The sequence below is a fragment of the Homalodisca vitripennis genome, chromosome 5 (assembly GCF_021130785.1).
Source record: "Homalodisca vitripennis isolate AUS2020 chromosome 5, UT_GWSS_2.1, whole genome shotgun sequence".
Classification (NCBI taxonomy): Eukaryota; Metazoa; Arthropoda; class Insecta; order Hemiptera; family Cicadellidae; genus Homalodisca; species Homalodisca vitripennis.
Window position 1 is genome coordinate 70,846,883 of NC_060211.1, and position 72,089 is coordinate 70,918,971.

Consider the following 72,089-nt stretch of genomic DNA (forward strand, 5'->3'; position numbering starts at 1 on the left):
ATTAATTCACTAAAATACCACACTTTTAACAAATTATTTTTCTTTACATCTAAGAGGATTTATAGTAGGTCTTAGTAAGGATTTGATAACCAGAACATGTAAAACGTTTGAGTTTGACTTCATCTGTTTAAGTCACGATAGATATTTAGCTTAACTTATAGCCGTTTCTTCTGTACTATAACCAGCTCAGAACTTACTCTTTAAGTATATTATTATTAGTTTAAGGCTATGCTATGAAGTATTGTGCTTACATTTTCTAATATCGGTAAAATTGGAAACTTCTGTGATTACTGGTGATGATGACCTATGGACATCCAAAAGTTTTTAGAGGTTTTTAAAACAGCCATGTCTTCTAAATTTGTCTAGTATTGAATTATAGTTAATATATAGCAATATTATAAACAGGTTTAAGAAACAATTGCATTCTAATTTAAATTAAAATCAAACTAATAGAATTAATCTACTATATTTAATGAAATGCTAATTTTATACAGTAATGGTTATGTATGACTAACAAACATGCAGATGCTTTATAGCTAAGGAGTTATGGATATGATAACGCAGCCTCCTTCTTTCTCTTGATAGCTACCCAAGAAGATAGATATCTCATTTTATCGAGGTATAAATTTAGTTAATATTGTTTTAAAACATTATAATAATAAAAATTTGTATCTACTAGAGAAGACGTGAATTTTGTTTAGTACGTAAGATTTAAAGTACTTTACCTCGTAGCTAAAAAGTTTTGAGAGTTTGTGTCCAGGGAAACGACTAAGACCACAACTAGTGATGATCTTGCCATGATGTCCAAGGAGTCGGGAAAGAAATTCGGCGTAGGTGTGAAACCCTATTAGGAGGGAAATTTTTTTAAAAAAGGTATTTTAAATGTGGTAAAATTTAGGATAGCATCTCTTTCTCAAAAAAAATTTTTTTTAAGTTAATACATGCTGGGCAAGTTACATTTCGGTGTCATTTAACTACCCGGGGTATTCTATGAAATTGAGGCATGAGAATTTAATTGGCCATGTTTATAAATATTAACTTACATAACAATTCTTTAAAATGTATTTCAGGTGGTTTTGATACACTGGGTGTAGATTACTTATAATTTGACTATTTACTCTTATAACATAAGGTCTTTAAATCTAAAAAATTGTTTTTCTCTTTTAAAAAGTCTAAATAACAACATTGTTGCTATGATGAAATTTACCATATCTTTACAGCTTTCCTTTTCATGTACATTTATATGTATAAACGAATAGTAATTAATATTTTTCTTTTGATGATTGGTGATATAAAATTAAGCGATTTCACTAAATAGAAATTTCGTGAAACCACATTTTCAAGACTTAAATCTAGAATACACAAATTTTCTATACATTTTCAGTAACTGATAATTATGAGTTACTTGAATTTACGTAAATATGTACATGACAGTGTGATAACCCCTTCTTGTATTGAACATGGTGTATTTTTCTACTCTTGAATAGTAGTTTCTATATTTGGAACACTGTTCTAAAATAACCATTTTTAAATTTATATTTTATGTTAAAAAGTAGAAATACTTTAAGAAATCAATTTTTTTAATTTGGAAGAAAATATATATAATTTATATATATTTTTTTTTGTCAACAAAATAAAATCAGGCATGTTTATTTTCAAAAGCTAGCTAGGAATATCAAGAAAGCTTTGAAGTATTGTGATATCTTGATTCGGCAGAACTGCTTGTCTGTTTGTACAGACGAAATCAAATATGGGGAGACTCTTGGGGCGGAATTGTGTTCTAATTTCTATACAAACAAAACAAAATTGATAGATTTATGTTCATTATGGTTTTCGTTAATAATCCTTTATATATAAGGAAAACTTCATGTTTAATCTTTAATGCTCAAAAATGTATTAGTTCATCCTGAAACCATATGTTTAATTCTCTTTTCTACATCAATCTCCAATTCTCAATGTAGAAAAATGTCTTGAGAATCTAAGAAATACTGGTTTCTTCTGGGAAATACTGGGTTCTGGACTTTCTTCTCAGGAACAACTGATATAAAACTCAAACTCAGTGATAGTGTATAATAGCTTTCTTTCTGAAATTCATGATGATTATTTTTATATTTTACATTCAAATTCTAAAAAACATTCACGGTACATGAAAATAAACAGCATGTTTTTACACTAAACTGTCCTGTAATAAAAACTTGTTGAAATGTTTGTTGGACAGTAAAATTGCAGAACAATGAAATGTAATATACACTTATTTTATTGCACAATTATATCAGTTAAACAATTCTGTACCTCACTCAAAAACTATTAGGGTTTTTAATTTTTAACCGTCTATTTTTTAAATATTTTTAAAATGAAGTATCGTGGTATATTGCAAAAAAATATTTTTTAGTTATGGCCATTTTGACTTTAAACGGACATTTTATTAATATTCTAGACATTACAAACCACTTTGAAGAATATTTACTGAATATATTTTGCTTCATTGTCAAATAAAAAACAAATGTTAGATGTTTCTAGTTCTTTTAAGATTCCTAATGCTTCAGTCTACCTTTTGAGGAATTAAATCTTCTTAGAGAAAATATTTACCAAAAATATTTCTTGTAAGAAGAGCTTTTCGATTTATTTTCTGACACATGTTTACTTTTGAAAAGTTATAAGGTTGAAATATGAGAACTGCATTTGATACAGACTCTGTACACAAACTTTCAATAACTATTTTACTTTAAATGGATTTCCTGAACATGATTTATGGAGGGTTGCAATGTGTTCTTTATGATGGTTCTAATTATTCTCTCATCATGTGTTTATGACACCAGATTCACTCTGTATAAGGTAGAAAAATATCGGTACATTTATAACATTCTATACTACAATCAAGTAATCTCGTATAACTCTCTCGAATCCTGACGACGATTTTAGTGTACATTCTATATTTTAGCTAATCATATATCGCCATAACTATAACATTAGACATTTTAGCTATGCAGATATTTTATATCAAAATCGCATATCACAACTTTATCAAATCCTTAGCTTTACTCCAGCTTTATCAGCTCCAGAGAAAGAACTTAAATTAATTGTAATGTATGTCATGACAAGTCAATAAACATTTATTAGAAACGGTTGCTGTACACTATATTCCTGATAGCTGCTCATTTTCTACAGTAAATCAAGTTCAACATACATAAATTTGATAAATGGAACAAATATTTTTAAGAATTCGTTAATTTCAGCCACGTTGGCACTTCTTAATTACGTCACAAATGTTTGTTACGTCTAGTGTTAAATGGACAATCAACAAAATTACATGGGCGTTAGCAAAATAGGTTCTCTGCTGTGAATATGATTCATAATCTTTAACAACTTAACACCTTTGCACATTATACTGATGTTTAAAATCAAAACACTCTGCATAGAACGTAGTTTGTATGCTGTAACTACGATACTATTCATTACTGCGATAACATTGCTCAATGTAACAGGAAGACCTCACTTCCGTGTTATTGTGGAAGACAAGTGTCCGAGTTGACACCGAAACCGTGATCTGTTATCAGTCGGCTGTGCAGATAACAAGCTGTTGTCGCAGCTACAGCCGCCTTCAGCGCTACCTGTCAATTACTGCACCATGTTTAACTTGGCTCTCCTTTACTCTTCAACCGGGCTTTGCAATATCATTGCTCAATATAACCATCGGGGATGGGTAGACCTTACTTCCGTGTTATTGTGGGAGACAAGTGTCCGAGTTGACACCGAAACCGTGATCTGTTATCAGTCGGCTGTGCAGATAACAAGCTGTTGTCGTAGCTACAGCCGCCTTCAGCGCTACCTTTCAATTACTGCACCATGTTTAACTTAGCTCTCATTTACTTACTCTTCAACAAGCCTTTCTATAAAACATTACAGTTTTTCACACTTCCACTGTAATATTTGGAATTCTGATTGGCATGGATTAGTTACATTAAAAGTGTAATTTTCAACTAGTTTTGTGGAAATTTGGATATTTAAGATGTAAAACTCGAGAGCTTTAAAAATTCCGAGACTTCTTTAAACTGTAGGTAAGTACTTTAATACTCAACCATTCAACACCTGAAGAATCTAAAAGCTGGTAAAAGATTTTCAGGATACTTGTCTTGTAGAATTGCTTTTCTATTTTTACCACATTGTTTCTTCTTTCATTAACCGTTTTTTTTATTTAAGTTAATTATTTTTACGTTTAAGGTTTAGATATACAAGTTTTTACTTATATGCTGATGCTCATCACTATGTGTTTCAACATGTTTTCGTTCTTAAGCTAATGTTTAATCAGAAATCTACATCTGTAAAAGAGCTAAAATAGGCTATCAGTACACGTTCTCGAAACATCGTTTTTGTTGTTCTGGCACATGACGTTGACTTATGTAATCAATCCTGATTTCCTTTCATCGTTGTGACCTCGAGGATCATCGAGAGAGATGTTTTCAGAGAAAACCCATACGCAGAAGCCTCTCTGGAACACAACTCCTAGCGCGATCCTATGGCCAGACCTAGAACTACTATTTACCGTATTGCTCTACACTAGCAATTCTGTTTACTAGCCATAGTACTAACCTGAGTGAGACCTCTAGCCTGGATTTTCTTATGTTGCACAATCTGCATATACATTTTTTTACCGCAAAGTTTGATTCTATAGACAAAAACGATGAGGAAAGTACAATACTCGCCAATGCACGTTGCTATTACACTTGCGTAAAACCTAACACACTAATCATTTCTGTACAGATATACGTAGATAATGTTAAGACGCCGCAGAGTTACACATGCTGTATTAAAAATTCGGAAAACCTTACCCAAAATTCAAAGCAATAAAAATACACTCAACCAATCGATTAGTGCTCAAACAAACGCACTCTATATAAGCTTTTTTCTAAAAGCGAACACGTAAATGATAGTTCAACATGTGTTAAATCCCCATTAATACTTCCTTTCCGCCGTAAAGTCAACATGATGTAGTCGTTCCACTAAGAAAACATCGCCTAATGTAACTGTTTATGTACTCTTGAGAAGTAATAATTACCGGTAGTAGGGCGGGGGTGAAGGTAGGGGCGGAGGCGCGACGTCGGTCTTCAAGTCAAACACTGTCTTCAGGATTAGAGGAAATACTCGAGAGTTGCCTTTGACAGTTCAGCCTTTCATCACATCTATAAGTACCTTCGTCACAACTTATCAATCACATTTGTGCTCTCGTAATCGGAACTCTTCAAATCGTGATTTGCGTATTACGTTCTGAGCTGAGATCTTTTGGTTAAAACGGAACGTGTAAATGTATTAATAGCTTTAGATTTTGTCCTGCCAGGAATGTCAAACCTTTAAAATAGAGTTACTTAATATTCAGTTTTTATATCCTATCCCAATATAATATCATAATACTATGCTAAATACAGTTCGTTCAAGATATGCATTTTCACTACGAACATTTTACCAACGACTAATGATACACACACACACACACACACACACACACACACACACACACACACACACACACATATATATATATATATATATATATATATATATTTTGAATTAGACATTTGTAAACCTACCAGTCTAGAACTTATTTATTTGTGTGTTCAATGTCAGGTACCATATAACATTTTAAGTAAAATTTTTCATAGAAACGCACCTTTTGAGAAATTAAAGCTTAAATAAATAGTAAGCAACCATTCTCTCTCTCTCACACACGCACAACGCACACACACACACACACACACACACACACACACACACACACACATTTCCTTACCGCATTCTTAGTGGTATAATTACTACACGTTATAAATGTAAACTGAAATGATGTAGAAGTTACGTTGAAACTTTATTCATATTAGGGTTATATAATGTAGCTGAATAGTATTTTGTAAACTTTTTTATAAACCTGTAAATTAAGTATTCTCATCCAATACATTTTAAATCTTACATGTTAGGATTACCATTCCATTATTCTAGGAACAAGTTATTTTTATTTTAAACTGCTCAATATATTTATTCAACAGTGTATATCCAGTCACCGGTGTATGAAAGGTAAGCTATGGCTAACAACAAGTTAAACTTCAAAAAATGTTCCTATTAAATATATTTAATAACTTCAACTATCAAACTCAGTAAATCTTTCGTTGCGACTCCAAAATAGTGGTTGTAATTAATTACCGATAGACTCACGTCGTTTAGCACATCTCCCACAAAGCAGCTCACAGCCAGTTATTCCGGTACCCGACACTAATCGGCTTATCACACCTCCTCCACAATGGGAAACTAGTTTCGGGAACGGTTTATTTTTGTTACTCCTAATAACTCACATTGAAAAAACTTGTGACTATTAAATAATCATTTACTGACAACTAAAAAATCATTTACTTTGTAATTTTTTATGAGGGTGGAGGTCTCTCATTTTTGTGTGTTTTATTTGGCGAAGCGTTAGCGAGACTATCACTTGAGGGGCTGGGAAATTTAATGTACGGCTATCTGTTTATTTGTCTGTCTTTACGATATCCCGAAAAAACTTTCTGTATAGGGAACGCTGAAATATTGATTGTGCATGTCACTCAATGAGATTTGGCTAAGCGTTAAGGAACATATTTACATTGATCTTATGGTTTACTATGACGGCAACGAGAAAATAACGGGATAGGTAAATATATTTGTAAATAAACTGCAATCATATGAAATTTTAACATGTGACATTTCAGCTTATAAAATAAAGAGAAAACAAATAATACAGTGGAAATTCAATATTAAAATTCGACAAGATTGGTTTCAGCGCACTCTTGCGTTGTAGTACGCTCCCTAGCTCGCTGGAAATTTTATTTGTACACTGCTATAAAACATGATAAAAAAGCAAGGATATATCTTGTGGCAAGATGTATCTCTAGACAAAGATTTCATTTGTGGACTATAAGTTGTGCATGAGACATCATTTCTACTTACTGTACGCGAGTCAAGAGACAGCCCCTGGCCTCATTGCATAACTTCAAATTGAAGGCGCTGACCACCTCTACAGACTTGATCTATAATCGTGCGCACTTATGTTGCAAACGTTATTTGATAATCCAGACTTCGTTATAACGATTAAAGTGTTGATTGAAATTATGTGATTTTTCAAACATTACATAGTTAAAAGTTGTGTAGTATTTTAAAAAGGCTTCAATTAAAATAACATTTATTTAGCAATCGCATACAAAATGAAATGTCAATACTGAACCAAACATTACGACCAATTAGTATTTTGGTTAATGTTAATAATAACACTATTATACATTGCTAATACATAAATAGTTTACATAGCTAAAATGTAAATTTAGTACGACATGGGATAGCTACCTAAACACTGTGGTGACTCAAGAAGCGACTGTTGAAGATAAGGAATTTTAAAGTATTTATATGAACTTAAAAAATATAAATGGTTTATATATATATATATATAAATATCTTATTCACTTTTTAAACACGTATTTCAACAAATGTATACCCTTAAATTTAGTCATTTCCGTGGGTATGATTTTAAAATTACTGAAATGACTACTTTGAATGCGTGAGAAATAACAAAAAAATTCTGTCGTAATTTTTTTATGTAAACATTTTTACCAAGCAAAAACCAATTTCACTACCTTAAGTTAAAATGTAATGAACTTTATAGTAACTATTTTTTTACGAAGCTTACTTTTTTCCAATTATATTATTGAATTTATTATGCTTAAAAACGTTCAAATATAATAGTTTCACATAAAACAGGGGTATTCATCACCCACGATGTCAAGTGCATTATCTTGCACTATATCTCTTACATCATAACACATTCCTGATAAATTGGCAGTAAAGATCGTCAGAGGTATGAATACTCGAATGTGTGTTCTGGGTTGTATGAGACCGTTATTTCATACCGTTGTTCCTAAGGTTACCTTTAACGCCTCTGAGTAAATAATTAAATTATTTTTTCCGCCAATAATAGCTAATGCTGCAACTTAATACAGCAGCTATTTTTTGATGATTTCTGTCGATAGTACACCTTGGTCTTACATCTTCATATCTAAAGTGTAGGTATGCGTTCATATGGAGGATACTAAAAATGCGTTTCAGTAGGAAGAAAGTGCATAGAATTTACTATAAAAATTGTTATAATGTTATCGTGACTTTTTTTAATATTGCAGCTTCTGATGCATCCTACTTTTTATTATTAAATTTATTATAATTTTATCGTCAAAGAAACTATTGATGAAAGTATAATTATAACTGTTACCCAAAGTTCTTCCATGAGGGTTCACTTCAGACTGATTCAAATATGCCGCTATTGCCTATACCATGCACAGCGAAAACTCAATAGGAGGATGACCAATAGCGGCACATTACTAACCGTAAATGTTGGCATAAGAGAGTAAAGAGATAAATTAATCGATATGTTTAGTTCTTTTCGAAGGGTGACTGTTGGGGTGGGCAGGGATCCCTTAGGGTCAATGGTTTTGCAAACCGAAACCTGTGAGTAACGTTTCGCAAAGAGAGTAACGTTACGTACTCTGTCCACTTTGATTGGTAGAGGCAATCAAACAAAGCCTATACTTCTTCCAAAGTGGCATGACTGAAATATTGTCCACTGTCTTTCCCCATGGTAGCTGTATCATGGGACCTCAGTCGAAGTCCCAATACTCCACCTTTATTTATCTGATATATCCTATCACTCCGGAAGCAATGTATGTACAATTCCTTACAGAATTATATGCAGTCAGGTGTTTCTCGGCTTCTTGTTGGAATTGAACAAAGACAATTAACCAACATTACAATATACCTATGCAGTTCATTAGGAGTGACGCAACATCTATAATGTAATTGGAAAGATCAACTCTAAGGTCTTATGAAAAATTATTATTCTTCCCTTTCTTAGAAAGGAAAAACATAATTCATGTTCTCTAGCAATTTAAAACTATTTTTATAGGCCCACAATATATATGTAGCAACTTTAACTTTTACGATCAACGAAAATACAAAAGTGTATACATAGTTGATGTTAGTTGCTTTACGTCAATAAAAGACGAAAATTGAATTTTATGCACTCAGAAAATCACTATCATAGTTTATAATTTATATCAATGGTTGGAAGTCGTCACTTACGTTATAACGATGTTATATGCTTATTATTGCTGCCATATATGTAGAAATAATAAGCAGGTGAGATATATTTTATTATACATTTTTCCAGAGTAACGCAGCCAACTTACGTTATATGTGGCAATAATAAGCACATGAGTTGTATTATAGTACACATTTTTTCCAGTGTAACGCAGTCAATGTGATATATCAAAATTTAATTGACCTATTAAGGTAGAATAATTTACCCACATCTATGTAAAACAACAATCAATATCCATTTATCAATATTCAGCTTACCAAAAACATTATCGGATGATTAATTAAAATCACAAGTGAAACTTAGCATAAATTGCATAACTTTCTTGTAAATCACAATACAGTACATAAACAACATTGTTATCGCAATGTTTTTTCTTGTCATTATACACCACAACCGGTGGGTGTATGAAAAGATCAGTTTTTACATGGAAATTCTGAATCGTGGTCATAATAAGTTCTTCAAGGTGAAGTCTAGATGTAACTAATTAAATCAGTGTAAGCCCCGTGGTTTAAATGCGACACTCGTGCCGGGCGGTTTAATAAAACTTTGTTTTGCGGTCTTTGTGCGCCAAGGTACAGTACAACTAAATCGTGTTTTCAATTTACATACGATTACGTCCCACTTATTTCTGAAACAATTTTCTCATTTGTCGACAGAATTAAGTGTATTTCAATCGAGCATTCACACGACTTTTAGCGATATTTGTTTCATGCGTGTCATTTTTATATTTGTCTTCCAGCCTTATTTAGTTATTAAGAAATGTCTCTTTCGTTCAAGTTCTTATTTTGATGAAGGTAAATTTCAATGCACAAGGAGATTGTAACAGAAATTTTCCATCTTAGTGTTACAAAAATGCTGGTTTTTCGTTTCGAAAAATCTGAAATTATTCTTAAGTGAATAACGACCTTACACTAAAAGGTATTAAACTTATAAAAACTAATCATTAGAAATTAACTATTGTTAAATTTCGTAGTATTTGTTGTGATTCCAGATCTGAAGAGTCAAGCTCTTTGGAATAATTCCTTTTCTAATTTAATTTGTCTTCTGTTTTAGGTTTCTTATCAACCTTATAAAGATACCAGAATCTAAGAATCAAAACGTTGTGTTTATGCTTGTGTAATTATTAATAGTGGTAATTTTTTGTAAAAATCTTTCCATTCGTTAAAATTTGTCTTTGCTCTTTTCAGTTAATTATCAATAAACTTTAAAAATGTAAATACCTTGATATGGATGGTTTCTATAACTTTACATATTAATGGATTAAATATAGACGTAAAAGCTAGTTAGAACCTAATGGGAAATAACGGATTATTTTTCAAACTAATACTCTTCCTTCCTATTAATACTAGAAATATATAAATATATTCATTTGATTTTTAGAATGCTTTGTTTCAAATATAATACTGCTTACTGTATTGACAAGGTAGGTGTTTCTATTTATCGTAGAAGTACGCTATTGCTTGGTTACTCTAATCAAACAAATCATTATTATTACTTTTTAATCAAGAAAAGAAATTTTAATTTTTTAGCGCATTTTTATTCGCAACGGGTACGGCTGCTGTGGATTCTAGACCTCTAATGAATGTCAGTATTTTTTATTTTATTTTCCATAAGAAATATACATGTTTTGTTATTTAAAAAATTTATCTTTATCAAATATTCAATAATGTGGTGAGGGGAGTCGGGAGTGTATGATCAAGCGATAGGATCGATTTTGACCGAAGTTGTATCTGCTGAAAGGTCCAATAAGTTTTCAATACTTCCATTAATTTTTATTATTTATTAAAATATAATCAAAATTTATTTTAAAATCTCTTTGATTGTGTCCCGTTAATTTTCATTACTTATACACAGTAACTCATTCCTTCCGTTGCGAAATGTATCAATGTGTAAAATACGTATTAAAATATGTTGAAGATAAGGATAGTCTCTTAGTTCATAAAATAAGACATATAAGCAAACTTAAAACTATTTTATGGAAACCTGTAATTTCATAACTTTTTTAGTTGAACATGCTGTATGCTAAAGAGTTGTTTCTGGAACGTCTACCTTTCCGTTAAACTTCTGTAGAAAACTCAAGATATATCTACTCATATATTCAATTTAGTAAACAATCCTATTCATTCTGTAAGTTGTGTAATTTTTACATTACTAATTTTTTGGTGAAAAAGTAAAATTTATAAAAATTAGTCCAATTTTATTAATTTTCAGCAATTAATGCCTTCACATGTTTAAAATTATACAAACAATATCTAGATTAAATATATTATTATACATAATTAGAGAGTTATTCAATTACTGTATCTTCCACAAAACAATATTGAGAGAAAATCAACGCTAATCATTTAAATTTTATATAAATGGGTGGTACTTTGACTATTCTAAATTTAGAATCTGCATAAATCAATTCGTTGTTTATTACGTATTGACGTAGAATGGACCGTTATTTTACACCAATTTTCGAACGGGATATCGGATTTGACGAATTTCCTATTGTTTTAGAAAACATAACGTGAGATGTAAGTCCTATATAATTTTGAGGTTTGTCCAGTTTCTGGCTCTCTTCTAGCTACTTCCTAAATTATTTACTACAGTAATACTTGCCCCAATTAAGTCAAACTTGATGAGGTATTTAGTACGCTCTGCTTTAAAAGAATGCCATGTTATATATTTTGGATTTTTTTAATCTGCATGATGCTATATCAACTTTTTGATTATTAAGAGACATCTTTACACTATATATTACGCAGACTTACTTAACTGTACAATTTTCGAGAATATTTGCTGGTATTCTATATTAAAATGCCACGTATTCCACAATTTTTAATGTTTTATTACCTCTGTTACTTTGGACACATTTTTTTAATTTTTATAATAATTGTCTAAAACACGTTATTATTTGGCGAGTTAAAATAAAAATTTGTGGCAATAGGCATTATGTCTTTTACTTAATATTCAACTTGTCTCATAATTCACTTTCATCACACTTAAGTCTCTAGACATGTTCTATAAAATATCAGTTTAAACTTGTTTACAATCTATTAATTATATTCTTGTACTTTTTCTGCATGGTTTTTACAGGACTTTATATCTTTTTGGAATACTATGTCAAGGTTTAAATTTGTATTTCCTAATGAACATCTAACTATTGGAACTGTGTTAGAATAAACTGATCTCATAGTTCTTGAACTAAATTTAACGTACATCTGTTATTTTATGTGCCTTAGGCATAGGTATCGAGGACAACGCCATTGCGTGAAAAAACATAGTTTAATTAACGTTTTATGTGGTGTAAGAACTCATTTCCCGTTTTGGAAAGTTTTAAACAAAAATACAAATAGTGGATATTTGTTAGATTTAATCTGAATTCAAGCTAGTTTTGAGTTTGAGTAAAATAATTATCAAGAAAGAAAAATGGAAAAAATAAATTATACGCATTATTATGCTATCCTGTGTACAATTTTACGGTATTTATGACTCTTTCAAATAAACTAACTATGTAGTTCATTTTTAAAGATTTTAATCCTGATTATTTAGGTAAACATGTGAAATCGTCTAACAATATCCTCCATTAAATAATTCGCAATTCCTTTATTACAACACGTTCAATGTGGAGTCTTACGTTAATCATTACATTTTATAACACAACACAATATAGGCTATAGTTAATATTGTAAGTAGGACAGATCATTGTATTATTTCTACATTGAAATGAAACATTGTCTTATCAAGCTGTTGAAAGGCAATTCAAATCCAAAGACGAACAAATATGAAATAGCAAACAAAGAAGAAGAACAAAGCACCACAGGTAATGAGCCACCAAGTTGGCAAATGCCCAGGAGGACCCTGTTCATTTACACATGCAACTTGTGTGTCTGTCTTTAAAATAACCAAAACTGAAAATATTTACATAAACGTGCTTATTATTCCGGGGTTATTTTTGAACAAAAGTAAATTATGTTTAGTAGTATAATCTTAAAAATTAATACTAATTTTTATTTTATAATTATAGTCCTGTAAAAGAAAGCGAAAAATTGTGTTTTTTATTGTTACCACAGAACTTACTTTTACTATAAGGTATCTTTTACTTAACTTACCTAACTTACTTTTACTTATCTATACCACCTATTAGTTTAGAAGCTGAGAGATAATTTGTACTCTATACGCATAACAACCTGGTTTTTCTTTAAAAAGATATAGATATTTTTTTTAATAAATCGATTGTCAGTCACGATTTGGTGATGGTCGAAATTGGAAGGAATCGATGTGTTAAACTTATCGCACGTAAATTATTTCCCCGGATATTTTAATAGGTTGTTACACTTAACCTGACCGTTATACTAATAGTTGTATAACCGTCATATAAAAAGACACAGAGACAAAGTCGTCACTTGGATCTGTATATGGATAGCTGACGCTGCTTTAACATTTATAAACGTGTCTGATGATTTAGTTTCAGTGCGTCAAAGCTTGACACATCATCATTTAATATTTTTAACCTTTTTGGTACCTTTTTAACCCTTAAACTTCGTCCTCCACCATAACTAGTGTGACTGATAATCAATTTCGGGTAGGGTACGATAAGCGGACTCGGTTTTTTATATCGATATTGACTAACGATATTACTCAATTATAACTTTCGATATAACCAACCGATACTGATTTTGAACAATAACTAACTTTTATCAACTGTAAACACTTTTTTATATAATAAACTTATTTCCTTTTATAGATAATAACAGACAGTCGGAAGCTTGTGGAGGACCGTGAAACGAAGATTTAAAGTGGCATATTACTCTACCTGCTTGCAGATCATCTCTGTGAGTATTTGTGCAGAAGATAAGTACGGTTTTCTAGAGAAGATGCTTCTAACTACTTCCTTCTCGAAAACGGTTAATCATTGCTATACAGGAGAAAACATAAATAATTACGCATATTTCGATATTTTGTATTTCCTGTTACAAATTTTTGTTATAATTTCATTGTTATTTATGGGGTTTTCCTATTTCTAGTTCTGATAGTTTGTTTAATTTTATCGTTAGAGCTCATTTACTATTTATAAGATTATCACTATGCGCGTTGTATTAGTTATTTTAATTTAAAATATGATTGTGATTATGGCTACAGATATGTTGATATGATTTATAAACGCGTATTCGATAAAAGAATATTAACTATCGATCATTGTATTAATCGATATCAAAAACCGAGACCGCTTATAGTACTCCATTCTCAATTTCTTTCTCGGGGTTAATTTCTCTACCAATTTCATAAAAACCAGGTTGTGTTCTTAAGAGTGAAAATTGCCTCTCGGCTCCTAGACTAACTTATATATACATGTGAAACTATTGCTGATGGACTTGGTTATTAAAATATGTAACAAAGAGGGTACAAATTACGTAATTAACTGCAACCTGCAAAGAGGATGCTGTTACCGTTCTATTACATACCTCAAAATCTCCGTCGCACTGTGGTTTGGATTAATATTATTAGATTAATGAATTTCTGATAAGGAAATAACTTTTAATAACTTAGGGTAACTTCAAATAGTACCTAGCTTCGAAAACGAGGTTTTGCAAAAAATCTCAGTAACCTTAGAACTCTCCTTTAAACTTTTTAAATTGTACTTTACATTTTTTCCTCGTTAGGAAAACATTATATGTAAACTTTAAATGATTATGTTGGCGACTGAATAAAATAATATTAGATTATTGTTGTCAAAATAATAATCATACCATCCGACATGCACAAATCGTATTTACTTTAATTAATTTATATTTGTACAGATCATTTAGAGGATTGATTGATGATACAGATAGCCCCGAGGCTAACACTTCTCTGTTATTTATTACATGTCATAAACACACCAACAAAACAAACTACTGCATATCACTAATTTATTCATATCCCATAAATGAGTATTATCACAGGAATGATTATAAAGGTTATTGTAATCAAAACCGTAATTAGAAAACCAATTGTCACGTCCTCTCAGTGGAATACAATATTTTCCAGGAAATCAAGGAGAAGGCGCTTCCAATAACCAGCAATTGATTGATTCTGTTATAAGTCATATTTATAAATACTTTAGTGGCTCATCGCTGTTTTTCCGTTTCCTTTTGTTGCTCCATCAGTCCCAGTTCTAATGTCTAATGGTTTTTTTTTTATAGCTACTATAATGGGAGAAAATCGAATGATCCCATCCCGATTGATATTAATCCAAGATTTAAACTAATTTTTAGACTGCTTTAATCTCTTTTACATTTCTAGTTTTGCACCATTTTCGAATGGTTCGTTATATTTTTCAACATAGCACTTCCCATGTTGTAATCCACGATGGTGTAAAAAAAAAACAAAATAAAATTTAGAGATCGAATTTACATTATTTTGCATCGTAACACTCCTACATGTATAAAATATTAGTATACCGGAATTAGAAAACGCAGTTTACCAAATATAACTTTAATATTTTGGAGAATGTTCCGGACATATATCATCGTTCAGTGATACAAGAAATCAGTAACACTACTTTACGATAATTGCAATCTGATACTTACTCAAGTGGATAACTGGTCTAACACATAATTATAATCAAGCTTAAAATAAACTGATCATACCAAACTGTTTTGTCTTTCTTATAGTCCTGTACTTTCTTTATAAATGAATTGAAAATGATACACACGCATTCTCATAAGTTTCGTTTGCTGTTTTTATGGTCTATATATTGATTATGTGGATTTCATAATTTTATACACTATATTTTCCCTTTGTATTACTTGCTTCTTTTATTTCTATATCCTATTTAGAATTCTTAATTGCATTCTATCAATCCATTGATTAAGTCAGAAGCATTGACTATGTATGCTCAAATACATTTTTTGTAATAATTACAATTAAGATTTATATTAATGTAGTTGACCTTAAACATTCTAATCAACATTCTTCCATTTAATAATGGAATACTGGCTTAATAGCCAGTATATGTTTAAAATAATTTGTAAATTAAAACCACAATTCCTACTATTGTTTCCAATACCATCTATTATACGTAACATGTGTACTAATACATTTTGATTGAATGTTTCAACGCAGTATTAACTTTTTTAGATTTGTTCTGCATTTAGTTGGGGTAAACAATATTAGTTCCCTATCGACAGGGAAGCTAAAGGGAAAAACCGAATGTTTTGACCACTCATTTATAATGTAACATGTAAAATACGCTATTAACTACCAACATCAATGAATCCCTAATCAAATAAAAAACAAAAATCACCTACGCAATGTACACTCAGAGTGTGGCATGAACTACACAAGTAAATTTATAACTCATAACCTAAGTTTTTAAACCGTTTCAATAAAAACTTACTCAAGTTATGTATGACTTAATTTCCTCTGAAAAAATTTTTCAGTTTAAAATTCAAACTATCTGTATTTTTTATGCTTGGATTTTTATTTTAATCAAACGCTGTACACTTACATTTCGCTTTGTTGAACATCAGATCAAAGTTAGACATTTTTTTCAAGACCTATAAAAAAGTTATTATTTCAAGTTACTGTTCAAGTTACTGCTCGGATATTATTTTATTTAAATACTGTGTTATATGCTAACAAAATATCTCCTAACCGAAAAATACCCGAAGAATGATTAGAAACTGATAAGACCAATTAGAACTGGAAATTTACTAAAACCGAAGGATTATTGTCAAATATTTGTGTATTAAATTACCTATACCTTACTTATTCGATATGAAATAATTTATCATAAGTATTTATTAATTAACATACATGTTGCAGTGTAGTGGGCTCTTTCTGTTCAACCGCCAAAGAGAAAAATATATGCCTCTTTTTATTTTAAGAGTGCTTTGGGAGCAAAAAAGTATGTAAAATTAGAAAATAACTCTTAGAAATCCAGCATTATTGATATCGCTACGGTTGGAAGGTAAGTTAGACCTTCCTGTATTAAAAATGTTCTCGCTTTTTAAATTGACCTTTATAAGTAATAGTGTACATTCAGAAAACCTTGAAATTTTTAAAAGTTACTCAAAACAGTACTTTAAGGTTTCTTTGTGAATTTATTTATCTCTTTATTTTTGCAAAATACCACAATACTTGTGGCCACCAGAATCCGAAAACATGCGTATATTCCCAACAGTTGTTCGTATGGGTTATTAGTTTGTAACTGAATTAAAGTTGAACTACACCTAGCAACTTCCGAGGCTTCACATGCAGATGAGCGCTCATGAACTATCCGACAGAAAAAAAATAATCCTAAAGTTCGTTTAGCCTTTGTGATGGGTAAACAAAAAACAATCTCATTGACCTATATTCGAATACATTATTACGGCATTTTAACTTTTCTAAATCTTTTACTTCAATAAATAGCCGAGCAATTAATAATCACAATCAAATTACAGAAGCAATAAGTTTAATCAAATTTTACTATTATACATTTTTTATTGTATACATATATGGAGTATAAGAGAACTGTGAGTGATTATAAGCTGAGCATCAGTTAATCTTTGTTTGTATTTCTTTATTTTGAATGTGTATAACTAACTTAATACACATTTCTTAGACAAATAGTTAGAACCAGAATATAGGTTACATAATTAGTTGCATTATTCCTTACATTAATAGTAATATTCTTTGTTATATGTAAACTATCACAGCCAGAATTAATTCCCTGCATAAAAGCAACATGAAGACTAAACATTGTGACTAAAATTGAACGGAATAGAGCTAATTTGACTTTCATTTTGAACTCTCAAATTAGTTTTCATAACATTTTTTAAACTTTACTTTAAAATAAATATTAGTTTTCAGTAACCGAGTACTGAACTTGATCGTGCCATTTACTATTTCGTATACCTTCGTGCATTTTTTCAATTTTTTTTTTAAATCTGTAATACTTACTGATTTTCTATGTGTTATAAAACTACCTTTGTATTTCAAGCTCATGTTTTTACATTGTTACTAAAAATTTTACTTATTTTTTTTAACTAATTTCGTACATATTCGTATAAATAGCAAATTGTTTGTATAAGTGAGTTCATGGTATGTATCGAGTTTTCTTGATTTTTAAAAGTGTATCAAGTCTGTGAATTAATTGAAATTATAAATCATTTACTAACCCAATGTTTAAGCTTTGCTTGAGTTTTACATTTTGTTAGTTGCAGAGAACCCATTTAAATATGTTATATAAAACAACCCTTTCTTGACTTTACTTATATAAATGTTCTAAGGTTTTTTAATCTATAATATTATTGCTAGTGCTCAGTAATATTGGAGCTTCATTTTGCTGATATTGATATCCCTAATTTTTTATATTATCCTTGGTATCTGAGCACCTTACTTTCAAATAATTACACCAGGAGCTGGGTTATAATCTCAATTTGTCAACAAATAACCATCTGAGTTTAGCTGAAGTAACGTGGTGAATGATTCTGGACTAGCGCGAATATTCCGCATGTCAATATCCATATTTCCACCTGCGATAATTTCATCATAGTTATTATGTTTTATGATAATAAATTATAATTGGACTAATAAACAGATATGAGTTATTGATCTAATATAAGTATGTTTTTTTATTGTAGTCAATCAGTATAAACCACATCGCTCACATGTTTAGTGTTGACATATATTTACGTAAATTCACACGTGTAAATTAAGCCTTCTCACGTTCTAAACTTAGTGATTTATAAGGGTAATGAAACACTTTTAATTAGTATCATGTAAGGATTTACTATTACCAATTTGGTATATTAATCTACTCAAAATCCAGGAACAAGAGTGACTTACAATAGGGAGATCATAATGTGATTAAACATTGAAAAGTTATACTTGGTATAAATACTATACTTCAATCGTGTATTATATCATTATAAAGTCGCAATATGTAAACTTTCCGCAAACTCATGTGCTGAAACACTTCATGTACCGGATTTCAGTACACCACATCATATGGAAATCGCAATTTCGGGATCAACCCTCTAGTTCCCAGACAACGCTTTCAAAATGCAGTAAACTTAGTAGTCCTACTCACTCAAGATTCAAAATTATAAGCTATAAAGAATAATATTTATATCGATTTTATTTTAATATCCGTACATATTACAGTTAATTTGTTTTATACAAATGTTACTTATAAATAGAAGGTATTATAATATCAAGTTAGGATTTTTGTATCGCTCTTATTAATAAATAACTCAAATAATTGATTACGATATAAATGAAAAAATATACACGCATATTAATATTTGTATTTTTTAACTTATACCTTATAAGAATAAAAATTAACTGATTGATTTTTCAAAGAGATCTATTGATAATTCATCAATGCACTGCAATAATGCACTCAAGGCTTCAATAATCAAGTCTCAAAATATATAATTTACATTATATATATTTTTTTTATTTTCTACTAGGTAAAGTATACTTTAGTCGAATAACAGTATAAATGTACACACGTTTTTCCCAACGAGCTTAAGCCTAAGAATATATTTTGCCTTGGCTTAATATTACAAGGCCGAATATTTATATTCAGCTTAATCCTTACTAAGTTAACTGAACAGTAGAGAGTTTCAATAATAAGCGAAATTCAGAGGAGTTTTCAGGCTAAAACAAGTTTTACATTTTTTATCAACACTTATAAATTTATAAGATATACTAGAATGGAAATGAATTATTAAATAAATTACATATCGTATGTATTTCTCAAATCCAATACCGAAAGTTGGAAGATCCAAAGCATGGTAATTTAGCTAACGTTTGTTGAATGTCAGCGAAGGTTAACAGGTTTAATGTACTTACTTCTGACACATAAAACGGAATTAATTTTGGTTGCCCATCCGTAAATTGGACAATGCAGCTGACGTTAGATCAATGAATATCAGAACTCTTTTTATCAGAACGGCATTTCTTATACATCCCGTTTTGTGTCACTCTTCTAAACATGTCTTAATCACCATCCAACAAGAACTGATTGATCGTTTGCATATCATATATGTATATGCCCTGGCAATTCATACACAAATTAGTCATTTAATAATCGCTTTACCTTGCCTTCTCCACTTTACCTTTGCAATGGAGAGCAAGGTGGGTGCGCTAGGATAACAACTACAAATGGCGCAAATTAAAGATTAATTTTTATTTATTAATTCAACAAAGATATGTATTGTATTAGTTATAAGACTTAGGGCCGCACTATAATATTGTGTTATTTTTTTGTATTCACGGTTCGTAGTTTAAGAATTTTCACACTGTAACCAGTATCTTTATGCGTAGATTCTCGGTTGGTTTTAATATCCCCGGTGTTTTTTGCTTTCTTCTTTTACACAAGCAATGTCGCAAACCAGAGCTCTCTATCTGAATCCAGTACGAAATGGCGGTCTTTGAACATTTTAATTTTAAAAAACACGCTAAAAGTTATTACTTCTGTTTTTGAGTTCATAACAGGTTTAAATAATATTTAAATTATATTAAGTTTATTTATTTTAACCTTTTTTCACATTATTAAATAATCTACCTCACAGTTGTTAAGAAAAGTATTCGATTAAGAATTTACATAATACAACTTTAACTTACCCCCAGCCCCCGTCACTCGTTCATGGTTGGTGGTTGAAGTTCTCATTCATCTCGAAACCCATGAAATATAGTATCTAGTCTCATAAAGGTCTCATCATGGATATCTTTAAATACATTTCTCTATAAATACATTTAGGATATCTGCTATGTATAAACACTACAGTTCAAGTGGTAAAATACAGATTTTTCTTTAGATTACAATTGTATCTAGTATGATTGTATTGATATGGATATTTTTAGAATATTGCATGAAATTTCAATTCTATATAGGCAATCATAATAAACTGTGAGTTTTAAAAGCTTTAACATCAAAACCAGGTGTAGTAAAAATTAATAAAAGGCACATTATCTGTTTGCAAGAGAAGTTGTTACATGATACGTCGTTTACAGTGGGCGCTTAGTCCTTTAAAATCTCATTAAGTCTTGATATTATCGATCACAAATCGTTCCTCAGAGTCAGTTATTTAATTAGTCAAGTAGAAGACCGTCCGTCTCCATGCAAAGTCTTTACCTGAACTCCCTATAATTTGGTTAAAAAACGTGGGTTAGTTTGTTCTATTTCTAAATAATCAAACAAAAACTGGCATACCCTTAAAAGTATTCTAATTTAAGTATGTTGCACACAAATAAACGTGTGTTGTTTTCTCTGGTATGCAGGTTATTAACAATATCAACTAAATTGTTGTACAAATTACAATTTCACAGAGTCTAATCAACTTTGACAACGTGTACGAGTGAGTGATGCAGCCTGTCTGTTCCTTTATCCTTTTAGACTTTCTTTACAATTAAAGGAGTTCACAACTCTGAGTAAGTTAATGTTAAAGTCAAAGATTGTGTTTTCTGAGGACGAAAAGGAAACAAGTCTGTTTTGTGTCGCTTCCGGCTCTAGGTGTTTATAGGTTTTCTGTCAAAAACATTAATAATATTTACAGCCACTTTAACGTTTGGTAGAAAATACGGACAAGATAAATGTTTTCATTATACCATCAATAGTGATGAATGTTCGTTTTTAGTATCAAAATCAGCGATATATTTAATTAGTTAAAATTCCAATGCTTTACAAAGATTAACTGCGTAATATTGATCAAGTATACCTCTAGAAGTATTTGCGTCTAAGCAAATTATTTTAAATATCGTTCTCTCATTATAATATATAGGTATAAGTTTTAAAAATTACAATTTTATTTAAATTTTGTGTTTTTTTTTTTGTTGTTGTAATTTTGCGTTTGATTAGCAAGTTCACCTCATATTTTTGGACTTTTCAGCTTCCTCAGAATACATACATAAAATATTCATTATAATTATATCCTCCGTTTTTATATTTAAGCTGTATAAAATGAAAGACAAATAACGGATTTCATTTCTAAAGAAACGTTAATTACATTCTAAACTACATTAACAGCATGTTAAGTTACAAATTTAATAATTAACAGTTGATTGGTAAATTGCCTAAACGATGCTATTTGTGTTTAGAGCAAGACTAGCCACTCCACCGTACATTACCCGTATATGTTTAATGTGTAAAGGTCATCACCATAATTCAACATAAAACAAAGCCTTCGTAATAGCATCCCTTGCGTCCTTTAACTACTTCCCCGATCAATCCTGAACCCTATTAAATTCGCTCACCTTCAATTACAGGAGAGTTTATTTACCAGAGTTTAACATTTTCATGCGCACCATTCTATGCTATCGTCCAGTTAGTTTGGCTTACAAATCAAAAGGAGTTTATTTTGTGGAAATATTTTGTAAACTACTAAAAATTATACAAGAAATAAATAGCGTTTGGATACGTATTAATAAGATCATCAAAGTAAGGCTCCTCCCATAACGCTACGATAAAACATAACGGCATAACAGTACATGAGCTTTAACATTGCTCTTTTATGGAAAACTCATGATCGTTTCACTATATCTGACTCTTAAGCACCTGTCATTAGAATAGTGTTTGGAATTTTAAATGTTATACCTAACTGTTCCTTAACTATAACTAAAATTACTACATTACTGTGCAAAGACGATTACATAAAACTAAACGGTTTCATGATACATGAGAAATTGAGCGTTACCAATTACTATAATTTAACTATTTATTTAAGTAGTAATCAGTAGTAGTAGTGGTGGTATCATTATCATAGACTATTTAGGCAAAGATTTGAACTATTGAGAAGCAGCTCAGACTTATAGTATTAAACGTTGACACTAGGTTAGAGTAGACTCGGGTCTCTAAGGAAAAGTAAACATCGTGGTGTAACGGGAAGGCTGGGTATGTGACTGCTGGCGCACACTGATTGCCGCTGAAAAATTACTAAAATATATATTAGCACAAACCTAACCGTCAAACGAAAATTTAATCACGTACTTTTTGGAACAGCCGTTTTTTATTTCATTTTATTATCTTAAGATTTTCTAAAATATATATTAACATCAATGTATAACATTATTGGGTAAAAAAATAATTGTTATATTATTAATATAACCATGCTTTATCAAAACTTTGTAGGAACTTCACCTCAAAACCTTAAAAGATATAAAAAAATTACTGCTATGTGTTTCTATAACAGTATTACTTGCTCAAAGTTTAAAAAAAAAGGATTTGTCATTCATCAACATTTAGAAATTAGGTAATTTGCATGGTCAAAAGTTCGCGTTAAATTGTATTTTTATAAATTTAAGTAAACACAAGATATTGTGAAGTACATACATGTAATTAGGGTTTTGTTGGCCGAAACCACAATGCTGTAATGTTTACGACAGTATTGTAGAGTGTACTGGAAAGGAAAAATATTTATATTTTTAAGACGAGTGAGCCATTAGTGCACTGGTTTACAATATGGTCTTACCAATCTTCAAAATGAAGGCCACAGTGGTATGCGTATCTTTTGGGTTGATAAACTGGTGATAATTATCATCAAAAACATTTATGAGACACAAAAACATTTTAACATTTTTACAACTATGAGACATCAAAACATTGTTCACAACATTCACGGAGTAGAGTATACAAATGTTTTTGATACACATGGTTACCACAAATATTGCCCATGTAGGTTATGCAAATTCTAATGGAAGGTTACAAAAACTGTATGCTGACTGCAGCACTGTCTTCTCTCAAATATTACAACAAAACTGGTAACATAGTTACTACTTCACTAGTAAAGAGAGTAAATCGAGTACTAAGTTTCTGGATGACAGCAATTTTCTTTGAGGAAATTAATTTTTATTATAGTTCAATGTTACACCGATGACTCAGTATATGCTCTGCTTGACAGTCAATCTTGTATTTTAAGATTAAAATGATAATATTACTTCAAGCATTTATATCTTTATATGGTAAACAACAAAATATGATAGGAATGCTAACGAGTAGAGCTGCAATTGCTTAATTAAAACTGCTGATTACAAATCTACTCTTGATGTGGGACGAAGCCATATATTACACATAAATATAAATGACTAAACGTAATTATAGTCGATAAAATTTGTCATTACTGAAGACCTTTTAAAATTTTACCGTAAGGAAAACAGCTTCATTTTAAAACATGTCAAATGTCATAAGAGTAACCTTCATAAGAGTTTGGCTAAGTTATTAAGGATACGATAAAGCATAAATGCTTTTGAAAAATTTATTTATTTATTTATTACGCTTTCTTAGTAAAAACAACTAATCCTGTATTGAGACAGCTTATATTAGTAAAGAAACTCCTACTGGCCGTCTCAGTACATGACGTCCAGTTGCACACCGCATGGGACGACAGGCTTTTGACGAAAAGAGGCTTAACATTCCTGTTACCTGGCTATTATTGCTTGCTTTATCTTCATTTGTTCGAACAGAGCACTTCCCATCTTTCTGAAGATAGCTTATAACACTTTACAAGGGTGGTAAGATCGTTAGGATGGCAGCAATCATGGAAGTTATAAAATTAAAATAATTGCTGAATGGTAGGCAGGAGTTTTAATTTTGTTTGGTAAATTGGCTTCAAAATCGCCTTATTGATCATGTACAAAGTTCATTGTATGTCAAGGTGAAATTGCTAAACTTGATACAATCCAATTTAAAACGTTTGATATAAATGTAATAGACCATGTAATAGTCTTGAACATATCCATAATTTGAACCAAAGAGATTACGGGAGTAGTGAAATGGGGAGAGTTGAGGTACAAAAGCGGTGGCTAGACCTAAATATGATTAGCGAGTTTGTGGAAAGGTCGACACCTTAGTACTGGTATAGGTCTGTACTCGTATAATAGAATTAATCGACACTCAAACCATTCATTTAAATATTTAAACTTGTATTACAGATACTACTCTCGTAATACATACTACCTAACAGGCACTTGTTCATCATCCATCATTGTATCATGTACAGATAATCGGCTATTGCAGGTTCGAAATAGGTGGGAGATTTCCACTCATTCGAGTATTTAGTTCTTTATAATCACTCTAGGCTAGCTACTTTACAAGCAGGTGACCTTAAAGCGGCAGTTACTGGTACAGCTTTTTACACGCTCTATACAGAAACTGGACACTTACTGGTCCAGACTAACACTTACCAGGTCGGACCAGCATGTGGCAGTATGATCTGCAAGTACCGCTGTATTTACGCTCCTGGATTTACACCCCAGTTTTGGGGCCCTGAAGTCGGCGTGAAACAATTTTTGTACATAAACATAAAGAAATGTAAAATGGTTTTTAATTTTTAATTAATATCTTAATTAATTTTATTAATTAAACAATTATTATTCTGTTGTCACTTTATAATATTTACAAGAAACAGCTGATTACAAAATACCATTTATCATCTACTGATTAAGCCAAAAAGGGAGTTTTCAAGACCATTGAGACGTATTCCTGAATAGAAATAGGCCTATATGTTTACCAGGAACCCTAATAATGTGCATGTAAAATTTCAGTATAATCGGTCAAGTATTTTTTACGTGATCGTGTAAAATTAATTGAGTAAACACACGAACATACACAGATGGATTGTATTAGATTTTTACTAGCTGTTTCCCGCGGCTTCGCACGCGTCTCTTAAGCTTTGCCCGTATATTTCTTTGCCTTCAAATAGTGTTTGGCTATTTAATAAACGTAACTGTGTCGTAATTGCAGTTCATAATGTGCAGGCGCTTTGATAACTGTTATATCTTGCAGTACAGCCTGGTGGTGAGTTACATCAATGGGCATTGCATATAAACCTTCTACATAGAAAAATACAAATTTTCATAGTGATCGGTCCAATAGTTTCTGAGTATATAAAGGACAAACACACACACATTCATTTTTATATATTACTATAAGTGTAAAGAAATTTAAAATAGTAATTAAATTATATATAAATATATTTTTTGTCGCATTATATATGTTTACAAAGAACAGCTGATTAAAAATTTGAAAAGACTCTTTCACTTAATAACATATGTTTGCTGCAATGCATTTCTTACGGGTATTTTCTGTAACCAGTGGGGCGGAATCCTGAATCGGGAAAGGGATAAAAAGTATCCTATAACCTTCTACAGATCAAGACGAACAAATTAAAAAAAAAATTAGGCGAATCCGTCCAGCCGTTTGTGAGTGATGCTGTTACACACGAACAGTTTCATTTTTATATATATAACTAGCGGACCCGGCGCGCTTCGCTGCGCATTTCAATAAGTTTCCCGCGGCTTCGCACGCAATTTCCCGTTGAAAACAGTACACTATATTCACTTATTCATTTTCTATCACATTCTAAACATTGCTGAGATAATTGATAGTCGTTCCTTCGTGAGCTTCTTGGGGCGCATTATGAAGGTATGTACCACATTCCTGATACTTCTGTCAAAAAAAAACAACTAAGGTTGATTTTATAACATTCTTTATATTTGTAGCCAACGTAAGATAGTAATTATGATATCTGCATTGCTCTTCTGATCAAGCATGAGCATGGTTTATATTAAATAAATATTGCAGTTAAAGGTGAATTTTTACGTCAAATTTGAATTGTATTATCTGGATAGTAAAGTCTATTTTTAACAGTGATTGCAGAAACAGTTTAAACAAAATTTGTCGTTTCTCTTAAGCTTACTCTATGCTTTAAAACTATAAGTGTAGTAATTAAATTATATATAAATATATTTTTTGTCGCATTATATATGTTTACAAAGAACAGCTGATTAAAAATTTGAAAAGACTCTTTCACTTAATAACATATGTTTGCTGCAATGCATTTCTTACGGGTATTTCTGTAACCAGTGGGGCGGAATCCTGAATCGGGAAAGGGATAAAAAGTATCCTATAACCTTCTACAGATCAAGACGAACAAATTAAAAAAAAAATTAGGCGAATCCGTCCAGCCGTTTGTGAGTGATGCTGTTACACACGAACAGTTTCATTTTTATATAATAGATATAGATATAAACATTATTGATTTTTGCCTAATTGTTCATGTCCCATTCTTTTATGAATCAAATTCATATATTTCATTAAAACCATATATCCATAAAACTGCAATAGTCAACATTTTTTAAATACTTCTCTTTATTCCATAAATATTGTTCACCAATCTAACCAATTTTAAATCACATTATTATCTAACCAAAGTATCGATGCTTCGGTAATATCATCGAGTACAAATTATTATCTTATATACTGTAGAACATGTATTTAGATTTAAGCTAAACAATGTTTGTAGCATTGGTAACAAAATCAATTTCCATAACATCACACGTGTGACAGAATATTTTGTAGCGTCTGTTTCACCTAAAGCAAACATAACTAGATGAGTTGTGACATGCTGGGGTTTGTACTGGTTTCAATGTTGAAAATTCTGTTAATATTTATGGAATCATCCAGTAACTGTTCGTAAATATATCTATCAGTATTCGTTACTCTTACTTTGTAGCAATGTTTTGCTTCATAAAATTTCCCATTGTTTTGGACACTAAATGGTCACATAACACATTCTCCCTCGTCGGCTTTTCGCCGAGTGAGCTGCGGTGATGCTGCGGTAGAAATGGTAATGGAATAGAATGCCTCGCGGCCACACTTGCGGACGGATAGCTCATGGCTGGCATTATACAACATGTACGACAACATGTTATTAACTCGTCTACTTTGTAAACATGTTCTGTTGGATACCAATTTTAAAATGATTTAAAAGCGACACTCCTAAAAATTACCGTCACTATTGAGATAAAAACCGTAAAGGATAAAAATATTTTTAATTCTTATCGAAGCAAAAATTTCAATTGATTTTCAATTGATTATCGTATCACTTCAAAAGTTATTAATTTGTCTATAAATAATTTGAAAGTACTCAAAAGTAGGCTAGGATGGCACAACCAATTAGCATAATAATTGTTGAAACTCAACGGTAATTAATTCTATTACCCTGTACAGAATCGAGAATAGGCAAGGAGCATCTTCACAACATTCTTTAAGTTACCTTAGTTTAGTTTAGATTAGGTTTTAGTTTAAATTGCGAAATTGCGAAATTGCATAGAAAAATGCGATTATAAATATCCGAGTTCGAGTCCTGGTGGAGCAAGTACTTTTTGTGATTCAATGTTTATTGAAATGATTATTATAATAATTATAATTTATAATATATAGTATTATAATTATATATTATAATTAATTATACATTAATATATTATAATTATAATTCTGTAACGCACTATATCAATTGGAATCTGTTAAAACGGTCGAAACAAACATTTTAAATCATGTGATTAAAATAAAACGTATTGCAGTTCTGGGTTTTTAGGGCTGCAGTTGGAACAAAGTTTGAAGTATAATATACATACACAGAGAATTCCATAACGCTCTATAATATATTACACCCCTTTGTTTTTTAGCATCAAAATGCATTTATCGAATTAAAATTGTTTTATATTCTACGTGTTCTCTTGCAGGCGCCATGTATATAATTCATCAATTTTGCATTCATGTCTATAACAGTTGTAAAATCCTAAAACAAAAGAGTGAATATCTTGTAACATCGAAAACCAGAATAATAGCCAGTTAAAATATCCATATTTGAATAACTAATATATCAAAATACACGAATAATTTTCTACTTTTGAGGAAAAATAGCTATCGGTAGCAGGTTGCAGTTATATCAAAGTACACAAATATCCTTTACGACAATGCATCAATCATTTTACACTTATATGAGCTAAGTTATTATTGTATTGTAACCTAAATCTTTGTATCTTACTCACTTGCAAAACATTGTATGAATATATACCAATTATGCCAATAAAGATTAATTTTTATTTTCGTAATGTTTCATTGTTACCCTTTATTACCAACTATATGATGTATGTGCTACTTTTGACTCGAGTAGTGATCTTAGTTATTATTACTCATCTGTAACAAACACGAAGTGACTGTTCAGCTTTGCTCTGAGATAAGCTTACGTCATGTTCCAGAAGCCATGACGACAACATCAGTCCTGTTCTGCCTGGCGGCGCTGCTCACTATCTACTCACATGCTGCCGGCAGTATCAACTGCAGGTAAACAGTGCTGATTAGCGTCAACAACCCTCGTCGCTGTATCGTCTCACAAGAGGCAGCGAAACCTGATGTCCGCTTTCCTCCTTCACCTCCGGTGTTTTTATCAGGTTTCAATTAGGATGTACACTGAACGAGGGGAAAAGTTACTCAATTAGACGACTTTATTTCATAGGCCCTGAACAGACGACATTGTTTAGGGAATGGTAAATGGAGAGGCGAGTACAGTAGTACATACTGAATAAAACAACAGGCAGGGATTGGGGTTGTGACGAGGCTTGGGTTGGGAGGGGGGGGACAGTGTCGACAGTAAAGTTGTCACTCATTGCCCTATTTCTTTAACTGTCCTCGTTTACCGGTGGCATACTTTATTTTGAAGACGAACAATATCTCAAACAAAACATAAATAATGCTCAATTTTTTCCTAGCAATCCCAAACTTAAACTCAAACAGTTGCTGCACAATTATACTCGCCCGTGGAATCTGACCAGTACAAGCAAATATTGTTATTTTTGAAGATTAATTTCCTAATTTATGCACATCTCATTATGTGCGATATTATAACCTGTTATAAAGTAAATTAAATTAAAAGAAAAATCTGTTGTTTATAACGATTTCTATGTCGGTACCTATCGAAAAATACTTTAAATATTAACCCTTGTTCTTGGACTGTGAGTACGAAATGAGTTTTAGCATCTTTGGGTGTTCTTGCATCAGCTACATTATCATACCTTTAATGAGACCATTAATTTATTATTTTTCCATTGACCATAATTTGTGAAATCTTGAGTAAATAACCATCAAAAATTACGGCCATTGGAAAAAAATCTTTTTACAGAGATATATTGTGCTTATAAGGCGTTTTTAATTCTCCTTTTTCAGAAAATACTTTTACTTCATGATGTTATTAGTTGTTATTATTATTTGTAATTTATAAACTGTGATGTATCCATTTTTATATTCTCAAAGGAAAATGTTTTGTTGAACGATCTTAAGACAATTCCTTATAAATTAAATTGTTTTAAGAGTCATGTTATAAACTGGGTTTCTTCAAATACATTTAAAAACATAATAACAATACTGATATGTTACTCTAATAATCATAAGCGAATCCACTTGTTAAATAAAAATGACAGTTTTAAACACTGATGTTCCATTGCCCTTATAATGCAAAGTAACTTCATTTAAGTCTTTCCACCTGCCTCCGCAATCCAGCAAATAAAGAACAAATATTATTGATGTAGGTATATAATAAAGGTTTCTTTACATGTATTACTAAAAATGTGTTAAGATTTATATGCATGAAGCATCATTACTGTAGTATATATTTTGCAAACCGTTTTTAAAATCATTCTCTTATCAAACACAAACATAATAAAAGCAGTGTGATAAAATATAAGCGAAAAAAGCACACGAGTGTCCACTAAATGACTTTCGTGAGAAAATCATGTCTGAATTAAAAATTATATTGAACATGCCTATTGAGATATCTCCTATATTTTGTAAAGGATATAGTTTCCGTTATAAACTTATGTACCGACTTATCTTATTTAACTTGCCTTAAATAAGTACTGTAAATTATATGTTTTTGTATTTCGAATTATCGGAACAGTTTTGTGTACAACTCCATTTATTTAGAGTAAATCAGGGATGTCCTTTAGATCAAAAACCGTAGTACGATTTCCTGAGATTTCCTTTGGTTGTTTTAAAATAACAATCTTATCAAACCATACTGTACATAAACATCAACAAATGTCTGTATGGCTCTAAAGAGCCACAACTGTGTTATGCCGATGTCGTGAAATGGAAATGATCAAGAAAGCATCTTATAATTATCTAAAACAAAAATCTGTTCATAACTATGGCGATTATGTGGGAATGGAATAAAGATTAATATTTTATCCAGGCGAACTCATAGGACATAAACTACCATCTTAACTTTGAATAAGTTTGATTACGAGAAAGAAGCAATTCTGTTCGTGGTGGGGTGCCGTTCTCAAAGCTCCATATTACTACGAGAACAACAATAATTCTTTGAAGCTGATTTGTCGTCTTCTAGACATACGATAAAGTCGCTTTCTGTGGTAGAAGTTTATGAAGAGGCAATTTGTTCCTGGTCAATAAAATGAACGAAACAGAGAAATAACCACTATACTACCAAGAAAAGGAAGTTATGAATTATTGGGAAAGGGAATTTTAGAACACCATGCACATCTGATGAAACGAGCCAAATTATTCATTTTGTTTAAAACAATTTGATCATAGAGTACTGATATAATTGGTTATGATTCAACTTGTATACTATATTCTTAAAACTTTTTTCCACTAAGGAAAATTAAAAAAAAGCTAAAAGTATATTTAAGAATAAAACGCTTAAATATAATGTGTTTTTATTCAAGAGGGTGGTATTTAAAATAATCAAAGGACCAAAAAACTTTGTTAAAGGAACTAGCTTTGGAACTTAATGCAAGAGAATTCGATGGCTATACAGTATTAATTGAAACGAAGAAACAATAATTAGAAGAAATGAAAAGAAGGCCTTAAATCAGAACACATAAATTTATATGATTTTTACGTTATAAATAAATGTATATAATCAATCAAAACAGGAGATTTTTGCGTGATCAAATCAAATAATGGCATGAACTACATATATAACGACACCTCTGTCAAAATGAGCCACAGGAATTACAGTAAGTAAGCACTTTTACTTGTTATTAAATAATTTTTATTTAAATATAATTGAAATAATTCCTCACATAAAACGAAATGTTTCGTTACAAATTATGTTGAATTTATTTTAAAAGGTTATAATAGCTATTAGTTAAATTATTTTTTAACTTAAATCTTTATGAATGGCGTATTTAATCTTTGTAAATCCATTTCTATTGATTAATAAAATACACTTGTTTCTTTCTGTCTCAAACATTCAGCGTTTAAAATTACATTTATATTTGTAATACGTTATTTGTATGGATATTACCCTCGAGTTTACATTCAATACTGCTTTCAGTCTTGTTTGATTGACATTTTTACTATCATAAAGAACGTCATTACTATGATGTTTAATTTAAATTTGAGTAACATTTTTTCATTTGCAAGAGGAGATGGATTTTATATGATTATTTATAAATTATTGGTTTAGCATAAGCGAACCTTCCTCACAGGTTAAGTCTAAAACATTAGGGTTTATTTATTTTATGTCTCCGTATCTATGGAGGAGTCTCACCCGTTTGGTCTACCATCTTTTAATTTTCCAAAAGTGTCTTTATCAAAGGAAAATAACAAACAAATTTGATAACAAGGCGAATTTGCTTCGAGAAGGGACAAACAAATTTCTTGAAATGTGAACCGGAATTTGCAAAAGATTTGCAAAATATTGTTTGCATTTATAGAGCATTTATGTGATGGCACTACTTATTCCTATCTATTTAATGATTACTGTTGAACTGAAACCCATTCAAAATAAAAAAATAAAAACTGAATGTCGTAAGGTTTTTTTTTCTTAAAAAATATTAAATTATTAAATTCAAGTACCAATAATATGCACCAGTGTAAATATAGTTTGACGTTAGTTGGTCAATTTCACAGGAGGTACCGATGATAATTTCACAAAATTACTTCAAACCTTCACAATGACATAAAATGTATTATTCTATGTGTATATTTTGCAGGAAAATACTGAAAACCAATAAATTTGAATTGAAACATACTTGGAACTAAAGAGGGAACTGAAGTCCCTCACCTTTCTACTCAGGGTTTTATAATAATACGAAATAATTTAGATAAAAATTGCTTAGTATATTAAAATTCTTCGTTGTGTTTTGAACGATGTCTTGAAATGATGAATTAATTAATTCCATAATTTTTATATTCTCATATTCGGAAACTCTGAAACGTTATCCCCATAAAAACATATACGAGAACATGCTTTACTAACTATTACTTTCCTTCCAATAGACCTATTTTTCGAGGTCAGTGAAGTCCTGGGCATTGTCTATTTGCATGGCGTTCAAATCTGTAGTGTTACGCACCGGACAGCGGCGATGGTATCAACTATTATGTGGAGACAACTAAAACATCGTTGCCAGTGACCAATTCTTGGCTATGCAGAACCCTTGTAACGGGTTGACTCCTACAAAATTATTCTTACAGATGGCTAACAAATTGACCCATACCTGTCCTGCTCATGTAGACATGTTTGCCGGAAGATCAATTGAAAGCAGAGACGTTTACTGTGAAACACTTAATACCACGTATTTATTCTATCACACGTATATTAATTATTTCAAGAATGATGATGTGCTTCTATATTCAACAAAATTACGAGCATAGTTCTTTTTGGTTTTTAGTTGTACATATTTCACATAAACCAAGTACTATGTAAAATAGTTTTAAGATATTAGGTATAAACTTATTGCAAAATTAAAAGGCAAAATGAAATACTAGTGTAAAATAATTATTTACATTTTACGTTTATTTGAAGTGTTATTTTTCTGTCCACACATATGTGAAATTAAAATTTTTACAAATTTTACTATACATTTTTGGAAAATTACAATATAGAATATGACATTTCATATTGTCGCATGCGCTTTGACACATTTACGCACGACAGACGTCCCTTAGTTGAAGGTCAAAGAGAATTCCTTGATAGACAGAAGCTATTGAAAAGTCTCAGAGATACAAAGTGAATTGTTTAGGATAGGTCACATCAAAGTTTAGGCCTATTACTCATTGAATAGTCTTGAAAAGACGTGAAACACACCACGGATATTCTCATCACAAAAGTTTTGTTTTGACATATTTAATATTATATTCTATACAAATAAGTTGAAGAGAGCACATATTTTTGATTTTTATTTTAACAAATGTTTTGATGGCGGCTTAAACCTGATTAGGGATGTGTATAATGTTACTGTTATGTCGCAGAGTTTATTTAAAAAAGGAAAAATTCATTTGGACACTGAATATTCCATTTTCCTTGTGACTATTAATAGGGGTTATATTTTCAAGATTTCTCAACTAACTGTCGCCCTACTCCCCCTCCCTCTACTTTGATTTATTGATTAAAGAAATAGTTTAAAAAAAGAAAAGGCGATTTCCAGATATAGGCGGAACGAGATAATCAATATTTAACCTATTATTGTGAATATAGATGTAATCACTGAGAGGAAGAAAACAGATCTCAACAAATGAGTGCGATGAAATCAGTTTATGGAAGCTCATGAATAAAGATTCAAGCACAATGAATGTTCCGATGGCATTATAGAGATTCAAACGTTTTCTTGAAAATGACAAGACGGCTTTTGAACGATTTTTAAAATAAAGGCTGAGAACTAAGAAATTAAAGCATATATGATAATTATCCGTGTAATAAATATTTTTGTGAAAAGGGACTAATTTGGGCCACAGCGTTTTGCAATGTATTGTACATTGAAAATTTTACTCTCTCATTGGAAAGAAGTTATATTTTTGTTAATGTGTAGAAAATTAAATAGGATGTCTTTATTTTTATATTGAATTAAATTTATGAATTATTTGAGTTTCCAATACCGTTGAACGTTGACATGAAATTATAGACTGGCAGTAATTAAAGCGCTCGTTTTGAAATTCAAATTTTTTAATGTTCCCAAAAAAGCACTTTTATCATGAAATTTAATATTTCTCCAGTAATCTGTAGCTAATTCAATTAAATGCACCTAGCTTTTAGCTATATTTATATTAAAATTGAGCCAGCTACACCACCACAGATGCCACCATCCATATATTATTGTACAATACGTCAATTAGGTTTGGCTTTAGTCGAATCACACCACATATCAGTTTTTAACAATATTATTTTTCTCAAACTACATGTTTTTAATTTAAATTTCTTTAAATATGTTCAAAATTCATTTAACAGTTTTACATAAATATTTTCCTATACTGAAGTTGAATGATCAATTAGGGTCGATTAATTTCTCCAAACAACATCTACTACTGGATGACGCTGCATGTAACAGCTCTTTGTAATTCGGCAGAGAAGTGTTCCCAAGTGTCAAACATCGTGTTGTCAGATGCGTTCAGCAATTCGAGGCGGCGTAAAAGAGCTTAAGGCGGCCAAATGTAATCCAGGCTTATCTGTGTCACATCCCTTCCAGACATTGATTCCCAGTTAGGTCATGTGACCGTGTGTATGTTTACTGCAGGTATCGATATTATTGTAAATCTTTCATAGTTCCATAGCTTCGGCGTCTTCTAATTCCGGGGGTTAAGAAATATATAATGGTACAAAAATATATAAATAATGCAATATTAGTATAAAGAAACTTAAGCGAGTTTCTTTTAAATTCTCTGAGATTATTCAAATTTATTTGCTGTAAATTTTAAATATTAATTTTAAAAATCATTTCCTATGTCCAACACTATACATCACTTTATTACCGTACTTTAAAATTCGTATTTTAAATAAAACATACTATACCATTTTGCATGAATAAAGTTTTGATTTAACTGTACAATGTAGCAATTATTTGCTGCTATGACGAAACAAAATGTGGCATTAATTTTTATATAAATTTACTGAATTGATCGTGCTTTAAATAAACTAAACAGGTAAGTGAGATCGCGTATTCACTGTTAATGCTTACTCGGCCATACAAATAATTGTATTTCATGACTTGCAGTACATGGCTAGTCCAAACGTTTCGAAATAGTTAAAAACTTAGTACATCAAAGCCTCGCTGTGTAAATCGATCATCAGTCAAAATAAATTAAACCAAAACTGGCAGAGCCAGGAATGTACTGACGCTTAAAATGATTAGTAGCTGGAGGCGGAATTGTATCATAAATAACTGAAGCTCAACAAATCAGATTTTAATCAGTGATTAATATAACCAAGGACAGTTAAAGCTTTTTGGATCTTATTAATCACATACTGAGAGTAAAAAATGACCTTGTAAATATTTGCATGAGTTACTCTAACTACTGTCATCTTACTTTGCATGTCTTACAAAAGAACAAAATTGTACATAGCTAGAATAAAACACCATGGTGAATGCATCACCACTGCTTATTTTGCTTATGAGAGGTCTTAAGATCTCACTTCAATTTCGCAAACAAGCATATACATTTTACTCCCTAGAAATATTGCTATCAAGACCATGGACATACGAGAGGGAGAGAAAGAATCTTCCTCAAAATTCACCAGATTCCAGAGAAATAAGAAATCACGCCTCAAAGTCACCGGAAAATCTTCCAGAAAAGCTACGGACATAATGATGGTTAACCAAGAAATAGAATACAATGATGTTACTCCACCGTCACTTATATAAAAAAACTTTTACTGTCTCTAGACATACGGAAATTATTCTCAAAAACATTTTACAGACTGGAATAAACACCCAGTCATTAATATGAGTCTTTGTAAATCTTCATCTAGTACATGATGCATGCATGGTGGTATAGGTAATGTAAGACTAAAATATAAGATGCTTAGAATTGTTTTAGAAAAAGGCTAAGAAGCTTTTTAACTATTAAATTCAAATTGACCATCACTTTCAAATGGCGAAACCACAGAAAATTATAGAATCAAAAATAAAATATGAATAAAGTGAAATGTCTAACCTTGTTCCCATTTAATTTAAACCAGCTAGAGTCTTCGTAATAAACCACGGATGATTTCGAATATATTCGCAAGCAGTTACATTATCAAAAAAGCTATGTCTCTTGCATGCTTCAGTTCTAGTACAATCTTTCCTTTTAATTCCAGTTCCAAGGATAAAGAAATTATTGCTCGGTAAGATCCAATAAATCTATGTCGGAAAAAGTTAAGAGAGAGGGAGGGTGAGAGAGAACGTGTGTGTGTGTGTGTGTGTGTGTGTGTGTGTGTGTGTGTGTGTGTGTGTGTGTGTGTGTGTGTGTGTGTGTGTGTGTGTGTGTGTGTGTGGTGTGTGTGTGTGTGTGTGTGTGTGTGTGTGTGTGTGTGTGTGTGTGTGTGTGTGTGTGTGTGTGTGTGTGTGTGTGTGTGTGTGTGTGTGTGTGTGTGTGTGTGTGTGAGAGTGTGTGAGAGAGAGAGAGAGAGAGAATGGTTGCTTACCATTTCTTTAAGCTTTCATTCCTCAAAGGGTGTGTTTCTATGAAAATTTTACTTAAAATGTTATATGCTACCTGACATTGAACACACAAATAAATAAGTTCTAGGCTGGTAGGTTTAAAAATGTCTAATTCTTTATGTACAAGAGTATAGTCAAATTATAGTTTATGTTTGTCATCTGCTACAAAACTCAAATATATTGCTTGGGTCTCCAAACCGAGATACAGATAGTATACATGATGTTTACAGGAAGTTCGTGTACCACCCGAAGTGCCGGGGGGTGGCCGCCAAACGCTCAGATCTGCCGGCCTTGGTCTCTCATAGGCGCCCACACGTTGATAGGTAAGGAGCCCAGGGTGCTATACTGTATATGGGCTGTTCTGGTTACAGGAAACAAGCGTTTCATCCGATGTGTCGAGGAGTACAGGTGAAGCGAGCACGAACACCCGGGCATCACATTCTTCACAACACTACCCCTAGGTAACACGCACTTTCACTTGCACCCTCACACCACCACTGCTTAGTATCCTCCAGTACCCTAACACTGACATAACCAATATAACATCACATTCTTCACAACACTACCCCTAGGTAACACGCACACTCACTTGCACCCCCACACCACCACTGCTTAGTATCCTCCAGTACCCTAACACTGACATAACCCATATAACATCACATTCTTCACAACACTACACCTAGGTAACATGCACTTTCACTTGCACTCTCACACCACCACTGCTTAGTATCCTCCAGTACACCAACACTGACATAACCCATATAACATCACATTCTTCACAACACTACACCTAGGTAACATGCACTTTCACTTGCACCCTCACACCACCACTTCTTAGTATCCTCCATTACCCTAACCCTGACATAACAAATATAACGTCACATTCTTCACAACACTACCCCTAGGTAACACGCACTTTCACTCTCACCCTTACACCACCACTGCTTAGTATCCTCCAGTACACCAACACTGACATAACCAATATAACATCACATTCTTTACAATATCTCTAGGTAACACGCACTTTCACTTCCATCCAATTTCATATGAGACCCTCCAATGGATAACATTCACTTCACCCTCATAGCACCACTGTTTCGATTCGGAACCCTTATTATAATTTAACTAATGCATTCATGATAATACATAATATCACATTGTATAATGCTCATTACAAGTAATATACTCTATGTAATAGTATTAATGGTATATACCAATACCATAGTTTTGTAATATTTTATTTACAACAAGTTTTGAAACCGTTATACTTCGTTGTTTCCTCATATACACCTCATATTGGTCCAAATGACATCACCCATCATTAAATTTGTCTCATTTTAACTCGAATACCAAATACTGGTCCTTTATTTCAACAGCAAAATTAATGAAGTATAATATTTTTGTTTTACACAACACTGATATTAGATAAACATAAAATTGGGGTTTCTCTTCAGTTAACATTTTTACTAGCTAACTACATCCACAGAGCTCACCCTACTCAATATTTTCAATGAAGGCAAGATCATTAATTCCCCTCCTCCACCACCACTAGTACACATTCACCACACTAAGTGTATGCACTACGTCGTATGTGTCTACCTTTAGTATTTGTATCACTGTTTGTTGTATAATTATTGTAACTATGTCTATGTTAACTAATAGCTGCACTTTTATAAATGTGTATTACATTATCAAAATGAAATAAAATATAAAATATTATATATATATATATATATATATATATATATATATATATATATTCGATACTCTATTTTGATAATATAGGTATTTTCATGGCACATAGTGTTTTGCTATGGGCCTTTTTCGATATGAGTTTTTAATGAACCAATCCAAAATTGTTAAAAGCATATGCTTGGTTTAAAGAAATAAATCATCTTTTTATCTATTATTTTAAATAAAACAAAAATAGGTAGGAGTACGCCACACCTCGTATTGAATACCAAGTAACGAGCTACGTAAAGCAAAACTACACTCATTTAATTCTCGATTTGTACGAGACTCAACCAAACTTTAAGGTTGGTCATGCACCATTCTTGCCTTAGTCTTGTTCGTGTATAAATGAAATTTCATACAAATATAAAGTCTGCAGGTAATCTTTATCGCGATATCTTAGCACATGATACATAAAAATGAGTAAGGGTGCATTTGGGGATGGAAGTGTTTACGTTATAAAAGTATCGCTCACGTGAGGAGAGTACTACAACTGAAGAGTGCTACAACTGAACATCTCAAGATTACACTGTAATCAAATCTTGTCACCAACCATAACCATTGATTTTCACACTAGTATTTTTTTTACTTCATGAATAATTTACATGTGTTAATTTTTAACAAGTAAAATACTCATATGATTGTACTCAGCGTGTTTATAAATGTATTTATTCTTTTATTCTCTTGTTGCCATCAAGGTTACGCGTGAGACCAATCTACAAATATTCGCTAACGCTCAGAAGCATCCCATGGAATGAGATGCATCACCATTGATATCAGTGTTGCTAATATATAAATGAAGCTACTTGCAGTTTCAATTCATTAGGTCAGTTTGTTTTCGAGAGATTCGTGCGGACAGACAGGCAGGCAGAACTGAAGCAAGATTGGTCCGAACAATGTGTAACCAAAACAGCCTAAAATAAAAGATTTATTTGAAAATAAAAATTCTTAATTTAAATAACGCAAAGTGGAAATTTCCAACCAATATATCAAACAAAACAATTGGAGACATGTGGTTCTGTAGGTTTATTTATTAATCACTAAAGGTAATGCCAGTATGCTTAAAGGTCCACTTTAAACAGAACCAACTTTCAAGATTCAAGAAAACTGTACAGGTAATTTAAGAGTTTCTCCATTTACTCATTTTTTTAATAATAAGTGGTAAAAAACTAACACAATTTTTTCATTTATGTAAATCAGTTTTAGTTGTGTTTTTTATCGAAATAAAATATAATTTGATTTATCTCCAAGTTTAGGATATCGTATTTTTGTAGGTTGGTTATACCAATTTATCCATTTATAAGGTTATAAAACCTTACCTTTTTCATCATAACCACTATGACCCTTGTGCCAATAAAGAAAAAATAATTCTATGGTGCATTTCATATAGATTCTAAGTAATGATCATTCAATGACAACTGTGCTCTCCTTATTTCAACATTGTGAAACGAAATTATTTCAATTATTATAAAATAGACTTTTTGAGTTTTTATATTTAAACAATGAAACAACGTGTCCATACTTTTTTTAATTTTTGAAACTTTTAATTTAACATTATATACTTACTTTCAATTTACATCAATCGTTATATTTTCTAAACTCAAAAATAAATAATTAAGAAAAATTCATCAATAAACTTTCTGTGCATGCTGCATACAACTTAATCAAATATTAAGGATATATTTTGTTAAATAAATGTTAACATCAAAATCTCTCCTTAATTCAGTAAAATTAGAATAACTTTTAAAAATGCTATACATATTTTGACACCAATCCAAGCATCCTGTACTAAATCTTTTATATAAATATTTATTATTATGGTACATAAATTATATTTCAAATTTAATAAAATATATTTTTAAATCAATGAAAGAGTTATAATTAGTTATATTTTATTATTATGATTTATTTAAATATATTTTATTATTTGATCTATAAAGATTCAAATTAATCCAGTTTCTATATTGCATTTAAATTAAAGACAAATGTTCCACTTTTAAAATAAAATATACTAATTTATTTAAAGTATGTACTTTTAACATTTAGTTAACCAATGAAGTTCGAATAAGTGTGTTGCATCAAAGGACTATTTGTATTCAATGCACCAACTGAGTAGTATTTTTTCTTTTGCAAGGTTTTATTTCTTAAGGTTTTATTTTTTTACGTTACGAAATAACGTTATCTACTAACAAATAATTTAGATGTGAAAAAAAACCTTTTTTATGTCTAACTTTTTACATTTGTTAATGTATATTTTCATCAGTACTGCAAAGGGTTTCCTCCTATGTAGCCTTTACATCCACAACTTTTAACCATTTACGATCAAAGCTTTAATCCTTTCTTTCATCTCTCTTTAGATGAATAGATCTAAGAACGTACTAAAAATGCTCATCGATTTCTCTTCAAAAGATAGCAATCACTTATATTATCGAGAACGTTTCGAGCAGTAAAGGATGCCAAATGTCAACTCGAACAAGGTCAATAAATTTGATTCATAAGGTAAAATAATAAAATGTTTATCTTGAAATCTTCTCTTAATTCAGCCCACGATAAACGAGCTTGGAAAGCATGCTGATTTTGAATTTGTTTATCACAATGAACAATTAGCGTCTATGCATTCTATTACTTCAGTGAGGCTGGAAACATGTCATGTCTGTCTTTCTGTCTGGTTGTGTTAAGTCAGTTTGTGTATGTAAGCACGATATCTCGAACATGAAATTACATATTTATTTAAATTGTGCATTCCATCTATGTACCCTCATTCCATAAGATGTGGCTGAGCGTTAACGCATGTTTTTACATTGGTCTTATGGGTAACCAAGATGGTAACGAGAAAATAAAAGAATAAATAAAGTTGTTATTAACACATGTAGCATAGCTATCCAACACATACAACATCATTCTATAGTGACTTTGTGTGTAGACTTGTATTATTTGAACACTGATATGAAGCCCAGTTTGATTAATAAAAATCTAAATGTATCATGTGGCAAGGTATTTCGAGAAAGATTTCATATGTATACCTAAAATGTTGTATGAAACTGTATTATATAAAAATAAGCTCTATGAAGCAACAGTCTTATTTTTGGATAATTTTCTTTCTTCCAATAAGTCTGTAGGAAATCTCTAGAATTAAATGAACTATATATGTTACAATACATCCTCAGCGAAGCTTATTACGACACGTGGTGTGGCGTACTTATCTACCTTGTAAATTATTGTCAAAATCTAATATCAATTAGTGTGGGCGTTCCATTCATCTCAGTTTCCTTAGTTGCTTTCAAGTTATATGTTTTTGTTTCCAAATTTATCGCTAGGTACTAAAAGTAATAATAACTCTCACTAAGCCTGAGCTATAAGCTCAATTTATGATTGTACCCATAATTCTCCATAGAAACAACCATATATCAGGAATTGATTAATGCAATTTGCTGAATTCTTAAAATACTGATAAACTAAGAAATCTCTCTAAGAAAGTTCTGATACGTCAAATCGGCTGTGTTTAAGAAATGTTCTGATGTAACACGCAACATAACCTGTGGAAACGGCTTTTTAAATTTTCCTAATAATAAGACCGAAAAGTGTGTGTTCCAAGAAAACAGTGTTAATAGATGTTGAAATCTTGATATCGGCCAGTATGTGGACACTTTGAAGAACAAATTTGCCTTTGTCAGTCTTAGTTCTTTCTTGTTCCACTACTCCCCCCCCCCCATACAAAACAAAGCAGCGAAATTACAGTAAACCGTTGAATTCTCGTTACTTACCTGTTGCATCATAATAATCACCACATAAAAATAAAATGGAACCACTTGCATGAGAGTTTTAATAGCAATAATAAAAACCGCTCGGACAGGTGTGAGATGCGGAAATCGTTCCTGACGTAAGCCTTTATTAACGCAACACTACTAAAAATTAGTAAAACAAAGTTATAAATAACTAATAGTTTTTGGGAGGATGCATACTTTAAGCTCGAGAATCTATTACTCCTAAATCAGAAGTTATTTAAGTTATATCACAAGCAAATTTGCCAAAACTTATTCGCATGTTTCTAAAAGATCCATTACAAAATATAATGCTTTAACTCCGCCTCCGAAAATAAAACCATTTCATTCATTTATTCGCTATAGTTAACGTGGTAGTTTTTAATATAATATACGTATAATATTGTTAGTATGATTATTCTAAACAAACAGGTTACCCTAACTTATAAACTTTCTCTCGTCATAGTCGTAATTCTTACGCTTACGTTACCGCTGTCATGATTCTTCCAAGTTTAATAAATTCACACAGCGTTAAAATATTGCTATAACCCTTAGATACTTCGTTCTCGCTGTGAGTAGTTATCTTTAGTTAAGATATATACAATCATTGCTTAAAGATAACTTTTCTCTCAACTGAGATGGCTCGTGACGCCCTTATAGGAAGTCCCAAGCCGTCCGGCCTGATATGAGGAGATGGTATGGTCTATCTATGTTTCGGTTTTATATATCGACTGAGATAACCCTCCATTGGAAGAAAGAAATTTATCTCAAAATAGCGGAAATGAAACACAAAACATTAATTTTTATATATTTTATCAGTATTATCTCTTTTTTAATTTTCTTAATCGTGTATGATTTGAATTTTTATGGCTTTCTACTCTTCTTTCCCATTAGTTTTAGAGGCACCTTCAGGCCGTCCTATCTCCCTCTTTTTTCCGAATCATTTTATGTGTGGTACTAGTTATGTTCCAGGCCACTAAAAATAAATACTTATTTGCCCAAACTTAACGTCTGTTTTGTTTCCATTCTCACTGTGCCGACACTAACGTGATTCCTTGTGTGTCTATAGGAAGCTAGACGATGAACTGCCAGAGCCCGAGTACAACCCTGAGAGTATTGACGTCACGAACGAAGTCCTCCAAGCCATGCCCCGCCGCAACCCCGCTCTCTGGAACTACCTGGGGGATCGTCCCGCCAACCTGCTACTCGCCCGCCGCACTCTTGACCAGGAGCCTCTCCCCCTCGAACTCACATATGACTACGAATAACGTCGATGCCTTCACATCAATCTCTGTTAGCCGTTGTTTCTTCTACTGTAAATAGAACTTGACGTGTGGGTCTCTCCTGAATTCTCTCGTCTATATCTTCTCGTCCTGCTTCTGTGATCTTTCGATGTCAACCGAGTCTGAGAGAGGATAAGCACTGACAGCTTAGGGCTAATATTTCACTCAAGTTGTCATACATGAAGGTCATCCTATTCATTTCTGTAAAGGTTTAAATAATATCAGCTAACCTGCTAAGTCTTTTTTTTAATGTAGGACCAATTATTACAATTTTACTTTTTAAATTGATATAAAATAATATTCACAAAATTATTACTCTAAAGCATATACTGTACTATGTGATTCCTAAAATAAACTAATTAGAAATTATTGGAACGTAAATTTGTTTCAAAGGCAACAAACATTTACAAGCCTAATAGAAGTTTCACTAAAACATATGAGCATTAAACTTAATTATCTACAAAATTAGAACACTGCATAACATTGAGAATTTGAAACCAAATGTAAACCAAAGTTTCCTTGTTTTACTTAAGTTATTGAAATAAATTTACTGTCAATTTTTTAACTACTCGTAATAGTCATCATCTAAAATCAATATTATTTGAGGGTATTATAAAGTGATAACGTTTTCAAGTTATTGTATATTTTTACTTTCCGTCTGATAAGCGTCATTGTTCTAAGATATACATAAATTTGCAGCATCTCATTCCAACTTTTTCCAGCTAAATGTGATTATCAACCAAGACCGTTATCCGAGAGAGAAAATAATTAATTGTGTCCGCCTTCTTGCCATTCAATCCTGAAACTGTTTATACCTATTTAATTAAGTGGCAGTTATGTTATCTATGTATAGTAATTGTATGAATACATGCATTCAATCAAATTGTACAGTTTTATTTGTGAGTACAGTATTTTGTCGACAATGTGTGTTTACTTTATTGCACCAGAGGACCACACATCACTCCAAATAAGAATCCGCCGAAGTTATGTTGTACACTTTGGTTCATTTAAAAAATTACACACATATGCTTGATGTTCTCCATAAAAAAAATGTGTGTTGCATGTTAATCATCTAATTAAACTACCAGGAATCCTACATTCACAATGGTGTAAAAAACTGTGATATACAAACAATTAACGTGGGATTATTCAAGGAAAACTAACAATAATACAAAAAATTCATTAAAAAAGGAATTTAACACTGTATTCCAATATTATTGTTTATCAAAATCCTTTTGGTTCATTATTATTCAAATATAAAAGGAATGAACAAATAAATATATAGTAAATTAATATTAAAATAAAGTTAATTAATTAATAAACTTAAATAATTAACTTAATTAGTTAATTATTAAGTAAAATTTGGTTTGGTTTTTAGCTTCATATAAAACTGTTTGGCAGCATTTTATTTCATTTTATAGTCTTCTTCATTTCAGTTACTAAGGTAGGTTAAATAAAAATTTTATGCAGCTAAACATACTCGTATGTATTAAGCCTGAATCCTTTCCTAAATGCAAACTACATCTTGAATACAGATTTCAAGCCAAAATATACATAGAGGATTCATTTGCAGATTAAATGGCAGCATCCTTGATAAGCCACAGAAATATAATTGCGTGTTGTTTACATTGCCTCCTTGATTTATTTTTACATTATTATTTTGTCTTTATTTAAAGTATATATTAGGGTAATTACTATACGAAACAGTACAAATATTATGAAACTGAAATTGTAGTAGTATTCTTAAAGAAAATATTTGCAACTCATATCGATTTTTAAAGTCTTATCTGAAGTCATGTCTGACTTTCTTTTAAAACGTTGGATTTCCTGTACGATTAAGCAACTCAAGTGCAGCTAATGGCTTCGTCAAAGATTGTTATCTCTGCTCTTGAAACCAGAAAGAAAGAAAGTGACTCTGGTTTGTGTCGCTTCCGGCTCTTGGTGTTTATAGGTTTTCTGTCAAAAACAATAATTCTATTTACAGTTACGTTATATTATGTTGGTAAAACTGACAGGTTGGATATTTTCCATTAGAAATTTACGAAATAATGTTCAAAGTACTGCTGTTGGTGGAGAAATTCATCGATGACTATAAATGTAAAAGGCAACAATTAAAGATTAATCAGTAAACAAATATTTACCTTAATTTCTAAACTAAATGATTATTTTTATTTCTTTTATTTCTTTTAAGGACTCGCCATGTTCGTCTTAAGATCGTACCGTTTTTCTGTGTAACTGTACGTCTGTGCGATAGCCCTTTACAGGAGGTCATGAAGACATAAATTGTCAAATGGGGTTCCCTTCGTTCAAGGAAGAGCTCTATTGATTTCGGAGTCAAAAAAACTGAGTACAATAATATTTTTCAGTACGTTTCTAACTGATGTACTCAAGTTACTTTGCTGGATTGTTTGGAAAGGCTTTTGTTACGTTCTGGCGGGCTCTTCCATACTCCGAGATATCGGTTTATTTTCTTATAAAACTAACGTATTCTTACCCTTAATTTTCTTTCTTTCTTTAGTTTTTAATATGTTCTTACCTTATTTTTAGAGCAATTTTTTATTACACGTATCTCATACGACTCAATATTCGGATTTCTGGGAACAGAGGTTGACGCGAAGGCACGACAAAGATGGCACCTGTAGAAGAAATGGGGTTTAGTTTATATTTCGCAGTAACTCCCTTTGAACAGAACTTGCGCAAATTATTTCAGCTTAACAAAAGAACTGTAACTTGGCAAAATCTGATGCGAAGTCCTAATACATAATGTTTATAAATTTGATAACTTTATTTTACCTTTTATGAATCTAGCAGTAGAGCAAAATGACTCTACACGTGAAGATAATGTTTTACGGCCCCATAAAAGTATTAGTCAAGTGGTAGGTTCTGCGTGACAATCGCAGGTACTCTTATATGACCAATCTTAGGCAGCCCTTCAGGTATATCAGGTAAGTTCGTCAAGAGAACAAACGTTGCTTGGAAGTTCTGAGAGGCATACTTTGAAGATTGCCCACAAATAGTTGGTCTAATTGATCAGTAACTAGGTTATCACATGTTATTGATCAATGATCAAAACACATGATGAGGAATTTGCTAATTTCAACCATTATTTACTTACTACTGTACTGATAATTTTTTATCACCTAGTATTTCCGCACTAAGGGGAAGGTTAGGGGAACTGAGCTCAACCTTCCCACTGTATTTGTTTTTGTAATATCAGGTATTTATTTTCATCTATAAACATTAGTTATGCACATTTTAATTTCCGAGAATAATATAATAGATGCGGAAACCATCACACCTCTCAATTAAACATTTACAGGCAGTGACAATTATTTTAACTCATCTGTGGAAAGTACAATATTATTAGTTCAACCTTCCAAATATGTCTTGCCTTCACTATAAAATTTACGTTAACTAACGTACAGTTTTTCCATCACCACAGGTGAATCGTCTTGAGGGGACTTCAAAGAGGTATCTACACAGAAGTTGTGCATAAATCTTCAAAAAGTGTTACACGTCTTGACCTCATTGCAAAACGATAGCAACTGGATATACTTTATAAATTTTAAAATAGTAATGTTTTTATGTCTCCATTTTTATAATAATTAAATATAAATTACGAAAACATGACTATTATTGGTTATTATACTAGCCAGCGAATTCAATTATCGAATTACTTAATAATATAACGTTTAATTGATAACGAATGATGATCTATTTGTGTATTAGTAAACTCGATTATTTAGAGGAACCCGTATTGAAATTAATTCAGACATTTTTAAACAGTTCTCTAATAGATACACTGTATTATTAACGTTCGTAGTATAACAACGTATATAAAAAATGTATGTATTTAAAGTACCTTACTCTCTCTATTTCCATTAAAGTTTATGAATTTTAATCACACAAGTAGCTATAAGGCATTCGTCCTTTTATTAATTAGTCTCTCATTAGAACGAAACCCTTCATGATTGGTTATTTAATAAAGCTGTCATTGCAACACAAGGTGCTAGAAATTCGCTTCCCTGATATCGTGTCATAACATGTTCACGATAACGTAGCTATGGTGAAAAGGGTTGATCCAATATGAATGTTGGGTTCAGCTCCATTTAAACTTCCACCTAGAGCAGTGTCTGAAATCTGACGTTATATCAGATTTTACTCCTGGAATCTGGAGTTCACGTCTGTCTCAAGTGATCCAATAAAACTCGGCGACAAAGAAACTCAAAACGAAAAATTGTGCACCTAATAAGACAATGAAAACACCTCTTCAACTACATACATTATATTTTTTTATTCTATGTATCTCTGGTGTCCAAACTATGCAAATAGTTCACTTTGGGTTTCTTCGTTATCGACTTTTTTGGATCTCTGCAGACGTATGTGGATTCCAAGGTTCAGGAGTCAAGTCTGTGACATCGTCAGATTTTAGACACTGCAATAAGCGAAACTTGAAATGGAATTGAATTCAAAAGTCACACTGTTTGCAAAACACAAGGACGAGGCTGTCACGTGAAATCCACAACGGCATTGCACCAAGCATAACAAGTCATTCTCTCTGAGACAGTCCAAAGAAAAAAGAAAGAGCGGTAAGCCCATGTTTATGGGTAGTGATGAAGGATGTACTATATGAATCGGTATATACCTCCTATACTAGTACCAAGGACATAAGAGAAATGGGAAACGGGGATCTGACAGAGAAGACGTCAACTATCGTGCATGAGGTGTGCATAGGCCTTTTGGTATATTTTCCGGTAACAAATTCAATAGATAAAAATTATCACGATTAGAGATGGGGTCACCCCACAATGGGCCTCGGAAATAATTTGGTGTTTCAAATTATTGCAAAGAAATTTTTCATGCTTTTATGTACACTACATTTAAGTTTTTAATCAAATATATTTCAGGATAATCAACATAAACTATTGTCAGTTTTCTTTATAAAAAAAATATTGATAACAAAATAAATAAATGTAAGTAGATTTCTTAACTATAAAATTTAAGAATAACAGTACATAAAACTAGTTTTTTTTAATATGCATATTATAATTCAGAGAGAAAAAAAATCAAATTGATTTTAGAGTATAAATGCAGAAACAGCGTTGTTAGAACTTTTAATTGAAGATTATAATTAATATTTCTAATTAATTTATAGTCACTTTGTTGTTTAATCCTCATTCTATACTTTATCGATATACTAATCCAAATAACTGCTAGAATCATTCTTCTGTGAATCATACCCCATCTACATGTAATAACGCTCCCTGGTAAGTAGTTTAAATCGCGTGGCAAGATCATGCCAATTTGCTAGGCGTTTTCTCTCTCACCCGGCTTTTCGGCAATCCTTGTTGAAATCGGTGACTCCAACACCATAATGGGACTGCCTTTTGTGACAATTAGTGGCTCACTTATCGGTGTGCGACACACGTTCGTGATTCTTTTCCACTATGTCAAGAAGTTATAAAACCACCAGGGTGTGTACCTCTACATTTTGAAGCAGTGCCAAATTTGGCACGAAGAAAATTCTCTCATCTAATATCACCTCAATAGACTAGTTAAAGCTTCCGACCTTCCCGCATTGCCAAGGATTGTCCTAAGGGATCAGAGACTTCGCCCTCCCCGTGCTTAGCCGTCTCAGTACTTCTACAGTTATTGTCTAGCTAGCCATGGGTACTGGCTGCCTCTAGAATAAACTAACATACTCAAACTCTGTGGGAGAAAATGCAAAAACTGAAAACTGTATTCTGTATATGTTACATTTCGATTGTGAAGCACTAATTACCCAAACCCAATTAAACTGATCTATCCAATTTGTCCTTCCATTATATTATTCTTTTGCTAATTAATTTTTATTAATCGCATCTCTAATTTGCCTTCCTCCTTGTGTATCTACATTTTTTTTCCACTTGCTTTCAGTAACAAATGCGATAAACGAATGAAAAAGTGGTGTTTTTTAGACATCACCCGAGGCTGTGACAAAGGTTGTGCAGTTTCACAAAGTAAGCTATGCAATTATGCTATCAGAGGAAACGCTTATAATTAGTTTATGAGTTTTTTTTTACAGAGAGGGTGCAATCTATTGCATTGGAACTGGTTAATATGGGCGAAATTAATATTTAGTGCTCAAGGATCAATACACAAAAACTCTTTATTTTCAATTTATTTGAGTGGCTTATACCAGTATCGAGGAACCTTTCACGGCCAGGTGAAGTTCTCTTGGCAGAAGTTACAGCCCTTTGTTGTATCGGAAATTTCTGAGAGGAAATTAAGGTGAATATATGTTGTGATCTGCAGACCATTCAGTGATATTCCATAGAAAATAATGTATATATTTTCTATACTGCAAATATACTGCAAGTGCAACATATTTAACGATAACTCAAAGAAAGAAAAGTAAGTTAAAAACAAAATGTATTGTATTTTTTTTCTCTTAAAAATTTTCATGGCGTACATTTTATTATAGTTTTAAGAATAATTTATCTTATAAATTATCTATAAATATTAAACAGTGCAGTACCAGACTGCGAAATATAAACAAATTTCATGTTCAACGAGCATTGCATTAAAATCATATTATTATTTGGTATACCAGTGCAAAACAACTGTCGGGTCATATTAAAAACTATGAAAGAAAATTAGTGATAACATGAGGTGTTACTTTTAAGCTTAATCTGCTTTCAATGCTATAAACGTAAAGAAATTTAAAATGGTACATATCGTTGTATTATCACATTTTGATGTTTACAAAGAACAGTTGATTACAAAAACACATTTACTATCTGCTGATTAAGCCAATAAAGAAGTTAATAAGACCAGTGGGGCGTAGCCCAGAGGGATTTTTGAAATAGGAATAGACCTATATGTTCCAGGGCCAATACGAATGTCCATGTAATATTTCAATACATTTCAATACAATCGGTTTAGTAGTTTTTACGTGACTGAGTATCTAAGTAAAACACACACACAAATATAGACTCCATTATATTTTTATAAAATAGTATATAGATTATTGTGCCCACATAACGACAAAAAAATTCGAATTACATAATATTTTAAATTCAAATAATGATAAAATCAACAAAGCCAAAAACTTTATCGCCTACTAACCTTTTGTGATGGTTAGTTGTTTTTGTTTTATTCGTTCCGATTTTAATACAATGAAGGATACCAAATATAATGTTTCTCAGAAAGATATAGGTTGTGATGAATTGAATTTTGGAGATAAAATAGTCCGGGGAGAATCGTGCTCGATATAATTCTGTCCAGACGTGATGAGAAGGCCTGCCCTTTGACACAACTTACCCTAAGAGCTGTACCTTTCTACAACGGACGTCTCTATTGCTTTGGCTTGTCCAGGAATTTCCTTTGACCTTAAGTAGTCAGACGACATACGATTACGGCCTACGCTCACATGTGAATGTGATCTGATGTGATCTTATTGCACATAACATTTACGGGTGACTAAAATCAATATTTTTTCACTAAAATAAGGAATTAAATTAAAATAACCATATTATCATTTATTAAGTTATTATAAATGAATGTATTTCTTTCAAATTACAAAGCACTAGTTGCCTAAAGCTTTAGCGAAGCCTATCATTCTACGAGCAGAAAAAATCTTATTTCTATCTGTCTGACTGTCTGTCCACATGACAACTTGAGAACAAAACTGACATACAGACTAGACAACTTTAAGGAAGATTCGTTTCTAAAGTAGAACATCCAGTTCGAATATGGTGCGTATCACTTCATAATGTTAGGATAGGCGTTAATGAATATTTTTACATTGGTCTTATGGGTAACCATGATGGTAACGAGAAAATCATAGCTTAAAAAAATGTGTACAATTATAATAATTACAAATTACAATTTTAATCAATTAGACTGTGTACAATCATATGATATCTTAACATGTGGTGTTAGTAGATTTATTGGTAAGACGTGCCTTACATTCCAACGACCTAGTTTATTTGTCTGATTTGTTTAGATAAGATAACTTATGATCGGGATGATATCTCGAGAATGAATTAAACTATAAATCTCGTTTTAATACAATCTAAACCAATGGTTAGTGGATAGTCTTCTTACATTCAAAATGTAAATAAGTGAGGTTAAAAGGTCTATTTAACATATGCTTCTGGTGATGCTACGGGACTTACTACTTTGAAGATTACGGAGGCTGATAGGGATTTAATACGCACTGAAGAAAAATTAAAAAAACTTGAATTAAATTTACACGCGATAAAAAATGGAATTACTCTAAATCCCACACTATAGGGTTAGAGGAAGAGCTGCGATTCTCAACAGGACCTTGTCGTCGTGGCTTCAAGACTCGAACTGAATCCTCCAGCGAGCCGGGAGGAACGCATCACCCGATACGTCACTGACCGATCAGCTGATTGCCGGTCCAACTGAACAAACAAAGTCCCCGCACCGCGTCTAGTTAATAAGAGCCTACTTCCTACCGCGATTCAGCATAAATGAATTTGAACTATGGTACAATTCGCACAGCTAGATTATATTTAGTATACATTTTTTATATTTGTAGCGGGTGTCTAAAATCTATCAGGAACGAAAGTCTGATGTTTTTAATTAATCAACAATACCTATTGGCATTTATAGTTATATGAATTGTTAATGAAGAACTTAGAAATACAGAACATGTTGCATCATATAACTCACTTAAATACATTTTAAATTGTTTTCAAGAATATAAAATGTTTCGTAAATAAATTGTAGGGTATTTCTTCTGATACAAATTTAAATATTTTCAAATGTAAAAAAATGTTTAATTTAATAAGCATATAAGATAATAACTAATTTGATTATCGTAATATCAGTGCAACTTACATGAGTCAGTCGTAATCTTACCATCTGAACCCTAAATGACAAAAATTGTCTAGTTTTATAGTTTTTCTGTGGTTGTACTATACTTGTAGTTATACTAAATGTGTAACAAACTCCGTTAAACATTCTGAGTATACAATAACGATTTTACATGATTTTTTGTGAATTAAATACTAACCACAGTGTTTTATATGTTTCTAGAAAAAGAAATTTAATCGGAAATCATTTAAATAAATTAAAGTATCTTATTATAACATAAACAAGGTGATTGCGACAACGAGGCAAGACATTTTTGTTTTACTAAATTGTCTCTCTAGCTATAATTGACCTGAGATATCTATTGTACATTAACACTACGGACATGTACGTGCAGGTGACAGGTGTTAATCATAGTTATAATAGACATGTGTTAAACCAGCGCTAGGCAGTTTGGGAACTAAACAGAACTAAAAACATTAATATGTTTCTCCATCTCTTCAATATTGGCATACTATATGAAATTTGCTGTAGGTATCTTTTTCCTAAGTTAAATGTTTCGGAAATTTTTAACTGAAAAGGTGTAGCAAATACGATACAAACAATTTACTTCATATTTTAAATATCCATAGAAAAGGTAAACCTGAGAGAACATATTTCATATGTTTGACTGGATTTGCATCACAAACTCGTTCAATTAATCTGAAAGACAATAGATGGTACAGGTTTCAATTGATTGGACATTATAGTGATAGTTTATTCTACGTTTGTATCCTCAAAACTTCAGCGGTCACCATTATTATGATCTCTTATAAGATATCGGAACAAATATCAGAACAACAGCTGTTTTAAATTTTCTTAATTTCCTCAAAATTATTTTATTAATGACCATTTAGTGCATAATAACCTGTATAAAAATTTTGTACGATTTGACAGGCAAAATATTTGTACGAAAATATTATGTACGAAATGTCAAAAATATTTTCTAAAATGAGGCATTTCGGGGCAAAAAAAGTAATACTACTACTAACGTATTTACTCATACAAACTAATTTTACATTAATGCTAAATTAGTTTTAAAATGGAAGATTTAGTGACTAGGATGAATTTTGCCACGACCTGCGTGCTGAAATCAAAAGTGAACATAAAGTCTCAGCAAAATCATACTGTGCAAAAAGACGTAAATTTCTGATTTGTCTACTACTAAGTAATGTTTTATTTACTGTTAATGTCTCTTAATATACTCTCCGGATACTAAAAAGTGGCTTTAACAAAACTAGAACATTTTTCTATGTTTCAAGTTTATCTAAAGTGCAGTATTTTACACATTCTGCGCACTTTTTTGCGCCGAAACTGAAATTTTCTAATTATTTATGTTGATTTGGCCAAAAATTTTCACAAAAGTACATATGTAATTGTTATGGATTTACTTCCAGCCTTAAATATGGATGTACTGAAAATATTAGAGCCGTAACTGTTATCATGTCAGAAGAGTGATCGAAATTAAGTTAGATTCAAGTTACTTCTTTGGATCCTTCTTTATATTTACTTTCCCTTAAACTAAGTCACTTTCCCGTTTGTTAAAGTGTTTTGGAAAATAGTCCCAAATGATTTTCCCTGAGTACATGATTCCTATAATGAGAGCATCTATAATGAGAGTTTGGACACTGCCTAGATAAAAATTAATAATAAATTATGATAAATTACATGTTAACTGTCTAGACCGTTATGTAAGACATGTTCTACTCTTAGTCCAGTCATTTTACTGAATATTTCAAACTGCGGAAAAATTCCTAGTTAGCTGAATTTTGGTATAAGCCTTAATTATGGCGTTTTTAAATTATCGATACTGTATATTCGTTATCCTTCGATTTGCATAAGTAATGTTTTCTTACTATCCAGTTGGCTGAGATTTAGTGTTAGGCGTTTTGTATATTAATATTTTGAAATGTGATTAAAACTGAATAAATTATTTTTTCAAAGAATAGTTGTCGTTTCCTAGGAAACCACTTAAACTTTTTGTAGGTTTGATATCCTTCGATTTGCATTAGTTCTGGTGTCTTAAAATTTAGTTTTTCTGAATTTAGCGTCAGGTATGTAATATATTGTAAAATATTGTAATGTGACTAAAACTGAATATGTTATAATAAATATGTTCGGTAGTTTCGATATTATTTGATTTGTTATAACAAATAGTGTGTTACTATTTAGTTGGCTGAGATTTAGTTTTAGGCGTTTTTATATATAATAAATAGTACAATTTGACTAAAATTTGAATAAATAATTTACCAAGAATAAAATAATAATTAACGTTTCCTAGGAAACCACTTAAAATTTTCGATATATTCCTTATTCTTCGATTTGCATTGGTAATGTTTTCTTACTATCTAGTTTTTTTTTTTTTGCGTTAGGCATGTAATGTATTGTAATTTGACTAAAACTTATAAATTATTTTTCCAAAAATAAAGTATATGTCCTTGGAAAACCATTAAATACGTTCTTTAGTTTTCGGTATCATTTGATTTGTTAATACATTAGTGTTTTTACTATTCAGTTTGCAGGATTATTTGCGTTAGGCGTTTAATATATTATAAATATTACAATGTGACTAAAACTGAATAAATTATTTTTTCCAAAAATAAATTATATGTCCTTGGAAACCATTAAATACGTTCTTTAGTTTCGGTATCATTTGATTTGTTAATACATTAGTGTTTTACTATTCAGTTTGCAGATTATTTGCGTTAGGCGTTTAATATATTATAAATATTACAATGTGACTAAAACTGAATAAATTATTTTTCCAAAAAATAATTTATATGTCCTTTGGAAACCATTAAATACGTTCGTTAGTTTCGGTATCATTTGATTTGTTTTAATACATTAGTGTTTTTACTATTCAGTTTGCAGATTATTTGCGTTAGGCGTTTAATATATTATAAATATTACAATGTGACTAAAACTGAATAAATTATTTTTTCAAAAATTAATTTATATGTCCTTGAAACCATTTAAATACGTTCTTTAGTTTCGGGTATCATTTGATTTGTTAATACATAAGTGTTTTACTATTCAGTGTGCAGATTATTTGCGTTAGGCGTTTAATATATTATAAATATTACAATGTGACTAAAACTGAATAAATTATTTTTTCAAAAATAATTTATATGTCCTTGGAAACCATTTAAATACGTTCGTAGTTTCGGTATCATTTGATTTGTTAATACATTAGTGTTTTACTATTCAGTTTGCAGATTATTTGCGTTAGGCGTTTAATATATTATAAATATTACAATGTGACTAAAACTGAATAAATTATTTTTTCAAAAATAATTTATATGTCTTGGAAACCATTAAATTACGTTCTTTAGTTTCGGTATCATTTGATTTGTTAATACATTAGTGTTTTACTATTCAGTTTTGCAGATTATTTGCGTTAGGCGTTTAATATATTATAAATATTACAATGTGACTAAAACTGAATAAATTATTTTTCCAAAAATAATTTATATGTCCTTGGAAACCATTAAATACGTTCGTTAGTTTTCGGTATCATTTGATTTGTTAATACATTAGTGTTTTTTACTATTCAGTTTGCAGATTATTTGCGTTAGGCGTTTTAATATAATTATAAATATTACCAATGTGACTAAAACTGAATAAATTATTTTTTCAAAAATAAAGTATATGTCCTTGGAAACCATTAAATACGTTCTTTAGTTTCGGTATCATTTGATTGTTAATACATTAGTGTTTTTACTATTCAGTTTGCAGATTATTTGCGTTAGGCGTTTTAATATATTATAAATATTACAATGTGACTAAAACTGAATAAATTATTTTTCCAAAAATAAATTTTATGTCCTTGGAAAACCATTAAATACGTTCTTTAGTTTCGGTATCATTTGATTTGTGTTAATACATTAGTGTTTTACTATTCAGTTTGCAGATTATTTGCGTTAGGCGTTTAATATATTATAAATATTACAATGTGACTAAAACTGAATAAATTATTTTTCCAAAAATAATTTATATGTCCTTGGAAACCATTAAATACGTTTCGTTAGTTTCGGTATCATTTGATTTGTTAATACATTAGTGTTTTACTATTCAGTTTGCAGATTTATTTGCGTTAGGCGTTTTAATATATTATAAAATATTACAATGTGAGACTAAAACTGAATAAATTATTTTTTCAAAAATAATTTATATGTCCTTGGAAACCATTAAATACGTTCTTTAGTTTCGGTATCATTTGATTTGTTAATACATTAGTGTTTTACTATTCAGTTTGCAGATTATTTGCGTTAGGCGTTTAATATATTATAAATATTACAATGTGACTAAAAACTGAATAAAATATTTTTCCTAAGAATAATTAACGTTTTCCTAAAAACCACTTAAACTTTTTGATGTATTCGTTATCCTTCGATTTGCATTAGTAAGTTTTCTTACTGTCTAGTTAGCTAAGATTTAGTATTAAGCGTTATGTATATCATTTGAAAAGTAATTAAAACTGAATAAATTATTTTTCCGTGAAATAAAGGACGTTTCCAAAGAAACCACTAAAATGTTTTTTATGATTCAATATCTTTTGATTTTATTAGCAATGGTCTTTTAATAATCTAGTTTACAAGAGCCTTAGCGTTAGGCGTTTAAATAACGTAAATTAGTAAAATTAGTGTCTTACTATCTAGTTGCTGAGTTTTAGCATGAGGCAGAAATATATTATAAAATATTGCAATGTGTCTAAAACTGAATAATTAAAGTTTTCTAGGAAACCACTTTAAATTTTTTATACTTTTCGTTATCCTTCGATTTGCATTAGTAATGTTTTCTTACTATCTATATGGCTAAGATTTTAGTGTTTGCCGTATATGTATATTAATATTTTGTAATGTGATTAAAACTGAATATGTTATAATAAGTATGTTCGGTAGTTTTCGATATTATTTGATTTTGTTATAACAATAGTGTGTTACTATTTAGTTGGCTAAGATTTAGCGTTTGGCGTTTAAAAAAAATTCATAATTAGTACAATGTGACAAAAACCGAATAAATATTTTTCCACTTAAAATTTTTGATAAATTTCGATATCTTTTTGTTGTACGTATTAACTATAGTGTGTTACTTTCAGTTGTTACTATTAAATACTGAATAAATTATTTTTCCTCAAATAAACTGTGTCCCTTGGAAACCACTTAAATGTGTTCGTTAGTTTCGATATCTTATGATTTACTGAATTACTAGTGTTACTAGTCACTAGTGTTTACTATTTCTTTGGCTGAGATTTAGCGTTAGGCGTTTGATATATCATAAATAGAACAATGTGACTAAAACAGAATTAAATAATTTTTAAAAGAATACTTAACGTTTCCTATGAAACTACTTAAAATTGTTGATATATTCGTTATCTTTCAATTTGCATTAGTAATGTTTTCTTACTATCTAGTTAGCTGAGACTTACTAGTTAGTCGTTTTGGTATATTAATATTTTGAAATGTAATTAAAACTGAATAAATTTGTTTCCCTAGAATAAAGGAAGTTTCCCAGGAAACCACTTAAAATGTTTTTTACGATTTGACGATTCAATATTTTTTGGATTTTATTAGCAATGGTCTTTTAATATCTAATAACTAAGCCTTATCGTTAGGCGTTGAAAATAACGTCAATTAGTAAAATTTTACTAAAACTGAATCAACTTTTGTCTAAATAACTGTGTTTTCCTAGGAAATAACATCAAATTTTCGTAGGTTTCGATATATTCGATTTGAATTAGTAATGGGTCTTACTATCTAATTGCTGAGTTTTAGCATGAGGCGAAATATATTATAAAATATTCTAATATGACTACAACTGAATAAATTATTTATCCAAAAAATAACAGTATGTGACCTAAGAAACCACTTACAATTTTCGTTAGTTTCGATATTTTTTTTAAGGATTGATTTCCTTCGATTTGCATTAGTACTGGTGTATTAAAATCTAGTTAGGGATTTATTTAGCATTAGGCCTTTATTATATTAAAACTATTAAAATGTGATTAAAATTGAATAAATTATTTTTTCCAATAATAATTGACGTTTCCCAGGAAACCACTTAAAATTTTTGGTAAGTTGTGATATTTTCGATTTGCGTTAGTAATGGTGTCTTACTATCTAGTTTTCTGAATTTCGCGTTAGGCATGTAATATATTATAAAATATTGTAATGTGACTAAAACTGATTAAATTATTTTTCCAAAAATAAAGTATGTGTCCTTGGAAACCACTAAAAATGTTCGTTAGTTCGATATCCTTTGATTTGTATTAGCAATAGTGTGTTACTATGTAGTTGGCTGAGATAGCGTTAGGCGTTTAATATATCGTGAAATAGTACAATGAAAAAAATTGAATAAAATAATTTTCTAAAGAATAACTAACGTTTCTAGGAAACCACTTAAAATTTTCGATATATATCCTTCGATTTGCATTAGTAATGTTTTCTTACTATCTAGTTGAATGAGATTTAGTGTTAGGCGTTTTGTATTTAATGTTTTGAAATGTGATTAAAACTGAATAAATTATTTTTCAAAGAATAATTGACATTACCTAGGAAACCACTTAAAATTTTCGTTAGTTTCGATATCTTTTCATTTGTATTTACTATATTGTTTTACTATTAGTTGGCTGAGATTTAGCGTTAGGCGTTTAATATATCATAAATAGTACAATGTGAACGAAAACTGAATAAAATAATTTTCTAAAGAATAATTAACGTTTCCTAGGAAACCACTTAAAATTTTCGGTATATTCGTTATCCTTCGAGTTGCATTAGTAATGTTTTCTTACTATCTAGTTGGGTGATATTTAGTGTTAGGCGTTTTGTATATTAATATTTTGAAATTTGATTAAAACTGAATCAATTCTGAGTATACAATAACTATTTTACATGATTTTTTTGTGAATTAAATACTAACCACAGTGTTTTATATGTTTCTAGAAAAAAAAAATGTAATCGGAAATCATTCAAATAAATTAAAGTATCTTATTATAACATAAACAAGGTGATTGCGACAACGAGGCAAGACATTTTTTGTTTTACTAAATTGTCTCTCTAGCTATAATTGACCTGAGATATCTATTGTACATTAACACTACGGACATGTACGTGCAGGTGACAGGTGTTAATCATAGTTATAATAGGCATGTGTTAAACCAGCGCTAGGCAGTTTGGGAACTAAACAGAACTAAAAACATTAATGTTTCTCCATCTCTTCAATATTGGCATACTATATGAAATTTGCTGTAGGTACCTTTTTCCTAAGTTAAATGTTTCGGAAATTTTTAACTGAAAAGGTGTAGCAAATACGATACAAACAATTTACTTCATATTTTAAATATCCATAGAAAAGGTACCGGTAAACCGAGAGAACATATTTCATATGTTTGACTGGATTTGTATCACAAACTCGTTCAATTAATGTGAAAGACAATAGATGGTACAGGTCAATTGATTTGGACATTATTATAGTGATAGTTTATTCTATGTTTGTATCCTCAAAATTTCAGCGGTCACCATTTATGATCTCTTATAAGATATCGGAACAAGTATCAGAACAACAGCTGTTTTAAATTTTCTTAATTTCCTCAAAATTATTTTATTACCCCCAAAAAAACCTGCATAATAACCTGTATAAAATTTTGTACGAATTTGACAGGCCAATATGTCAAAATATTTTCTAAGATGAGACTGGCTAACGAATGTTATTACTATTTCCGTGTCAAGTGATGTTTGAATCAGTTACATATTACGTTATCCCATATTGACTCGAACTGTTGCTACATTGTTGAGTCCAAATATGGGCTTGTGAAATATCCTTAAGTATCTCAAATATATAGAGAATACATATTTGACCGTGAAGTATATCCTGGCGTCCTTGAAATATGTAGTGCATTTTGTAAGATAGTTTTGTATTCGTACCCAATTTTATTTTTCTACACAATGCCGAAAAGTTCAAATATCTGATAACATAAGGCTTTTAACAGAGGTGCAAGGAGCATGTTAGCTTTTATAGCCTATTGAATAGCATTATAGAGGTATTAATTTCACTTTGCTTGTAAAACTTATAGTGTTGTGAACCCTGGCCCAATAGTTCGGCATTTCAAAAGGTATTTTATCAGATATTTTTGACGGTCCTTAAGTATGTCAGAAGTCATTGAGAGTGACTGTCAGAAATCATGATGTTTCCAAAATGTTTCATCTGTACAGATCCTGAAGTTCAGCGATTAATAAAATGCCTTTTTCCATTACTATCACTTATCAATCATGAGTTTAATGATGACCCTAGTTAACTATCCCAGATACACCAAGTCCTAAAAGCGTGAAGCTTTGAAACACATGAGAAACTTAATCGTTTCAAACTGCAACGTCTGATATGCGTGATTGCATACGCAATAGGTCATGAAAACTCTTTTCTTAACTTCAGTCAATGTCATTAGTTTATTTTTTATTAAACCAACGGAAATGCAAACAAAACATGCCTTTGTGAAATCAATTCCCAATGTACACATTGGAAATCCAAACTCATATGACGAGATGTACCCAAGTAGACCACTAATGATCACTGGGAGAAATCAACTATATAAGTTGAGCGTTTAGACTTTTTGGCTTAAATACGTAAGGCAATCATTAAATGTTTATTTCAGATACTCTTAAAAGGTAATAAATATGTTGTATTGCATGCCGTTGACAATATCTGGCTCAAACTCATCTGTTTACAGTATTGGAACTTCTCATTGAGGTAGAAACGTGATTTGTGAAATATGAGTTATGAACATTTGGAAAATAGAGTGAAGGATTCTAATTCACTTCGGAGAAACAAAGTAATAATACTAATACTACTAACGTATTTACTAATACAAACTAACTTTACATTAATGTTAAATTAGTTTTAAAATGGAAGATTTAGTGACTAGAATGGATTTTGCCACGACTGCGTGCTGAAATCAAAAGTGAACATTAAGTCTCAGCAAAATCATACTGCAAAAAAACGTCAATTTCTGATTTGTCTACTACTAAGTAATGTTTTATTTACTGTAAATGTCTCTTAATATACTCTCCTGATACTAAAAAGTGGCTATAACAAAAAAAAACATTTTTTTAGGTTTAAAATATATCTAAAGTGCAGTATTTTACACATTTCTGCACACTTTTTTGCGCCGAAACTGAAATGTGGTTTAAATTATTTATGTTGATTTTGCCAAAAATTTTCACAAAAGTACATATGTAATTGATGCGGATTTACTTCCAGCCGTTAAATATGGATGTACTGAAAATATGAGAGCCGTAAGTGTTATCTTGTCAGAAGAGTGATAGAAATTACCTCAGATTCACGTTGCTTCTTTGTATCCTTCTTCACATTTACTTTCCCTCAAACTAAGTCACTTTTCCGTTACTAAAGTTTTGGAAAAATAGTCCCAATTTAGTTTCACTGAGTACGTAACCAAGCATCAATAATGAGAGTTAGACACTGCCTAGACGATATATTACAAGTTAATTGTCTAGGCCGTTATGTAAGACATTTTCTACTCTCTTTTTAGTTTCGTTTTGTTTCTAGTGTTGTTTTTAGTGCCGTGGTCCGAAATCTGAGCTTTGCTATCTCGATCCAGCGAGTCAGTTCTTTGGTTTTTGTCTGATGATCTACTCTTTTTGGGGTAAGCTGCCACTATGAATCTGTTGAATTAAAGGGCAAGGCTTGCCTTTAACATCGCTAAGTACTGGTAATCCTTCAACAAAATTAGACTTCAACATCTAGCCTAATGGTACAAACAGATATCACATACGTATGGTTGGAAAGTATGACGGAATCAGTAGATGCTTCCAATTTTACTTACTGGATCTCAAAGTCATACTGTGTTTATCAATTTTATGGACGAGGTCTCTTTGACTATTAATTGGGTGAGATTTCTAATTTTTTTTATTCTAATAACCAAAGTGACCACAAAGTTGACTGCCTTAGTGGTGGATTGACTAATTTTGGAAATAAATCCTCAATGCCTTTCTGTTTAAAAACATCTCGATAGGGACAATTCTCGAAATTTACTCTTAGAAAATTCCAAATTCCAGCTATCTACTGACGTCATTCATCGCCAATATTGAGATTAGATTAAAATAATTGACGCCCAGGTTGGGATTTTCGGTTCAGGAACAGGCTTTGAAACAGCGGAGCAAGATAGAGTACGGCGGAGTTTTACAAATAATCAAGACTTACTTCATAAAAGTTTAAAAAAAACCTATACAACAGTTTTATTTTAAATTATTTGATTGATCTATTTATTTAAGAATTTCTTGTATAAATGTTATCCTCTAAAATGTTCTTAACGTACTTACATCGTATTAGAGTGTACATGCGTAATATATTTTCTACGCTACTTTGTAACAAAATCGACATTTTAAACTTAGAAGCCAAGAGCCATACAAAGGGGGTTTTAATTTTTTTATCTTTTTTAGTATAAAACATTAAAAATTGTGTTTAAACAAAAATTTATTTTGTTTCCAAACAATAAACCGCCTTTGGTTCACTGCCGATATAATTTTGTCCCATCGAACACAAAACAGTACTTTTCTTTCTTTTCTGTGTTGAATTTTTGGTCTCTACGATGATACGATAAAGGTCTCGTACGGTTAAATTTAACTCTTACTTTAAAGTCTTTTTCAATAGGCTATCGAACATCTTCCCAAATAAAATTATAATCACCAATTTAATCCAATCAATTTTTCTTCCACAATCATTATTTTCTTAATCTTAACAACTGGACATTTTACAATAAATCGGTTGATACAAAGAATCTAAAACTCAAATTACTTACCGTAAAAAACAACCACTTGTAAATAAATATATCTCATGCACTTATATGCCGGTCACAGAAAAGCCTTAGAGTAAACAATGTGGGTTAAGTTATGTCTATGTAAAGCACGACATAAAAGTAAGAAGCCAGGAGAAATACAAGAAATATCTTTTGCGCACCAGAAATGTTATGGTTATGGTAATAAAGTCCTGTGCAGTTTGTAATAAACCATCATAATACTACCAGCGATGTTGAGTGTGCACATTTATTGCTGTTTTTTCAAAAGGATTTTCAAAGTGGTTTCTATTTTAAAGTTTAAGATCTTAAGACCTGGAAAATTGTACTTGTTAAAACTTAACAATATTTACACCTCATACGATTATAAAGACTTGCTGAGGTCTGTAGATACAGATACACCAAGACCAACCCCCTTGTAGTTGGGATTTTACTAATAAGTATAGGTCTGCCTTAGTTTACATTATTCCAATGCCAAAATTTAATATTATTCCGAAATAAATAGAGCTACTAATGAAACTTTACATCAGCTATACTCTTACATGTATTGGATGAGCGTTAGCGAAGAAAATGGAAAGATTTAATTTCTTCATGGCAGTCTATTCCCACGATATCTCAAGAACAAACTAACCTATATAGACTTGGTTTTTGCAGAGACTTCGTTTCTATGTAAGCAATATCGATTTCGATGGTGTTGCACGTCCTTACATGAAATGTTTCTGAGCGTCACAAAAGCATATTACTCAGTAAGCTGAGACAATTTCTGTTCCGGCAGACCGGGGGATGAAAAATTTCTCTTCTGTGTGATTGCCTCTCTGTCTGCAGGATATCTGAAGAATTAAATGAACTATATACTTTAAATTTTGCATGCAATCACAGCGAAGCCTGATATGGGAACACGTGGTGTGTCCCTTCATTGTCTTATAATGCATACTTGAGTATATCGATGTTTCGTGATATAATTTGATAAAGTTGATTGACAGCATTGTTTATCATGTCTCTTAGAATAATATTTCCTCTTTTCTGTAGAAAAGCTACTTACTAGAGTTGCAAATCTCGAAAATGTGAAGAGGCCATATTCCTTAGAAGATGCTCCTCAATGTTAAAAGTAACAAAAAGTAATGTTATGCCGATCTTGTTTGAATCCTTATTCCTTACAAACATTTATAAAGGAAGACTTGACGCTCGATGTGTAATAACTTATAAGAAGACGTAATTTTAACAACTTCTCCATTAACTTGATGGATTGGTGTCGCTGCCTACGCCAGGGATCCCACAAGAATGCTTCATTTGTTAAGTGTATCCATGCATGAGAGAGGTCTTTTGTTCTTTGTTTTCGGCAAGTACTTCATAATATTGTTGCTAATAAGTTTTCAAAGAAAATAAAAGTCCATACAGGTTATTTACACAAAATATATAGGGTAGCGCCTTTCAACATGAAAAAAATCTAATACAAATTTATCATAATTTAAGTAGTCGAACTTACATTGCAATCTTTAAAGGCGATAATTTTTTTATTGAGAAAAATATATGTATACAAACCATAGCAATACATCTTATTAAGTAGAAAAATGTTGTATTAGCCATTAAAATTACATTTTGTTAAACTTGACTTTGACTATACAAAAAAACAGTTCATAATCATAAACAATGTTTATGAGTTTAATATTAATTATAACTCATATTATGATTTGTGAATTTGGAAATATTTTTGCTATAAAACTCGTTTAAAATTTTTGTAGTAATAATTCCCACCGATTTTCCACTAGCAGCACAAAGCAGAACTGTCATGGCTTACATGTTTACGATACCATTAACCGTGCATTACAACTGTTAAAATCTTTTATCTACATTCTTAACTACCTAGTTTTTTTATGATCTAGGTGTCAAAATTTTTTCATTGGACTTCGCAACTTTCACTATTCTTTCAAAGAATTCATATTATTTGTAGTCTTTACGGTACTAAGGTTAAAAAACTAACCTTCCGTCATCTTGAAACGTGAAAATATTAATTTTTCTCTCGTTTTGAGATTGCAAGAAAATATTAGTCAAATTAGTTTTTATTTTTAATGGTTTTTTAAATAAAAAATAAAAAACACATACATACAGACAGGTGGTAAAATGACCGTTTCTGATCCATGTTTATATTACACGCTTTGTTTGTTTTTACACAAAGAAGAACCTCCCAGAGAAAAGGTTCGTAAATACCCTGTGCATGCATGATCCTACTTACTAACTTTTGTTTGAATTAACACACACAATCGGTAATTTCAGTGTCGTATTATAACATATACTGTACGTAGCTAGCCAGCTAGATATATGGAGTGCCCAAAGAAGTTGCGCAATGGGAAACAAACCCGAAATAACAAAGGGAAAAATCATGGTTAAACTTCATCATAAAATAAGAAACAATTAACTAAGTGACGAAAAACATTTAAATTACTCTTAAGCGCAATTAATAGATCTATTCTCTCCGCTCAAATGCCCTGCATTTTTTTTCTTTTTAATGTTGATAAACCCTCCTTGTATTGTAATTTCCTTATTTTTTATTCTCCGAAAACCACAAACTATGATTTCTCCCGTTCTCTTCAAAATCAAATCAAATCAAAATCATTTATTTCTCATTAATATTAACATGTATCGAGAATTGTCAATATGTATAAAATAACTAAAGTTCATTTTTTCGATTGTTTTGACATGTTTGACATTGATCAAGGTCAAACTACAATACAGGCCGGAATGCTACCCCCCCCACCACTCACACATCACACTACCCGTCATACCGACCGCACGGATTTATCACAAGTTCATCTCTAACAAGAATAGCATTTAATTATCTTCAAAAAAAGACTAAAAAATATTAAAAAATTCTCGTCGAATGAAGCGGGGTGGTTTGACGGATCTTGTGACGTCACGGATCCAGGACTCTGGCCTGTATTATAATCAGGATAGATGGACCATTTGGGATACAACCTTAAGTTCAAACATGTTAATAATCTTTTTGCAATATAGATTCTTTCTGGTTATAAATTATACGATTTAAAAAATTGCTCAAAGTTGTTTAAGATCGTCTTAGACCAAGTGGCTGAAGTAAATACGTATTATCTCTAATTTCAACAATATAGATTTGGAAAGAAGCTATTTATTATTTTAACTAACATAAAATTCCAAACTTTGAGCGCCTACCATTAAGAATAGGAAAAAACATGCAATTTTTGTAAATTTCATTGGATTTTTACTAGAGCGCAAGTTTTGTGCCTTTTATTTTAATATCACAGATGGGGCTACTACTCGAAAATTTTGAGTTTTCCTTCCTCGTCTTCCTTCTTTTGTGAAAAGTTACAAAATCGAGACAATCTAGAAACTAATACCAAGAATCTCCAATTAATATTTCCCAAGGCTTTGAATCTATGTTTATTACTTAAAGAGTTACGATTAGCGAGATACTCTATTCCTATCCTTGATATTAACATTTAAAGGCATATATTAAATTTCAAAAAAAAATAATCAATAAGACAAAGATCAATGCACACTTTATCCTGCGTTTTTTGGTGAAACAATAGACCATTTCGCCTTGGAGATTCGCAAATAATAGAACAGCCCGCAAGGACCTGCTACACAGATCTAGATCTAGGATTTGAGTAATGAGCCAGCTACATGAGAGCTACAGTGACTCATTGACTCAGTATCTGCCTCAATGAGTCAATGGGTCTCACATGTAAAGCTGACACATACTGGTCGTGTTGCACCAAGATTAATGGGCTCTGCCATGTTAATTCACTTAGTTTCCATTCTGTTAAATGTAAATATTATACAAACATAACAAAATAACCCATTACAACCGTAATATTGTATTTAACCCAAAGAATGCAAGTTTGTACGTTGTTTCAGTAAAGATATAAAAATATAGTGATGATTGGCTACGTAAATAAATTTTCAGCAAGAGTAACACATACTGAAACTGATGTACAGTAGTTATTGTCACTCTCATGATAAAAATAATGGAGATAATGTTTTTACAAGCATTGAGGCATTATAATTAATTTATATTTTTGACAGTAAAATATTTTGAAGTCTAAGAATTAATAACTATAATAATTCATATTTATCAATCCATCTTCAATCATACACCTTTTAAATACTTTCAAATAGTTTTATGTTTTAGCTTGTAGTACGATCTGTAAAATACATGCCACATATATTCAAAAGGTCAGCACAGCCAAAAAGACTTTTTCCAGCTTATATCAATAACACTTTCAATAAGTGTCAGCTTCGTTTGTATCACCAACTTTTTCAACTAATTTATTTTCCAGTTTGTGTTAGTTATTTTCATCATAATTCAGTTTGCAGACTGTATCACCAACATTTTTAATAGAATCCAATTTTTAGCTTGTATTACCAAAATGTTTAAATATATTTCGATTTCTAACTTGTGAAGTTAAATATACAGAGTGAACCACACCACCTGGGCTACTGATTGTATAGGTATAACAAGTGAAAATGGGCTTCAACTTTACCCCATCTATTTTGTAACCAAGGAAATTGATACAATTACTTTGAACCCCCAACAATCTGTAAGGAGTATTTTGAGGGGTAGACTGTTGTTTTTGGACAACGTTTAAATATAAAGGTGGGACGTGTTGTACTTTATTTTAAAGGTCTCTTGACACAACATTTCAAAAAAATGTTTTAAATTTATCTTGCTGTAAATGTACGGGGTGTAAAAATCTAAAAACAGATTAACAGGTCTTTTTATTGTTACTTTCTTAACAACTCATGAAACTCAAAGTTTTAACCAACAATTGTTATATTGCGATCCAAGGATACTAGGAGCGTTGCAGTTGTGGTAGGCTAACTTTTCGCCTAAGGTCGAGTGTTTCAGTTTGCTTACGGCCGCATTTGGGGTTTCCTTGTTTCAAATTTTTTTATTTCAGTTGGACCAAATATGAGCTTGTGTATTAGGGTAACGTCGAAACGAGCTTCTGGTGCAGATAAGCGGGACTTGTTTTGGAGCTATTGTATTCAATTTGTTATATTCTAACGTGGACATCCATTCCTCTACGCGCAATTCGCGGCTTGTAGAACTCGAGGAGTTTGGGAGAAAATTTGCGTACTTTCCCGGTAGCTGTGATTATAACATCGTCTAACTCGGGCTAGCATGTTTGATTACGATCACCTTTTGTATGAGTCACCACCCCACTCTTTGACACGGTCTTAGGTTTTCTGGTTAGTTTTGAGTCCGCTATCACCCCAGCTGAGCGGTCCATGGCAACTCCCTCTTGTAACAGATTTTATCAGCCTTTTGGGAAATTTATCACAAATTCTTAAATATTCATTCATATCGCATGTATTCTGTTTTAAGCTAAAGATAAATGTGAATATGCTGATATAGGAGTTATAGATTTGGATTGCTTACTTCCACTCAATCTTATGACCAGGATATAACACCTGATCTAGTTACTATTAATTCTTCAGTGAGCAAGGCACAGTGGGTTGTGATAATATTTCATCATAGTGTTAATTAGACTAATTTATTAATTTGCTTCATTTTAACCTCTTTTCTTGTTCACAAAATCTCATTAAGGTCTTTCAAGACCTCCATGAACTAAATTTAGGTCCCATACAATAATATCACAAATACAAAGTAATTTATAATAATAGGGAATGTTAACACTGTATTCTTCACGTTAAGTTACTGCTACATACTAGATAGGGATAGGTGTGGGACATTAAGTAATGAAACTTGTTGAATTTAATTCATTTCAAATAAATCTTGAAGTTTGGGTTTTCAGTATGCTTTCTAAATAGTCCTAAAATTCCAAACACATTAACCTAAAGATATTTAATAGTGTGTATTAAACTACATGAGACAAACAACACCCTTCACCTACGATAAATAGCAGTCGATGGGTTTGGGTTTATCAAATACCCATCCCCTAAATCAAATCCTGGATACTCTGCTTGGTTAAATATATGAACCAAGTAAAATAGTTTTTTGGCCTCCGTTATTAAAAAAATTCTGCACATCAAGTATTGAAATGCAACTTACTTATGCTGTTAGTATATTTTACTCCCTCAGAATTAAAACATACACAGATTTGTTATAAAAAATGTTCATAGAAAACCTAGTAATGATATGTAGGCTTAACATTTAATAAAGGATTATTAAACCTCTTGGAGAGACATCCTTACGGAACTAGAAACAGAATTAACTACATACTTCCTGCACATCTGACTCCCACAGTTTTATTCCATCTAAGTTGCTTGAATATTATTTTCCTCCTATTGATATTCACAACCTTTAAAATTAAATGCAACTTGGTCCTTACATATGTTTAGAATTCCTCATCATTTTATGTTAGATAAACAATGTATAGCAGTAAAATAAAATAACATAAAACGTAATATTTTATGTGCAGAATTTTCTTCAGTTCAGCAGTATTAACGAAATTAGAATTACATACTCAATAAACACCAAGTATATTTGAAAGTATTTTTCAATGAAAACTCTTAATTATTTCTTCTTCCTTAACTTTAATTTCCTTAATTGCTATTGTTAGTATAGTTATAATTAGTAATACAAATTCTAATATCAATACACAACGTACATAAACAGTCATGAAATTACTTACCATACTGCTTACACAGTACACAAAGTATTTAAAACAGATTTGAATGAAAGCATGACTTTTTTATTACATTCCATAAAAATAATTATATATTATCATTGTTTTGTATATTTTAACACAAAAAGTATAATACGTATCTCTTAATATATTACTAGTGTGGCCATCAAAATAACATACAGCATTCTTATGAGAGTGTAAATGTTTTATTGGGCTGTAATCGTTCAAATGTTTAACAACTTGTTTACCACAGTATAAAGAGCATTCTCTTTTTAATGGTCAGAAGAAACTGTTATTTGAATACCATACTTAGAAGACAGTACAACAAACCTAATTTACTATTTTTTTTAAATGTGTCACTCCCCAACATCAAAAAAATAGTGCAGTATCTGGTGAACTAATCTTAGGAGCTGCTCACAAGGTAGTAACCATGGGTTTGCACCCAGGGCACTCTATGCCATCCTGTTATAAATAAAGTATAATGCATTATCATTAATGGTTCAAGTACTGTAAGTAATCACAATACAAAATACAAATAATTATAATTATTTTATTCTTTCCAAAAAAATTTGATATAAAGAGTTTCTTTCAAAATTAATGTGATTTCTGTGTCTTAAGCACATTTATGCCTCTGAACATACAGGCTTCATCCACTGGGCTCAATGTTTGTGTGGTTTGCTAATACCCTTACCACTTACTGACTGTTAAATTTCTTAAGAGCAAATATAAACATGTCACCGTTAAATAATCGTTATTGTATTGGCTTAATATAAATTTAACATAAAAAACTGTTAATTCCATTTGATATTTTAAGAATATATTTTATTGTTACTCGTACAAAGATTTACGAAAATGACTCTGGATTTCTTTTGAAGGGTTGGACATCTTGCACATGTAACTTTATGCTTATTCAAGAACATTTACTTCTTAAACCATTATACCTGGAACATTACAATTTAAGTTATATTGAATTATTATGTATGAATGTACATAGCTGCAAATACTAGTAAAATTGCTAGTGTGTGTCACAAATCAGCAATGAAAAGAAAAACCCTATAGCAGTTTGTATGAAGGGTCATGGAGATTATGTGGTTGCCATAGAGGGAGCGGCACGGCGGCAGAAAGACGCCACATAGCACATCGTGGTGGAACTAAGTTTAATCCTTCATAACTTACTCAAGTTGAATGGGAGCTGGATGCCAAGAGTCCACGTAGTTCCTACCACAAACGCTATGATTGCAGGAGAATGAAAAGCTTACCACTTCAACCCCCTCTTTCTGCTGAAGAGTCAAAGTATTCCAAACAAAAAAGTAATAAAAGACCATATATTAAAAAAAGTATATATTTAACCAATATGTATGTTCAACCACCCTTGGTTTTTACATCTGATGATTTAAGACGTGGGTTACTATTTCAAAATTTTAAGTTGTCTCCATTTGGGAAAATTATACACTTTCAAGCAAACTTCAAGTTGCACAATTACGATGTCTAAAAGCTATTTATTTATTTTTCTCAATCTAACCTTTAAGATGAAGGAATGGGATCAATGGAAAATATTATATATATATATATATATATATATATATATATATATATATATATATATATATATATATATATATATATATAATATTGAATCCCCTTTGTAAATTACTACAGAACTGCCAAATGAATTATTTGTTC

At 31.1% G+C, this 72,089-nt stretch overlaps 1 protein-coding gene across 2 annotated transcripts; it reads left to right on the forward strand.

Annotated features, from left to right (window-relative positions):
- Positions 1-29,161: 29,161 nt before the first annotated feature.
- LOC124363864 lies at positions 29,162-45,037 on the forward strand. Of its 2 annotated transcripts, none has more exons than XM_046819129.1 (3): positions 29,162-29,246; positions 37,711-37,800; positions 43,901-45,037. In XM_046819129.1, exons 1-3 carry the CDS (start codon positions 29,167-29,169, stop codon positions 44,097-44,099), a joined length of 369 nt encoding a protein of 122 aa, XP_046675085.1. In that variant the 5' UTR covers positions 29,162-29,166; the 3' UTR covers positions 44,100-45,037. The 2 variants fall into 2 exon arrangements, with proteins under 2 accessions (XP_046675085.1, XP_046675083.1); XM_046819127.1 differs by lacking the exon at positions 37,711-37,800 and adding an exon at positions 37,570-37,662 and having other exon boundaries at positions 29,166-29,246.
- The last annotated feature ends 27,052 nt before the right edge of the window (positions 45,038-72,089 follow it).

Coding starts and splice junctions, on each gene's coding strand:
- LOC124363864 (XM_046819127.1), top strand. CDS start 29,167: ATGACGACAACATCAGTCCTGTTCTGCCTGGCGGCGCTGCTCACTATC. Junction 29,247..37,569: donor GCCGGCAGTATCAACTGCAG/GTAAACAGTGCT, acceptor TGATGTTTACAG/GAAGTTCGTGTACCACCCGA. Junction 37,663..43,900: donor AGGCGCCCACACGTTGATAG/GTAAGGAGCCCA, acceptor GTGTGTCTATAG/GAAGCTAGACGATGAACTGC.